Source organism: Uloborus diversus, chromosome 5, assembly GCF_026930045.1.
Source record: "Uloborus diversus isolate 005 chromosome 5, Udiv.v.3.1, whole genome shotgun sequence".
In the NCBI taxonomy this organism is placed as follows: domain Eukaryota; kingdom Metazoa; phylum Arthropoda; class Arachnida; order Araneae; family Uloboridae; genus Uloborus; species Uloborus diversus.
In genome coordinates, this window is record NC_072735.1 from 109,079,130 (window position 1) to 109,138,234 (window position 59,105).

Consider the following 59,105-nt stretch of genomic DNA (forward strand, 5'->3'; position numbering starts at 1 on the left):
CCCTTCACAACAATAACTAATGAAAGAGCGTGATTGCACCCCATTCCTCACACTATGTGTACGGTTTGGCGCTGCGGGAACCATTCACAGCACTCTTCCCGTTTTTATTTGGAAAAATGTTGATCCAAAAGAACATTAAATATCGAACGCGTCACCATAAAGAATCCCACTTAGTCTATTGTTTATCTACAAACACTAGAACCTAATTGTGCTTGTTATGGGCTTTAGTTCGCGGAAATGAGAAGCGGTAAGTCGTCATAGGAAAAGGAAGTGCTCTGCGTAAAAAATACACGAAAAATTTGTAATATATAGGGCTACGTTGTGATGAAAAAAAAATGTATTTACAGGACATATGTGCTTTTTTTTCATGATATCAAAATATCTGGTTCGTAAAGAGCTAAAAATTGCAGGCACTACCCAAAGAATTACTCAATTTAATAATATTTATGAATGTATGTTTTAACGGTATGGAACTTTTTGATGTTGTCAATACAAGACATAGTATTGAAAATAGAGATATATTACCCACAATTATTCTGTTATGCTTGAGCTATTAATGCTACCTTAAGCAGTTTATGGAACTAATAAATTATGATTCATTTATCGCTTAAAGAACTACTCAAATCAAAAATGAAATGTCTCTTATTTTGGAACAATAAAAAATTGTTTCCCGAATTTGTATGTTTGTTTGTTACAGTTTTTGATACATGTATATCTATAGAACTTACAGTTACAGCAGTAACTAAAAATGTTAAGCAAAAATTGAAAACATTTTTCCACATTATTTGCTGTAACCGCTGATCCAGTCATGGTCCCGCTAAGTAAAACGTTGAGTGTATTCATTAAAATCGGTTGAATGTTATACATGTTCTTCAAATTTTTTAAAGGACATTGTCTGAAATATTTTAAAAAAAATTAATTTGTGTAACTTTTTTTTTTTGAAAAATTATCCAAGTTACAAATTAAATTAAAGTGCATGTTCACATATCAAATAAAAGTGTAATAACGAACAAATACCTTTGTGCTAAAAATTGAATGAATCAATTATAACCAGCATTTTGAAGCACAAAAATTGCAAATTACTGCAGACACGTGTTTCGGTGTTACAAGGAACACCTTTTTCAATGCAAAGCAGTGTGAGCTTCTGGATGAAAAGTCATCAGAGAAAAGCTTTTCTTTAAAGAACAGTAAGTGACTTCACACATTTAGTGGGTAGGCCCCATAACTCCTTGCTTTGTTATCTATGCTTTTACTTTCACTTTACGCAGTGCAGTCCATCCATGTTTGCGAACACCTCGCTGGAGAGCTAAACTCCAGTTTAGGTAGTAGTGTAAAGGTAATCTCAGCTTTTATGAGTGGTTTATTACTTCTACCTCTGTTATGGCTATTCCACACTGGTGATCCTAAATAAGAGTTGAACTGCTTATCTCTTAATGCCGTAACGAGCTGCTTGATATTTGCTTGCAAATATGAAATTTCTCTTCCCCTCTAAAGTAGTGTAAGGTTTTTAAAAATAAGTGAAAGCAATCAATAGTTGCTTAGCCAAGTTTATCCATATGCCAATAGTGAAATTTGAAAACATAAAACATAGCCAAAACATTACATCGTTTTCGTAACTTTAATTTTCGAAACAAAAAAGGGCGATTTCTTAATTACATCTTTTTTTTTCTTTTATACCTAGACTTTTACCGGGAAAAATGAATTTAAACATTTTATTGGCCTCAGCGAAGTTTTCAATCTGTCAAGGTATGATGGAAAGTCTAGGAAATCGTGAACAAAGAATGAAGGCGGAAAGACTGCAGGAAATGTTAAGCGTTCCGGTGATCTTGAAGAAATGGGTTTGAAAAAAAGCTATGATTATAAAGGTCGTTCCATTATTCAGTTCATTAATTAATTCAAGTCATGGACAAATTGACACACTCTATTGACAAATAAACTTTAGAAAATATTTCTTCGTGTTTCTTTTCGGTGACTTATCTATTTTGAAAGCCAAGGACTAAAGTAGTATTGATGTTTCTTTTCAAAACTTCATGATGACTTTCTTTTTTTGCAAATGTATAGTTATCAACTAACTTCGTAATTTTTTCCCATTTCATGAGTTAGTTGTTGAAAGGAATAATAGCAAATTTTAAACAAATACTCTGAACTCACACAGAACGAAATACTGTGAAACATCGTAAAAACGGATACCAATACAACGGAATATCTGTTTCAACAAAATAAAATTTCAGCCCGTATTTGGTGTCGATTACGTTGCTTGAATTCCATTACAACGAAACACTCGTTACAGCGAACAAAATTTGCGGTCTCTTGAAGTTCGCTGCTACGGAATTTCTCTATATTTCTCCAAAGAGATTCTTATTCCAAAAAAAATCCGAAACTATGTCCAACATTTGGCAATTGGCATTGAATTTCCAATTTTATTACAAACTTCGCGAATGCATTGACTTTAAAGGTTTTTAAAAAAAATTATAATAATACAGTATTTGGTTTACAGCCAATGGCCAAGACTTCACAAAAGAAATGAGAATTCCCATGGTCAGCTTGTGAAGAAATTACCAACAAAAACCGGAAGAGAAATATATATGATTGACAGCATATTTACGTGAAAGAAGAGCTCTCGCAATCTTACGGAATTTTTTTAAATTATTTTTTAAAACCTTTCTGGCCAACTTTTTACAATTAGAAATACATTGAATCAAATCCTAACCCTTTTTAGCCTACGTTTTCGACAAAATAAATGTTGAAGAAAAAACGAAAGAAGAGGCTAAATGTTTGGCCTAGATTTCGTTAAAAAAGTGAAAAAGAAAAAAATAACGAAATAAATATTGAAAAATATTCTAAATAGGGTTCTCATACGGGGAAAGGGGTGCCTACCGGCCTATCTGTCGGTTTGTTTGCCCCCTTCTCCTCCAAATAACTTATGAAGGACTAGCTCAATTTGTAAAGTTGTAAGCACTCATTAGTATTCAATTTATTATGGCACAAAAAAAAAAAAAAATTACGGGAGCTCCATGCAGTTCGAAGTTTTGTTAATCATCTCATGTTGAATGTGCAACATCAAAAGATCCTAGTTTGAGAAGAACTTATTTATTAAGAGAAAAAAAAAACTATTTACAAGAAATAACGTGGTGAATTAATAAACGAAATATAAGTTATCTTATAAACTACCGCGCAACTAGCTTATAAAGTTGGAATTACAGTAGGACCTCGAATAACCGAGCTTCGATTAACCAATGTTTCTGCTATCCAAAAAAGTAATGAAGTCTACATTTTTTGTAAATAGGTAAGCCCTGAGGGAGGGAAGGTGTTTTATTTTTTTTTAAATAAAGTAAATTTAATAAAATAATATGTTTTCAATTTGAAAAAAATACTATCCGGAAATTTGTGGTTTTTGATGCATTTTTAGCCTACTTTCCCAGTAAAAGTCAAAAAAAGAAGAAAAAAGCATGAAAGAAGGCTTAATGCATCTTAAAAATATCGCGAAAACAAAAAAAAAAGTCAAAAATAAATAAAATAATTAAATAAATATCGAAAAATTAAAAATTGGAAAGTAGGGTATTGAGATGGGAGAAAATGTCTGTCGGTCTGTCTGTCTGTCCCCCCCCCCCTAATAATTTTTGAATGAATAGTCTGATTCGAACAAACTTTTTTTTGTTCGAAAGATCTCGGCAAGGACACCTCATTCCCATATTTCACTTTTTGATTTAACTATTTTTTGTTCAATTTTGAACAGTTGAAAAAAACTTAACATTAGCGCCTACGGGGAAATTCAAGGCAATTCCGAACTGTGAGGCGAATTTGCTTCAAACAAACTTTGTAAGAAAAAACTTTTGATGATAAACTTGTATATAAAATATCTTTTTGATTTGAACAATTTTCCGTTCAATTTTGAACAGTTCAAATCCCTTAACATTAGCGTCTACGGGGAAACTGAAAGTCAATGTAGATTCCGTACTTGAAGGCGGATTTACTTCAAAGAAATTTTGTTGGAAATAGCTCTTGACGTCAAGCTCCAGACTCCGACTCATAGAATTTAGGGAACCTGACTCCGACTCCGACTCCTCTGCCCGACAATTAATCGGACTCCGACTCCCCGACTTCGACTCTGATTTCGTAGCTTTGGCAAAAATTTATACACGGAGGACAAATAACTGACTCCGATTTTTGGATATTCGACTCCGACTCTTTTATCCCAAAATGAGATTGACTCCGACTCCAACTCCGCAGCTATGGTTTTAACTGTGAAATAATTATTGTTGATATGACTTGTTTTTATTTTCACGCTAAAGTTTTAATTTAGATATTCAGTTTTCGGCGAATAAACTCGAAGTCATTCATGTTTCTACATACAGATATACGCAGACGATTTTTTTTCTTTTTTTTTTTACTATGAAAATTATTTCTTTAAGTTGACATTTTATTGTTTTTTTTTTATTTTGGTAATTGCATTAATCAATTTAAAAAATTATTTTTGGCAACAGGGGAAAAAGAAACGATTTTTTTTTTGATATGATGTATTTATTTTAATAAGCTGATTAATTTTAATTAATATTTTTTCGTTTTGAAAGCTGTTAAAGAATTTTTTTAATGGAAAAAAGTGTATTAGCTGCTTTGTTTAAAAGGTGCTAAAAAAAAGAAAGATGAGTGAGGAATATTTTATTCCTAGAAATCAGCTTAAAATATTTTTAAAATATTTATGTAACAATTTGCGATTTTAGCTATTTTTGAGAATATTGATCAGGTACTAGAAAGTAGTATGGGTATATGGGAAAGTAGGCTCGTTTAGTTCTAGACAGAACTTCTTGTTCAATAATTGAAATGGAATTGCAAAACAAATCAATTGACTTTTTAAAACTTATAACAAATAATTTTTTCTATTTTAGAAAATCCTATTTTTGTTTTAGTTATGGAACATTACTTTTTATATGCTCATTTTCGTCTCTTAATAATTTTCTATAGCAGTTTTAATTTTTACATTTTAAAAATTTACGATCTTAACTAGTTTTTATGCAAAATTTATATTAACCGAGATTTCCGACATAAGAGGCACTAGCAGTCCCAATTAGCTCGAATAATCGAGGTTCTAATTTATTTCTTACGAAAAGGGTATGGGGGATTGCACTTTTAACATCATACCAAACATGTGACAATCTTAAAAGATTTACACTTGAAATAATAGCCGAAGTATTCTGTTAAGAGCTACAAATAGATATTCAAAGCGACAATACCATCAGCCGATCTGCGAAGCAAGCAAAAACGTTTTTAAAAAAACCATTAGCATTTTCTTAGCGTTACCGTTTATGGGATTTATTAAACTGAAAAACTTTTTAGTACTGAAAAATCGAAAGAAAAAAAAACGCGAAGGGTCTAAATGTGTTTTTATTTTTTATTCCAGAAGAAAGAAAATATTTAAAAAAAAAAATGTACATATAAATTCCATTTCCAATGCTTGTTAAAGAAAAAATAATGTATTGATATTTCGTTGCCTTACATTAAGCAATTGCTTTTGGAAACATAAATATGGTTTTACTTTTCACAGCGGTTGGTTAAAGATATTTTTAAATGAAAAATGAAAAAACTGGATATACCTTCATTTTTCACACAAAATTAGTCTATCTTTATTTGTTAGTTTACTTTTAATTATTTGGATTTGAAATGTTATATTAGTTTTTTTTTTTTTTTTTGCAATTCACTGTTACAGATAATTTTTTCTACCCTTAAACTCTGAAAAAGTATTAGAAAAAAACATTCAACATAAAATATAATGTTAAAAAAAAGAAATAAGTAAGACTAAGAACCGATTTTTAAATGAAAATTAACTTTATTCTTAAATTTTTAACTTTTTTTGCTCTGTCAACATTTGATAGTAAAATGAGGTTATTATTCACATCAAATTTAAGTCAAAACACAATAAATTTAACACTACTTGAAGCAATTGAGTGAGACTTCCAAAAATTTGAATAACAAGTAAGTTACGTTTTAAACACCTTGTAACTCCAATAATGAGGTAATAATACAAGGAAATGCAAAAATACAGCCTTGGACCCAAGCAAATCAGAGATTTTCATAACTGGCAAATGAAAACGAAACATGTGATTGGGCAAAATATGTCGAAAGAAGATTCAAATCTCTGCACCGGACACCCCATTCATCACAAACTCTTCAGCATATGACACACCTGACAAAAACCAACAGGCGTGATTGATGTCAAAAATGATTTGGGCAAAATAACTTTCACTTTACATGTTTCCTTCTTCAATTTCTTTGTTCGTCGAAGGTCTCACTTGTAAAAAGTTATTGCGCGTTGAATGCTTCATTTTTCAATTAGATCGATACCGGCGTTGAGCGGAAGCCCCTTTAATTCTTCTGTCAACTGTATGGTATTAAAATCATGAATCCGTTAGCAATGGAAGTACCTGAAACTTATTTCGTTTAGTATTTTATTACTTAGGAGAATTCCATCTTGATGTGTTCTAAAGATTCTAAAAGATGCAGTTCTTGTAGATTGATCTTAGAACTTGATTGACTCGACCAACAATTGAGAAAAATTAAACGAAATTTCAACAAGTCAATCATTCAGAGACAATGAGTTGCTGTTGTTCGTCAGTTTTCGAAACTATCCGTGTACTCTTTTGGATGTTTTTGGACCCATTTATCAGACTGGGTCGTTGCTTGTGCCCAAAGCAGAAGAAGAGCATCAAAGGCGAAATTGTTTTACTCACCGGCGCTGGACATGGCCTAGGAAAAGAACTAGCATTTCGCCTTTCCGAGCTTGGACCCGTCCTTGTTCTGTGGGACATAAACGAGGTAAGTTAAACATCTCTTTGGTTACTTCTATTGCTCCGTATCAGAGTTTCTTCCCTTTTTAATCAGCTGATCCAGGGGTGTCTATCCCCCCAAGAGCATGGGCGCACCCTCAAAACACCATAACTACCCTCCCCCCAAAGAAGAACCCCCAAAGGAAGAGAAAAATATCCCTCCCCCACCTAATAAATAAAAATATTGCAGTAAAATATTGCATTAAAACTATTTTATCTGTTGCTATTCTCTCTTCTCTAAAAGCAATCTTAGTTGAACAAATGCACACATAACATCTAATCAAAGATCTTAAAATATTTAAAGTTTATGTTCGAGTAGAAACGAAGCATATGAAATTTTGCACATGAGCTTTCAGAAAATAATTTATTTTTAGTTTGTAGGGAGAAATGGAACCCTTTTTTAGAACAGATCGTTTTTGAAACTTCATACAAAAGTTAAAAAAAAAAAAAAAATACGCTTATTGACTTATTTTATGTTGGAATGTTTGTGTTATATTGTTGTTTGGTTGTATGTTATGTTGGTTATTTTCTGGCTAAACAACATAAATGAAACAAATTCCCCTTCTTACCTCTTTTTCAATCATCTGCATACCAAGAAGGTGTAAGGGAGCACAAAATCTCTCCTAGGTAATCTGTCGTTATACATAAGAGAGAACAATAAAGGAATATCTATTAAAGTATTTAAAATTCTCAAATAAATTTTGATAACTAACCACATGAACGATAAATTAACAACTTCAAAAATTTTATGAGAAGGCTTTTTTTTTTTTTTTTTTGTCAATTAACTGATTTGCTACACAATTCTCTAAATACAGGGTATGATTGCATACGGCGGTTATAACATCCGATATTCGGGGGAAAAGTATTAAGAATAGTTATTAAATTTAGTAACACGCTTTATACATTATTAGACAACCAAACCAAATCTATGAAACACGATTTTTAGGGAATGTTGACAGAAAACTTTCGTTATATACCACAAGTACATACCATAATCTACTCATTGAGAAAAGTATTTTCGGAAAAATAGATAAATTGGATATTGTTTACAAAAGAACTGAACTTGCAACCTAAGTCGGCCATGAGTAAAATCTAAAAAGAAATAAACAAAAAAAAAAAGAAAAAAAAATTACTCAAAGAAATAAAAACTTCTGGTTTGTTCCTTGTTATTTTCCTTAAGGTACAACTATTAATTTAGAATTTATGATTACGGAAAAAAGAATGCGCCACTCTTGTTTTGACGTGTTTCCTTTAAAATGCTATTTTATTGCCAATACACAAATTGAAACCATTCTCACATTCAATAAAAAATTTCATCTCTGTATACATAGAGGGAGAGAGAGAGAGAAAGAAAATTTTCGTAAAATTTTCAATGTTTTGAATTTAATGAAAGCATTTACGTTAAGGCTTTCGTTTTGTCGTTGAGTATTGCATACATAATTAAAGCCAACAACCATTTATTCCTTGCAGCTACGCAGCAAAAAACAATAACTTTGCGATTCTTTTTCACATTTTAACCGAATATTCATGCGAGCAAATTTTGCCTATTCAAGTTAAGCATTTGAATTAAAAACAAAAATATGAAAAGAGAAAAAAAAAAGAAAAAAAGAAAAAAAAATCCCGTCGAAATCAATGTGAGCAGTCTTTGCGAATCAAGTACGAATAGTTTACATAAAAAAATAACTACAGGGAAAATTACACCTTATGGTGAAAGGACTTAACATAATTATTCAAGACAATATTATTCAACAAATACACTAATTATAATTTTCAATTAAAAATTTAGTAAAACATTTGTTCTATGATTATTCCCTTATGATGGGCAAAAAACATGCCCAAGTTAAAGGAAAATATAAGATCAGAAACTAATATTATGTACTTGCAGTTTAAACGTTTGCTTACACGAGCATGTTATTTTCCTTTGTTTAGCTTTTGTTAACATTAAATGTTCATAAAAATTCTTAATATTTAAAAAAAAGGAATTGTGAAATAAAATCTAATACAATTTACCCATTTATGAATCTTTTCTACTAGTTTCTGTTGATGCTACGAGTAACATTCCCCTACAATGTTATTTTAGATAAAGCACGGTTAGGACAATTATAGTAAGTAAAAGTTAAAAACTCAGGTTTGTTAACGCAATGTTTTTGCCATGATAACGCACATGATTGACTGTGTGTAATTTCCTTCAATATTATGTGTTTTATACATTATTCTATGAGAAGCAAATGGTTGTAAGTGGATCATTTAAAGTTTCAAGTAAACCACGTTTAAAGTTCAGATCATGGGTAGGCTTTTATTAATTTTTTTTCTAAATCATACTGTACAGCAGTACCTACCAGAGCTACTAGTACTATTTCTTGCCCCAAGACAGAGGAGAGGTTCACCTAAAATTTGTACTGGCTGTTTCCAAATGTTTAATTTTGTCTCAAACATCATTTTGCTTCTCACTGCCTCATATGTACTAGCGGTACCCGCACGACCTTACCCGTGGTAAAAAATTAAAAGGTTATTTGGATCGCCTGTGCACATTTATAGGTGACTTTCATACTTTAAAGTTATTTTGCAAGATCGCTACATATTTTCGACAGACTGAATTCCCCCCCCCCCCGACCATCAGTTGTTTACTCACTATTACAGCAACAACTATTTTCTGTGAGAAAAATACAAAAGAAAGCAAAAACATGGTTACTTGTACTTATGGTCACTTAGCATTGAATGTGGCGCAGAATTGCTTCAAAAATTTCGAGATATCTCAACGCTATCTTGAAATCTCTCCCATTTGAAACGTTTCTTCATTTCCATTACTTCCGTTATTTTACTACTAGTCTATACATGTAATAAAATAAGATGTTTGTGTGTGTGTGTGTGTGTGTGGCGCGCTTCTCGAGAAAACGGTAAGGCCTAGAAAGATGAAATTTGGTATACAGGTGCTGTTTTTGCCGAAAATGTGCACCTCGGGCTTCGATTTTTGATATTTTAATTAGAAAAAATCTATACATATAATAAAATAAGATGTTTGTGTGTGGCGCGCTTCTCGGGAAAACGGTAAGGCCTAGAAAGATGAAATTTGATATACAGGTGCTGTTTTTGCCGAAGATGTGAACCTCGGGCTTCGATTTTTGATATTTTAATTAGAAAAAAAGTTATTTAATGTTTTATGTGTTTTTTTGCACTTTTTACCTTACAGACCCCGAACTAATTGCACCATACGAATATTTTTTGTATTATAATGTAGGAAATTTAATTTCAAATATGATGAATGAAAAATTTTAGAAGATAGAGCAGTTTTTGTATTTTTTATGAATTTTTGAAAAAACCTTGAATTTACATTTTTTTCTGGGTTTTATTTTTTTCTAATATCATTCTGCGAGATGTATCAAAGCCTCATTTCTAAGATTTAAGCTGGTGATAGTAAAAACATTTCGCCCTCTTCAGAAGAAAAACGTTCTTAAAAATACGCAATATTTTTTATTTTTACAATTTTTTTAATGCTAACCACATTATGTCTTTCCACGCATCGGTCGAAAAAAGCGTTCTTCAATCTTTTCTGCCTCTGACGTCATTACTTTGATTTCGATTCGATATTTACGGCGGAATCTTAATCGCAAACGATGTTATTTTTTTTTTTACTATATAGCTTACTTCTACATTTTATGACGTGATGACTACGTGTTTTTCCGGCAGCGCTTGCTTTTTTTCTTTCTTTTTTTTTTTGTTTTATTTAGGGATTGCATTTATTTCTTTTTCCTCCCCCCCCCCCCACCGAGCCGGACGTTTTGCTGTATTTATATTACGTTACACTTCATAGTTGTGCGCATTTAACTCAATAAAGACAGCGAGAGTTTTTTTTTTCTTTGTCACTTACTTTACTTTGTTACTTTTTGCACACTACGGGGAATTTTGGAGATAACTTTTTTTTCTGCTCTACTTGAATAAAAAAAAAGCGGTTTTTTGAGTGATCATTGTTTTAATTAGGAAACTAGCTGTACCCGACGCGCGTTGCTACGCCAACAAAAAAAATACATCATTATACTGATTTTCATGACAATCGGTTGAACGGGGCAGAAGTTGCTACTCTGCAGTGCCACCTGGTGGCGAGTGGCTTCAATGAGCATATTATGCACCTTCTCCGTGGAAAAATACATATATATAGCAATTTTCATAATAATCGGTCCAGGTATCAAGTGAAGCCGTGACTATACTCAAATTTTGTACTCACGCAGTTTGCAAGATCAATCAATCGCTAAAAATATCAAATAGAAAAAGTTTCAAATCCCCCCCCCCCCCGTTGCATGAAAAGCCATATAACAATAAAGAAAGAATTTATTTGTTCAAACTCAAGAAAAATGGCAACAGTTAACTTCTTATCAATGAGATCTTTCGCGCGAATTAATTTCTGCACGGGCCGTGGTAGCCCGATCGGTAGAGTGTCGGATTCGGGGCCGGAGGGTCCTGAGTTCGAACCTCAATAGTCGAAGACGCACCGTCGTCATTAAAGGGGACTGGGCGACGTTAAATATGCTCGTGGTCTCAATGTCCTCGAAGTGAAACGATACCTCTGGGGGTGCTAGCACCAGGTAGCTATTAGCTCCTGGACTAGTTCTAAATTCTCATTAACTGTTCGATCCGGTGATGGTGCTGCCATCTATCGGTATATAAAATAATGGAGGCAAGGCACTTAGTATGCAGTCCTCGACATAAATACAGTTGAAGTCAGTTGTGACTCTGAATAGGAATAGGAATAATTTCTGCAGCCGATAATTTTATTCGTATTTATCCAATGGATTGTGACTTAAATTGGAATAAAAAAGGAACTATCGATCGGATTTTTTTCGAACTGGTCTATAAACATTCCCAGTACCAAAAATAACAAACGGTGAAAGCTTCAGCCAAATCTGCCGGGGAGTTTTTGAGTTCATGGATGACATACAGACAAACATTCATTTATATATATATATATATATATATATATATATATATATATAGATGAGCAGGAAGGTTAAAATAAATAGATAGATAAGAAAATTTAGAGATAGATCGTAAAGATGGATAGCTGTCGAAGGTGGCAATCTTGGCGTAAAAATGTGAATGGCACAAAAAAAGATAGAGATGGATTGATTAATACTGCTGCCAAATGTATTTAAACAGCCGCCGAAGGCGGCAAACTTGAAATAAAAAGGTAAATGACAAGTTAGCTAAACAGCCGCTGTAGGTGGCTGCTTGCATAGAAAGTTGAATGGCGTAAAAAGGCGAACCAGCTGGTCGCCGCAGGCGGCTAGTATAAAATAAAATTGTATCTCATCGGTCTCAAAGTAACATAATTTTAAGATTTAAGGATTTTAAAAACACTTGCTTTGTTTACTGAATTAGAAAAGTTCGTTTATAAAGAAATGTTATATTTGTGATACATTCAATAAATAATGATTAAAATATTCAAATCTCAAGTTGTAAACGGCATTAGCTCTTAAACTAAAGACAAAGTAAATATTTCCTGTTGGAATTAGCCGAAATTTAAAATTATTTATTATTTAAAATAAATAACAGTATCAATCAGAATCAATAGTAATAACCCGACATTTCACAATTGAATAATTTTAAATTTTAGGTGTAATTCAACTATATTTCATCAAAAGTATAAAGTAAGACAAAAAAAATTGTGACTCACAGAAGCCAAGCGAATACCTGAAAAATTATTTAAAGTCCCAAACAGTTTTCCAGTTTTTTTTTTCTAGCTTACAAATCAAAATGAACTGTCTGAAATTAAACATTTTGAAAGAACCCTGTGACAACTTGACTTTAATGACTAATTTACTCACCATAATTCCATTAAAACAAGGAAAATAAGAGCAGACGACTTTTATTGAACAGTGAAAATATTTCAATTTAATTCGTTTTTGATTCACAACTTCAGAGCTCGAATACGCTACCTTGCGGTGATTTATAAAATTTCCGAAAAAGGTAAAACATTGCGCTCCACGTATTCCATTTTGGGCAAAAGAAGCAGTTTGTTATGCGTATTTTTTTATTTGCATAATTCATCGTTTGAAATCGTCACCCGCAACAGCGTAACATCAAAAATATCTGCTAAAAAACTGTGAGTACACATTTCATTTATTTTGTTCTGAGAGAGTTTGAATAAATATCAGTTTTTCATTTCGATGAAAACAAACGGACTTAATAACATTGGCTGGACACCAGGGCCATGTTGAAAAATTGCAGCTGTTCCTTAACCTAATTCCACACAATTGATTTAGATAACCTTGTTACTAAAGCATCTAACTGAAATGAACAGTATGCAAATAAATATTCTTGAAAGTATTTATCGCAGAACGGATTGAAAAATCCAGAAAGAACGTTAAGAATTTGAGCAATAAAAAATAATAGCGTGGAATTTTTATCGTTGAAATAGTGCGCCAACTTAGGGTTATAATTTTAGTATCGTGTGAAACAATAATGTATCTTGACAAGATTTCACTTATCAGTTAAATCATAAATGACGAATGAATTAAATGCATGATGATTAAAAACAGAACTGCCACTATGTATGCGTGAGCATTTTGTAGACACACATTGTATGTAGACAGCATTGCATGACAGAATTTCAGCATTTAGTTGAGAAATAGAAACATATGAAGCAGCGAGAATTAAGTAGTAGAGAATTTTTTAGTAAACTGATTCGAAGAAATAACTCAATTACAAAAATAAAACAATTTGCACCAGCTAAATAAAAGAATAAAATCTTCCTGTTTTGATATTCAATCATATGTACAGTGGCTCCCAAAAGTGTTCGTACACTTTGAAATTTTTTAGTAAAACCAAAATAACGCGAAACTGAATTCGAATATGAAGTCCAATATTTTTTCATATCATTCCTATGTCATTCTAAATACACCCCAGTAGTTTTTTCAAAATATTGACGGATCTTCTTTTTGAAATGGGTCAAAAAACGAAGAGACAGAAATAACACGCCACAAAAGTCATCGTATACTCAAATGCTTTCGAATAAATTCATGATTAAAATTATCATATGCCATTTATTTAATATTTTTGCATTGTGTTGACTCTTAAAAGTCATTTGGCTTTATTTTTTTGTTTATTTATTTAATAATATTGTGCTTATTACTTCAAAATGGTTGGTATTCGTAAAAAACAACAAACATCATTCGAAATTTGATTTTTTCCTCATGGTAGCGGTAAATTGGTTTAAAATGTCTCAAAATTTGATGATTTATACCATTCCATAGTAAAGTGCTAGATAAAATGCTTTAAAGAAAAGACTCGGACCGATATCAAGGTAAGAAAAGACTGGCAATGAAAAATTTAACATTTTATTTCCACCTAAAATTGTTCACCAAATTCTCTGATTAGCTAGATTAAGTGGAACCTCTTCCCGCAGAAATTTTCTTGGTCGTGTGAAAAACAGAAAGCTTAAGCTTTTCTTCGTAAAATCAATGATAAATGAGCTCAAAACGTTTTACAATTACGTTTTACTTACAGATAGAAATGAATTCAACATTTTTGGTTAAATTGTTGTATAACTGTAAGTAGAAGAAAAAATTTGGAACTTAATCTTAAGAACTTAGTTGGATCAGTTAATCAGGACGGTGGAGGTGTTATATTGTGAAGGTGCATATCAGCATCAGGACTAGGTAATTTGAAATTTTTGATGAAATAATGAATCATGTCATTCCTTTAAATATTTTAAAACCCAATTTTGAACTCTTAGCCAAAAATTTGGTTATTGGAAGCAACTTTGTTTTTTTATCAAGATAACGATAAGAAGCACAGCACGGTTTTCAACATTTGCGTCTAGTGCCTCGAAAATTGTCCTAAAGTTTAGAAAATACCCTCTCAATCTCCAGATTTGAACTTAATGCAACATATTTAAAGATATCTAGTGGCTAGATTACGAAAATACGACTTTGAAACGAAAATGCAGCTAGAAATAGTAAGACTCAAAGTGCGGTTGAACATTTACTCGGAAATTACGCAAAAAAATGAAAGAAAAAAGAATAATATTTATTCCCAAGCGTTTAAAAGGTGTTGTTGATACTTAAAATAAATGGTGTCTAAAAACATCATAATATAAAGCGTGATTTTTTTATATTTTGTAAGGGGTGCTACTGGGAGTTACGCCTTAAAATGCCAGACATGGCTTTATACTATGATGTTTTTGGACACGATTTTTCCCAACTTTGAAGTGTCTGGCTGCGCAAGGCCAGCGTGCGAAGTGTCTGGCATTGTAAGGCGTAACTCCTAGTAGCACCCCTTACAATATATAAAAAAATCGCGCTTTATACTATGATGTTTTTGGGCACCATTTTTTCCCTGCTTTGAAGTGTCTGGCTGCGCAAAGCCAGCGTGCTAAGTGTCTGGCTTTGTAAGGTTTAACTCGTAATAGTGCCCCTAATAAAATATTTAAAAAATCACGCATTATACTATGATGTTTTTGTTCACCATTTTTTCGCGCCTTTGCTACCTCTTGCCCGCCAAAGCCAGCGCGAGTCAGCTTAACTAATAGCGAACCCTTCATACCTGCTCCAGTGCGCTTACGCAGGAAAATTTTGGGCCTTTATACTATGACGTATGTCTGGCACCCATGGGCTCTTACTCTATTATAATTAAATATCTATTCCGAAATATTAATTCTAACCAATGGATAGGGACCAACTTCGCTGAAAGTCGTAGGTGTTCGAACACTTTTGGGAGCCACTGTATATAGTCATAGAAATAAATTATCTAATAATGAATGTTATTCTTCACAGTTTTACGGTCACGTATGTGCACTATGTGACAAAAATGTCAACAAATGCTGGAAATGTCACGAAGCTGGACATAATAAGTACTAATGTATAGAAAAAAAAACAGTACAAAATGAAAACATTGCTGGAAGGAAACCAAAAATTTATGAATATTAAACTCAACATCGTGAAAATGGCTGCTTCAGAACAACTTACTGTGTGTTTTGCATTATTTTTTTACTTTCCGTAATACTTTTCGATTTCTCATCTCTTTCTACATTGGTCAGAATAACCAAAAGACTTCGAAAAATCTTTTCAAAAGAATGAAGAACAAAAAAATTATACATACGAACAAAAATTTCTGTTATTTACTAAGCTTCGAAGCAATTTATATGTTACGGCGTGCGTTTGTTTTACCTTTTTCATCCGCCATTAGACAATGGCTGCAGCGACCCCTATAGTTTGTTGGAGTTGCGAATAAGAGTTTGGATCGCTGTAAAATAAAACTAAAAAAAAAAAACTTTTTAAAATTTTTAAAAGAAATATTTGCATTAAAAAAGAAGAAAAAAAAGAAACAAGCGTAGGGCTTTAAAATAGGCAACTAAGGCAACAAAACAAAAAAATAATATCCGTTTTGAGAATGAATTCCGTTTATCTTTAATTCTTAACTCCAACTATTCGCCACTCCAGAGCTCGAGTACGCTACCTTGCGGTGATTAACGATACTAAAGAAAAAGGTAAAACATTTCATTCCACACGTTTTCTTCGGGGTAAATTACAGGCTTCAGAGAGTTTGTGGTGTAATGTAATTTCAGAAGAATAGAAAAGAAATCTTCCCACAAACATGATGAAAAATTACTGTCATTCACTAAGTTTCAAAGCAAGTTAAAAGTTACTGCATTTGTTTGTTTTACCTTTTTCATCCGCCATTAGACAGTGGCTGCAGCGCCTCCTATAGTTTATTGGAGTTGCGAATAGGGGGAACTGCAGCCACTGTCTAACGGCGAATAAAAAAGGTAAAACAAACGCATGCCGTAGCGTAGAAAATTCTCATAAGCCTAGTAAATTTTTATGCACGATTTTTTTGCTTTATTCTTTTTTAATTAATTTTAAAGTCTTGTGGATATTCTGGCCCACGTAAAAAGAAATGAGAATTCAAGAAGCATTACTAAACGTCAGAAATTAATGCAAATTACGTAGTTCGTAGTTCTAAGCAGCCATTTCCACGACGTTGAATTCGATATTTGTCAGTTCTTGATAAAACTAAATAATAATTGTGGCCTGACAAGAGCAACAACTAATGCTAGATAGTTTGATTATATGATATTACGAATTGTTATCAAAAGAAGATGATGCTTCTTTGCCTTGCTTGGCCAGCGCTAATTGTTTTGCATTTGTAGCTGAGTTATTTTTCTCAAATTGCCGAATTGGTTAATTTTAAATTTTTCTGTTTCGCATGTTTCTAATTTCTGAGTATGATTTAGTTATGTCATGCTACGCAAATCATCAACAAAATTCTCACGGATATATGATGGTAGTTTTCTTTTCAATCGATCCACCATTATTTCTCTTTACTTATCGAATTCTGTAATATTTTTATCATTTTATTCCACTCATGATAAAAAAAAATAAAAATGGTTTAACTGACATGTGAAATCGCGCCAAGGGTTCTTTGCTCGCACAATACTAAAACTATAACTCTAAACAAATTTGGCGAAACCTTTCAACTGAGAATGTAAGCAATAAAGTAAATTCTTTTTCAGTTAAACATTTTTCATTTCGTTCTACGAAAATATTTTGCATACTGTCCATTCCAACTAAAGGCTGCTGTAAAATATGGTTAGTTGAATTAATTTAAGAATTAAAAAAAACCTATATTCTTACAAATTCGCACAAAACAATAAAACTTTTTACCTGGTATAACGTTATCCAAGTTTGTTAATCTAGAGTTTTCTTGTGTTTACGCTTTCACCATTTAACAATCAACTCACTTTTTAGAAGGAAATAAGGAAAAGTAACATTATTTTGAGAAGCTCGAGAATACTATTAAGGGACGAAGCAATTTCTGTAGCTGAAAGCAATCTAAGACACATCGAATGCGTTAATAAATACTCATAACAAACTGCCTATGTTTACCAACAGACACACGTGGAACGCATTGTTTTATCCTTTTCTTTAATTTTGTAAATCACAGCAAGGTAGTGTATTCGTGCTGGAGTTGCGAATATTTGATTTTATTCTCGAGCTTAATCATTTAGAATCGTTTGGCTTGCTTAAAGTAAGCCTTATATTCCGGTTTTCTTAAAACAATTCCAACAGCAATCTTTTTGATCGTAGAAACTTCAAACGAACTTCATCATGTGCAGAAACTTCAAGCTTTCAAATGACTAGAAATTAAAAAATGTGCATAAAACATTTCTCCCCATATTATCAAATTTATGCGAAAAATTAGCTTAAAATAGGAATAGAAAAAGAACAAAATCGAATTTCCTAAAAGCTCTTCGAAGTGCTCCCCCATGCTGCAAACTAATTTTGTGCCAAATGTTATTAAAATCGACCGATCAGTCTTGGCCCTACTCACGTAAAAGACAGACAGACATACTGATACACAAACATTCACTTTTATTGAGTAAAAATAGTTTGTATAAAAGTTGTTTTGTGTGTATCTTGGGGGCCATGTAATATTTTTGATCTCATTATATTTCCGCTGTGTCATAACAAAAAGAAAATATTTTCCCTTTCTAAATCATTACCATTTTGCTGATTTTCACCCTTTAAATTTTTCAAAGTCTTCTCCAATAAATGAAGCAGTGCACAATCCTGGATCTAGAACTCGCAAGAAGTTATACCAATTATTATTTTTCCATTTTCTCCACACTTTTCCCTGTTTCCCCCCAAATCTGTTGAATTATTTTTCCTGGGAGAAAAAAAAGACAGACGTTTCCATCACAACAGTTGCTCTCAGAAATATATTTTTGATTTGCGTCGTCCCTAGAATTCCCATTGCGGTTTATCCCCAATTTTCAGAATCGAGTAAATGTGAACGAATTTCTTTAGATAGAAAATATTTTCAGTGCTATTAAAGCATCAATATAGTACAGGGCAAAAATTAAGAGGATCTTTAATGGAAGGGAGACTGTTTGTGTATTTCGAACAGTATATTATAAAATCTAATGACAATGTAGTTTTATAACCGGTGTTAAAATTCCAGAGCTTAAATGCAAGGTGGTTCAAAAGTAACTTTCCCTGCATAAGAGAAAGCCCTAGTGGCTTTTCCGCTAAACTGAAAACGAACCAAATTATAGAGAGGGCTATTTGAAGGTATGCACTCCGGATTGTGATGATTTTAAACAACACAGTGCAGACTGCTACAGTTACAGTGCAGAGATTTTTGAATCATTCAATGTTTTTCCTTTGCGTAAATTAATAAGCGTATTGAAAACCCACAAATTATTAGAACGTATTAGAACTATAAGCGTGTGACGAAAATTGCCGCCGTAAAGCATTTTCAATGAAAAGTTAAGAATTAATAACAACACAGGAGAAGAGGAGCTAGCTTTAATTAACTCTGCATAATTTACACGATTAAACAGTAATAGAAGCACCAATCACAGCACATCATGAGCAAAACACTATTTGTAGAAAATTTTTCATAAGCAGTGTGGGAAGCATGTTTCTTCGGTCCCATGTTTGAATTGGCATTGAACAATTTTAATTTTCTTTTCTTGCCGATCGTCTCAACATCATTTGTGATTTTTCAATACGCAATTTGCACAAGGATTTTTTTTTCTTTTGTCACCATTCAAAAATTTTGAAATCAGAATAGCTGCAAGGGGACATTTTTATGAGACTTTGGTACAATCCCCACCTTTTGGGCTTTTATCGTTTCATTCTGGTATCATTAACAAAAAAAAACCCCAACAAATTTATTGCCCCTCCCAACTCCCCTAACAAAACTCAAAAAAATTTATTGTTGCGAACATAGTTTTATCAAGAGTATACTACTATTGAACCTGCATCTGCTAGATGAGTGGTATTCAACCCATTAAAACTTGAGAAACTCTTCTGGAAAGAACTTCTTGATTAAAGAGCAGGAAAAAAACTATCAAAGCTTTATCCTACTCAAATTAGCAGCTTCTTTTAATCAAAATACAAGCATCTTAATAGGATTAGAATGGTAAGGAAGTCACTAGGGGCATTTTAAAACTGTATTCTATGGATAACAAACAATAGGTCGCCCGCCCCGTCTAGTGGTCAGAGGAGTCTGTATGCGACGGGGAGGTCCCGGGATAGAATCCCGGCTCGGGCATGGATGTAATTTCCCTCTCCTGTCCTTGTCCTTCCTTTGTGTGAATGTGTTGTGCTGTGAATGGCTGCCTACCCTATAAAGGGGTCCTTACGGCATGTGTGTACTGTGGAAGTCGGACTTCACACCAAATTACGGTATAGTTAGAAAATTGAAGCAGCGCACCCCAAACTGCCAGCCTAGCTGGCACGAAACAACAACAAACAATAGCAACATTACTTTACATTATAGCAAATTAATAAAAACAATTTTTTAACAACTAGGCTGTGATTGTTTTTATTACGAAGTACTCTAAAGTCTGGAATAATTTTATTTCATCCATAATATATTTTTTATACTTAACTTTACAACCCCTTAAGAATTTGATCTTTTATAAAAATTAAATGTGTGAACCTGACACACCGTTAAGTTCCTCGTTGTCTTACGGTGTGTACCTCGTTGGTGCTCTGTGGTTTATTTGAGATACGCAGCTTGAGAAAACTCGCTTTATATTCCTTTCACGTAAGTCAAGTCCATTTTATTTCGTATCTTTCAGGAAAACGTGGAAAATGTTGCGACCAAGCTCCGTGTGGCTGGCAAAACAGTTTTTTCATATAAAGTGGATGTGACAGACGAACAACAGGTCATTCAAAATGCCAACCGTGTCAAGCAAGAAGTGGGAGACGTCACCATTCTCATCAACAATGCTGGGGTCTTCTCTGGTCAGCCACTCGTTGATTTACCTAGCCATATTATCAGGAGATGCTTTGAAGTTAACTCTATGGCTCATTTTTGGGTAAGATTTTTTAAATATTTTTTCGAACAGAAAAAACAAACTTTTTTTAATTATTGAGCATTTTTGAGCATATGATTAACCAGAGAGAAATAGCGTGGAGCACACAGTCACCCCATTCTTATCCAAACACCTGTCGCAGAGTAAATATTTATCTGTAGTCAATTATCCTTTCAGTATCCTAATATCTAACTGCCCCCTTGGTAGGTGTGAAGTGTTATTTTTGCTTTTCTTTTCTTTCTGCGGGTGAAGCAATTATTTCTTAGAATTCACGTGTTAATGGGGTGACTCACTCTCCCCACGCGATTGTTACTGCTTCAAAATTTCTCATTCTAAACAGCGTAGTTTTGCGTTCGCTAGCTCTCTTTTTGCATTAATTTTGCTTTGCGCTCTGAATACTTGCGTGCAAACGGAAACTGACAGATTATGAAAAGATAGAAAATGATGATTTATAGAAAATTTTAGATAAAACTGATTGGGGTAACTCAGTTATCCCGCGCGATCTCTTGTCACTGTTAGGTGCGCTATCTTTCTCGGGTTAAAACAAAGTTGTTCCGTTTTTATCCTATATGTTTCACACAATAATTAAACGAAAAGAATGTAATCGTACGAGTTACTCTTTACTTCACTTCAAATCAGTGATGGAAATAGCGTAATGTGCTTCAAGTAATTTAATCAACATTTTTTTACACTATGTTGAAAGAAAGTTTTTTTTTTTTTTGTAATTGAAAATTCTCTCGAAAATATCGTCGAAAGACTTCTCAGTTCAGCTTTGAAGTGATTTAAAGCTGTATTCTGTTGTCTTTCTGTCATATTTTTGAATGAAGGTTTAATTCCAAAATGTTTTCTTTTTACAATTTAGATTAAAAATAAGTTGAGAAGTATATCACATTATTCATACCGTCATTCCCGAAGATACTGAGTCAAAGGGAAACAAATATCAAATCTTGTGATTTCTGAAATGTAGTTAAAATCAGATAGCCGATGGGGAAAAACTCATGCAGTTCCAGGGCAAGGTTTCCGCTACGGTCGCATTTTTCGCATAATGCGAAAACACTATCTGAATTGCGAAAATAAAGCAATGCATTTTCGCTTTTTTGCTCAAATAAAAAATAAATAAATTTAAAAAAAAAAGAAGAAATGTATGATCTTAGAGAGGAAGCATGCATGGCGATAATCAACTTGTATCTTTTTTAAATCTTAGCTAAGATGTTTAAACTACAATTAAGTTCAATAACTATTAGTCTTATCCAGCATTATGTCCCCCCAATAACTACTTTATTAGGAGGATGGGACTGCAACGTTCTAAACACCAATCGTGTTTTCTTTTTTTATTTTATGTTTTTTAACCGACGAAAAAACGGAGGAGGTTCTCAATTCGACACGTATATTTTTTTTTTTTTTTAATGTATGACCACGCATAACTTTTTACAGAACAGTCTGATTTTGATAATTCTTTTTTTATTGGAAAGGGTATACCCCGAAGGTGGTCCCATAAAAATTTTGAAAAAAAATTCCTACCCTAAGGGTGGGAAAAGGGGGTTGATTTGTTGTTCACTCACAGATTTTTAATGTATGACCACACATAACTTTTTACAAAATAGTCCGATTTTGATAATTCTTTTTTTATTGGAAAGGTTATACCCTGAAGTTGGTCTCATATAAATTTGGAGAAAAAATTCCTACCCTAAGGGTGGGAAAAGGGGGAGATTTGTTGTTCACTCACAGATTTTTAATGTATGACCACACATAACTTTTTACAGAATAGTCCGATTTAGAATATTCTTTTTTTTATTGGAAAGGGTATAGCCTGAAGTTGTTCCTATATAAATTTGTGGGAAAAAATCCTTCCCTAAGGGTGGGGAAAGGGGGGCGATTAGTAGTTCACTCTAAGATTTTTGGATGCTGAATTGGGTATAACAAAAAAAAAAAAAAAAAACCTCACGATGAATGAGATGCAGACTTGTATGTCTCTCGTGTGTACTCTCTTGAGCAGGTAAACGACAGTATCTGCAGAAATGAGTTTTTCGAGATATTTGAAGAATTGTGCGCTGGATCCAGTACTATCAACTGGGAAATGTTGGAATTATATTTTTTTTAGCGGAAACCAAATAAGTTAATTTGTACAACAAAGCTAACGTACAAACAATGATGACAAAATCCAAAAAAAAAAAAAAAAAAGATAAAATTGCAGTTATATCTCTTTACCTGCACACGGCAGTGTAGACCTCTCAATCTCTGGTACTTGTGATTAGGGTTAGTTTTCAGTGCCAGTCGTCAAACATTTTTTATATTCAGGATTTGTATGAAAAAATAGGGCGAAGTTTAGTGATGGTCACATACTATTTTTAACCGACGAAAAAACGGAGGAGGTTCTCAAGTCGACACGTATATATATATATATTTTTTTTAATGTATGACCACACATAACTTTTTACAGAATAGTCCGAATTTGAATATTCTTTTTTTATTGGAAAGGGTATAGCCTGAAGTAATTCCCCTATAAATTTGAGGGAAAAATTCCTACCCTAAGGGGGGGAGAGGGGGTGATTAGTTGTTTACTCCAAGATTTTTTGATTCTGAGTTGGGTATTACAAAAAAAAGAAAAAAAAAAGCTCACAATGAATGAGCTTCAGACCTGTATGTCTCTCGTGTGTACTGCCGTGGGCAGGTAAGCGGCAGTATCTGCAGAAATGAGTTTTCGAGATATTTGAAGAAATGTGTGTTGGATTCAGTAGTACTAACAATAAGAAAATGTTGGAGTTATATATTTTTTTCAGCGGAAACCAAATAAGTTAGTTTGTACAACAAAGCTAACGTACAATAGATGACAAAAGCAAATTCGTCAGCAATTTGTGTTATCGTAGAAATATCGATCACAGTAGGAAAATGCACACGAACATCTTTATACAGTGCATTATTCTTTAGGAGCCACTGCAATGCCACTTGAAGTTTACCTATATCAATTTGAAACTCCCTAGAATGTTCTAAATTTTCACGACTTTCTACTACGAGCACTAATCTAGTTTGATTAGGTTCAAGCGGAAGTTGTTCCGCCAGCTCGACCACATCCTGAGCAAAAAGGATTGCCTGCCCTTCGCACCAGTCTTGGCTCAAACGATTTTGAACTTTTATCATTTTAAGAAATGGCACTACTCTGCAAATAAAACGTTTCTCAATTTCCGATAACTCATCAATTTCTGTAGGTATTGCAGCTACCGACATTTTGTTCCAATAGGCCTGGGGTGGAGTTTTATGTTTTTTAATATTGTATGAGCATCGTGAACAAGTAATTATATTACCTAAAGCTACCAGTTCGTTAGGCAAAATAGAGCCTAAATTTTTAGTTTGCAATTTCCTACGTTGCTGAGGATACAAATTTTTTTTGCATATTGAACACGACAAGTCAGCATAAACATTAATTGATTTCTTAAAGTTTTCTGCGTTACACTGGTTTCTTCGATCGCGAGCTGCTTGTCGCATGGCGCTCAGACGATTAGTTCTCTCCTCGGAAGATTCGTGAAGTACCACCATTGCTGAACGGTTACGAGCAGCATCCAAACGCAGCATACGTTCGTCCTCAATGTCATTTGAAAGTCGCTCTCTTATCAGATCTAAACGATGAGCGCGTTGCTCTTCACTCTCATTTGAAAGTCGCTCTCTTATCAGATCTAAACGATGAGCGCGTTGCTCTTCACTCTCATTTGAAAGTCGCTCTCTTATCAGATCTAAACGACGAGCGCGCTGCTTATCACTTTCTTGCAATAACCTATCGTTATTGTAGCTTCTCATTCTGGACAGTCTTTCCTCGCGCTGACCCAAACTCTCCTGTGAACGTGTTAATGTAATTCTCTTTCTGTTTGCTTCCAACCTTTTTTCTTTCTCATTAATAGATTCTTCTAAACATCTTTTCCTCATCCGAGCAGCATTTTTTGTAGGCCTACCTATGTTAGTATATAAAGCCTGCTTTTTTAAAATTATTTATTTAACACAACAGATAATTGTTAAAATACGATTATAAATATAAATATATATATATATATATATATATATATATATATATATATATATATATATATGTTAATAGCTAAAGTAAGGTAGGTAGCTATTTTAAAAGTAATCAAAAATATAAGCATACAGATTATAGCCACATTAGTAGCTTATAGCCACAAAAAATTATAAAATAAAAACTTTTTAACAAAAAAATTGAACCGCCGAAAAAACTGAAAAGCAAAAAATAATAAACCATTTTAATTAAACCTTAATAACTAAGTTCTTAAACTGATGTAAGTATACCTAAGTATATATTTTTGTAATAATTTAGAGTTTTTAATTAAACTTAATAACTCAGTTCTTAAATTAATGTAAGTATACCTAAGTAGTTTTGAGTCGGTGCCAAACAATAAATAAACAAAGATCCCTAAATTACCTAAATTTAAAGAAATAACCATATAAAATTAGCAATGTAATGTGAAATGTCCGGCGATAAACATAAATGTTTCAAAAAATGCTCCCTCCACACGCCATCATTAAATCATGAATACTCTTAGATCGTATACAACAAAAAGTACCTCTCGTTGGAGCTTTGAAACCTTTGGGACCTCGCACGAGAGAGGCAAACAACCAGTGAGAAAAATCTTCAGGATCATGTATGCAATTAACGGCTACAGTTGTTATGCCATACTTACGCTGAATAATACTATGACCCACAAAACCATTTATTTGAGCTTTTAACAAGATGAGAAATCCTTCTTCAGTATGATGAACAATGATATAAACATTTTGACTGTTGTATATGAGGCAAAAGCTCAGTAGCAGCCAAATACTCGACACGTGCTTCTTCGAGACCACTCGACGACGTTCGGGTTTAACTTCGTGAACGCTCGGCATTTTCCGGCGAAGGGGCGTGTCGCCATACGCCACCGCTGCGCCTCACGCTTTACAAAAATAATTAATTTACTTGTTTGGCACCGACTCAAAACTACTTAGGTATACTTACATTAATTTAAGAACTGAGTTATTAAGGTTAATTAAAAACTCTAAATTATTACAAAAATATATACTTAGGTATACTTACATCAGTTTAAGAACTTAGTTATTAAGTTTTAATTAAAATGGTTTATTATTTTTTGCTTTTCAGTTTTTTCGGCGGTTCAATTTTTTTGTTAAAAAGTTTTTATAAAAAATAGCTGTTGTACTTATTTCTTCAAAGATGTCACAGATGAAATATGAATTGTATTTTCAACTGGAGATGAAACATACTGAGGCATATATAAATATATGAGAATGTGTAACATTTTACTATTTTGCTAACATTTTCCCCTCAATTTTAGCTTTTATGCTAAAGAACTTTTGAACCCAACTTAAACCCTGTTCCAGGGACGGATACAACGGGAGGGCCACGGAGGTTAGCACCCCCCCCCCCCATCCCAACTTTCGGCAATTTTATCCATCCACATTGTGTTCAAATAGTTCATCAATAAAATGTAAACGATTTACGTAATATTTTCAATTCATTAATTATTTTAAAAAGTAAATATTTGAAATACTACCTACTTCTTTTCATTGCTTATAAAATTAATTAGTAGGGCGATTTTCAAAACGATTGACAATTTGGTGTTTCGACTTTATCCGTTCCTTTTTACGTTGATAAAATTATCATTATTATTATTATTGTTATTATTTTGTCATTGAAACAGCTGTAGTAAGGCATTATTTTACACTTAATTCAATGCATTCAGTGTTTTTTTTTTTTTTTTCATGATCAAAGTTTAATAAGCCTTTTCTATTACTTAAGTTAGCTAGTAACGGAAATTTCCTTGTAATGAATTTTCTAAATTCATTTTCTACATCTTTTTTGTACGCTTTCGAGTAACTTTTTTTACTTTTTGTGCATTGAAGAAGGAAGTAATATTTAGTTATTCACAGCTGAAATATATTTTACTGAACAGTAAAATTTCAATGCAGTTTGTGTCCTTATGTGTAACTCATGAGTGTTACTGCAGAGAATTAAATATTTTTTACTTGCAAAATATTTCTTTATCGTAGTTAGCAGCAGTATTAGCAATAGGTTGATGTATGTGTGGAAGTGTTTGCGGAAACAGGAAACAATATTTGTTTCTTCTTAGAATGTGTAAGTCTAAAAATAGATACATTTATTCCTTATACGTTGTATATTGAATTGTACAATTCAATGAGAAGAGTATTTTTATCACCTCTTATGAATGTTATCCATTTATTTTGTAATATTTTCTTTAAGTATAGAAATGTACAATTAGGCAGCAATGTATTTTTTGGTAAGGAAATAAGAGATCTAATTAAAGTTTCGAAAACACCGATAGAATTTATTCCTGCGAAGAATTCTTCTATAAATCTCATGAGTGTTACCGCTCATGAGTGTTACTTTTAACACGTAACATTCATGAGAAGGGAGTAACACTCCTGATAAAAGAGGCCCAAATAATGAGTATATCCATAATTATTGATATTGTATAACCTTTTTCAAAGAGATATATTTTTTTCACACATATATGTATAATTAATTCCCTTTTATTAAAAATTGAAGAATGAACACTGACACAAAGCTTATGTTTGCAAAAATGAAATTTGTGTGCTTTGTTTAGGAAAGACTCTAATTCTCAAGATATGGTATTTAAATAAATACATAGTTTAGAAGAATTACTGCCGAAACTCTACAATAAATAAGTTAATGAGTCCATCTCTCATGAGTGTTACCGTCTCTCATGGTCAGGCAAAATTTAGTATTTGTATTAATAAACTTTTTCTTAACTCTTTAAAAATTGGTTTCAATGGTAAAATTTTTTATCTATTCGTGGTAATGGCAATGAAAACATTAAATGTTTCATTTGATATGTTGTTATCGTAAACTTTTCCCTTTGTATAGGAAACAAAGTAACACTCATGAGAAAAACATTTTTACAATATTTAAAACTTGTTAAATAAATAAATATTTATATCATTTCGACTTAAAACTGAGTATTTAAGATAATTAAATCAAGATTTGTTGAATTATTTACTTTTAGAAAATAAATTACAGAATGGTTTATAAAAGTAAAACTCATGAGAAAAACGGTGACTTGCCAAGAAATTTTTTGGAATTTCTAAAATCTAAACAAATTGACTCACGAATTATCAGCTGGTTAGAAAGCTATAAATTGTAAGAAATTTATGCCCAGGAAAGTTTTAATGTTTATAACAACAAATATTTTCACAATGTGTCGAACCTAATGTGTCAATGCAGTTGAAAATCCCCCAGTAACGTTTATGCTGTATTAGGTACTTTTTTTCGTTCCGATTTGATACTTTTTATTGACACCCAAGCAGTTTCAAAAACATTTTGCATCCAAAACCGTTTGTACTTCAGCATATCCCCCCACCCTAAAATGGTAGTCTGTATCCACCCCTGTGTAGTTCAAACTACTTTTGATTGTATTTTTGCTCATTGTATTAGGCATACATTGCCACTATTCCATAGTTATATTAATTGAACGAAAACTTCTTCTGAACGCCAAAACAAATGGGTGTGATGATGGGGCTGAATCACATTGAAAAAATATACATCAACTTATTTTATTGCTGAAAAATTGCTACAATACAGTAGTTAATACTCTCATACAACAGGGACAAATGAGGTTCAAATTCTACCGATAAGTTTCCGTCTTTAGAAAAAACCATATTGTCGCCTTAGAGCAACAGTAAGTCATCTAATCCCAGAAATAAAACTAAGATATCCTACTGTTGCTCTAAGGCGACGATATTTCGTTTGATTGTAAGAATATGTACCCTCACTCCAACAGACATTTCCATTCCAAGTTGAAATCACACTTTCAATCCTTAAAAAAAAGTTAAACATTTTACATAGTACAGGATGTGTAACTGTTTTACATAGCATGTCATATTCCACTTAGCATAGTGAGAAAATAAATAAGTAGTTCAGTTATTGCACAGCGATAGTTTGTTTCAAATGACGAAAGAATAATATTAAAAATTCCTTCTTCTTATATATGTTTTCCTTATGGCTGAGGAACAGCTGACAAAGGGTGTTGACAAACGATTAGCTGCAAGGCCTTTGATTCTCATTTGCCTCACCCTGAATCTAACAAAACTTATTGAGCAAATATGAGACGAGAGGTCATTAATGTTATTATCGCTTTGTGTTACGAATATTGCATAATGTCACGAACCAATGATAGACATTCGGTCAAAGTTTTACCATCATTTTTTTTTTTTTTGTTAAACTAAACAAATATTGCTGCGCTGTCACTTATGATTTGAAGACATATTCTTAAAAAGAAAGGTTGCAAATAATTTGGAAATCAATAAAATATTTGTGGTTTAGCGAACAAAAGAACAATGTCACACACGTGCGAAAAACTAGTGTATCTAATAACAACAAAACATGCTTTCAGATATTGACTGAAGAAAAACATCAATTAATATTTTTTAGTAAAAGAAAGTTATGCATTGAGGTTGGGTGACGGTTTTATTACGTTAGAGCTAGCAATGAAAGAATTCAGAATGTTTTACACTGGCGTTGTCTGAGAAAGAGACTTGGGGTCACTGTCGACACATCGTTTTTAAATGAATGTCTACATCTGTATAACGATAGCACTAGGGTATGCAATAGCTATAAAAAAAAAAAAACTATAACATTCGCATGCATTTAAACTATAGCTAAAAACGATAACAGTATATGTAAAAGTTAAAGAAGGATCGCTCATTATTACAAATGAATTACACACATACGCAAACAAATTATGCAAGTAAAATGTACTGAAACAGATCAAGCCAGGTTACGCAAAAAAAAAAAAAAAAAAAAAAAATGCAGGAATTATTTCGCACAAAACTGGTCTAGTCACTCCTTTACTCGCGTAAGTAGTGTAGATCTAAAAATCAGTAAGAGCAATGTAGATCTAAAAATCAGTAAGTAGTGTAGATCTAAAGCAGTAAGTAGTGCTGCTTCAACTTTTCCGCCTTCAGCGAGAAATGATTACGGAAATTGACAAAGCAACGTGCCACTTGGCAATTCCATTGTCTGCTTGGCGCTGGGATAATTTTAAGAAGCACCAATCGAATAAGAGAAATGTTCACTAACAAAATAGCCAATCCAATGCGCAATTCATGAAAAAGGCAAATGCTCGAGCCAAACAGCAACCCTCTTTGTTCACTTCCGCTATCACTTCTCCCTGAATGAACTATAGTAGTGTAGATCTGAAAATCAGGCTTCAAATAGTCAGGATTTGGTGACCGTAGATGTTTTGATGTCACTGGGGGGGGGGGGGGGGGGGAGAAATGAGAATGTCAAAAAATAGCTTTTGAACTTGTTAAGCTAAAGTGGGTGCATTTATCTACATTCAGTTATCATCGGCAAAAAAAAAAAAAAAAAGAAACGTGTAGAGAGACCGTGGATAATCGAGAGTTTGCCGTAATTGTATCTTTACGTTGCTATTATTTTTAGTTTTAAAATTTACGTTTCCTTTCCACATTCAGCATTAAAATGTGATTCTGTTCCAGATGTTACAACAATTTTTACCGAGAATGATGGAATTAGATCAAGGGCATGTTGTTGCAGTTGCTTCCATAGCTGGTCATCAAGGAGTTCCTTACATGACGGATTACTGGTCAGTTGAATTCATGTATCATTTATTTTGAATTTTCAATAGAAGAAATCTGTTTGAAATTCTTATTTTTAATGGTAGATCTGTAGGGACAGAGTGGAATAAGCGTACATTGGCAATATGACGAATTTTTCGCTATGGCAGACAAACTATTTACTATCTGGTTGAAGATATTATACTATTGTGTTGCACTTCTGATACAATATAACGTTAACTATCCGAATCAATTGGGACCAAATCCCATTCAAAAATTCTTACGAATAATTGGATTTCGTCCGGAAAAAAGGTTCTATTTTAATTAATTTTTAAAGGCATGTTGAAAATGAGAGGAAAAAAAAACTTTTTTTAAAGAAAAAGAGCTTTTAATTAATCAAAGGAAAAGGCAACACTTTTACTTGTTAAGTATTCTTACAAGTTCTGTACATCAGTACAGTATGAACACACCTTACTTTTAATGAAACTCATTGCTTGCTGAATATCTCTGTCAAAGTAATAAAAAATATTACTAATACTTTCGCATAGGAATAACGTGTAAACAGTCATTATTTTACGATTTATACAATTAGTCATTACATAAGTCATTATTTTACGATACGGAAGCTATTTAATTGGCGATATGACTTATAATTTTGTCTTTTTAAGTAACTTATAAATAAACATATCTTTAAACATTAATTAAAGTTATGTTTAAATGTAAAATGACGCAGGGAAACAATTTTCAACATGATTTTTGCTGAGTTTGATTTTTGACGCTGCTTTAGAGTCAAATAGGCATGATGATTTCAGAACAGTAGTTTATTTTCTTCTAACACATCAGGTTTTCTATCCACATCCTATGTGAATGAGACCCATGTGACCACTTTCTCCGAGACCCCTATTATCTTCCATTGGCTGACATAAGCATTTTTAAATTGAAAGACAGTAACACAGTGGAATCCCATTTATCCGGCCCCCATTTATCCGGATCTTCGGTTTATCAGGATCTCCGGTTAATCCGGATCTAATTTGTAGTTTCAAAAAGGTCTACATTCACATTTAAAAAAATAGGTATGATAGCTGAACTATAAACACATCAAACATTCGCTTTTTCTTTTGATTAAATGAACAACCCCAGCATATAGACCATGCAATAAGTTATAATAATTTAACGCAGATCATGACGTACTTAGGAGAGTCAGCCCGACATTACTGCAACAGCACTATAAATGATAAATATATTGCGCAGAACAGTTCTATGTATTTTTGCTACAAAGTAATGTTTTTTGCTGTAGTAAAAAGTACTTCTGTCTATTTAAGGTTTTATTTTGATTACCACCCATATCACTCAAGTTATCCGGATTTTCGATTATCTGGATTGCTTTTGGTCCCAGTTAGTCCGGATGAACGAGGTTTAACTGTGATGTGTTTATTTTCCAAAGCATTTATTATTATTTGTTTCATGCCGTGGCGTGAGTTTCATTGTTGAAACACACGCGTTATTCGATCATTGGCTATTATAAGGCTTATGATAGGCATTGGCTTATGAGGATAAGTATTTAAAATCATTTGGAACAACTTACAATTAGTAAATGATTTGAAATTTTATTCGTTTTGTAAACTTTTTTTTTTCTAAAGATGTCAAACGTATTTATGTTACATCAGTCATATAGTTCAGCAAATGTTACTGATGTCTGGGTGGCCAACATATGCTTAAAGTGACCATTTATTTTTTTCCCAAATAGTACATTTGCCAATTTTAAGCATCTGCAAATGAGAAAGAGGGTGAGTATAAACTCTTGGGAGAAACTTTAAGGGATGTAGAAGCAATAACGTACAGGAATATATGGTCGCAAATGCAATGTTGACGCGCTACATACACACAAAATCAGAAACTGATGAGTCAAAAACAGGTCACAAATTTATTACAAAGGCGATTTTACACAACATTTTAGTTTTTAAGAAAGGTCTAGAGCAGTTGTTAAAAGTTACGACCTATGAAAGCTCTAACGCGACGTAACGAAGGTGTAATGATCGATAAAAGTTTGTGAAAATGACCCGTTATTGCTATTGAGTGCTTCATCATTGCGACGCGTGTACTACAACTGCAGCCCGCAAATTTTAACAACAGCTTTAAACCTTTCCTAAAAACTAAAATGTTGTGTAAAATCGTCTTTGTGCAATAAATTTGGTAGTTGTTTTGCATCCATCAGTTTCTGGCTTTGTGCGCATGTAGCGCGTCAACATTATATTTGCAACCATATGTTCTCAGATGATTCTTGCTTCTTACCGTCCCTTTAACACCCCTTAAAGTTTGGCAAAATAGTATATGATAGGCAAAAATGGAAATGAACACTTAAAAGAGAAGAATTAATGTAATCTTATATAATTAAAAACTGAGCGTATGTACCTATGTATGTATCTATGTATGCCCAAGCTTCTTCTCCCGAACGACAGTGAACTGACTATCGAAACAGCTATCGATAGATTCGTAATCTCCCCGTCTTCATGTTTGGCTCTTTAACATAATTCTCCCATAATAATTAGCGGAGATATCAATTAAAAACTATTAATTATGACACTTTTCGACATAAAATCCATACTTTTCAAAGGCTTTCCTCCATTTAAAAATTATTCAGTGCTTCATCTCAACTTTCCGCAACAATGCTTTTATTAAAATGTATAGCCCATAGACTAATAATAAGAGTAGACCGAGCTATGGCAACCCTTTTGCTGCTCATAAACCAAACCATGTGACTGGTGGATATCCTAGCAAAAGCGGGCGTTGTTCCGTAGCATACGATCAACACCCGCGAGAAATAAAATAAATAGATTTGATGGAACACGGAGGAATAATATTTTATGGAGTCCGATTTGTAAATTTGTTATTCTAAGTTGTAAATATTTTGTTAACATAGTGAGTTTATCGTTTAGATAATATTGTGCATTTTCTATAGTCGATTTCAATAACTCTCTAAGCAATTAAATATGCAAGCGCACAAAAAGAATCGGCAAACGGTAAGATTTTTACCTACAATTTCAAATTAAGATACCGATTAGTACATTTTTGCGTTAACGCAAAACGTTTACGCCATTACGTTCACGCCCAACGCTGACGTAGCCGTTCCAAATGAAATAAAAGTTACAGAAAACTGTGATCAAAAACTAATTACTAATGTCAAAATAATGCATAACTAAAAGAAAAACAGTTCAATCTCTGCACCTGGAAAAAAATTATAATGAAAACACATTACGTCTTAAAATACATGTCGAGTGCCAAACTATAGATAATGTTGCCATCTAGCAACCATGCTGCCAAAGTTTTCACCAAGCTTCCCATCAGTCACATGATGTATCCATGAACCAATTTTTTCATCAGCAAGTCTGGGAAAGCTCGGTCTTTTCTTATTATTAGTCTATGGTATAGCGTAAAGAAAATCATTGAGATAAAAGATCTGTTGCCATCTTTTTTCTCGAATATGAACAGGTAAAATTTTTGTTTTTGTTTTGAGGCTTTTCCAGTAATCACACAGGGGATTTAAAATGTTTCCTTTTTTGGGTTTTTTTCCGCAATCTGAATCTGCCGCAAAATTTCACTGACTTTTTTTTTTTTGGTTCAAGCCTGAGTGTTGAGCTCGCGTCACTCGACATAACTTTTATTTTCGAGGTGGACTGTGCAAAGCCAGGCGACGCAGCTAATCTTTACTAATAATAAAACTCGAAGTCTCTCTGTCTGGAGGATGTCTGTAGGATGTCTGGATCTCTGTGGGATGTCTGGATCTCTGTGACGCGCATAGCGCCTAGACCGTTCGGCCGATTCTCATAAAATTTGGCACAAAGTTAGTTTGTAGCATGGGGGTGCGCACACCGAAGCGAATTTTCAAAAATTCGATTTTGTTCTTTTTCTATTTCAATTTTAAGAACATTTTTCTGTGCGAAATTATAATAAGATGGACGAGTAAATTACGAAATTATCATGACGTGGAATGGGAGTTGAATGAACATAGTCAATTGGCGAGAAATTCGTCATCCATTATTTGTAAATATACAGGCGAACCGAATGACCTTTTAATTTTCAACTACGGGCAAAGCCGTGCGGGTACCACTAGTATGTTAATATAATTTGAATTGAATTTGCTTGACTGCATTTACTTAGTGCTCATTTTAAAGAAAAATGAAACTCTTGATAGAATTTCATGCATTTGACTTTAATTGCTGACCCCATTGCTTTAAGAACAATGGTTTGCAACTGTGATTTTTCGTTAATTCACAAATTAGTCATAAGCGAAAATACCATTTCTATGAGTGCATTAGGCCCAGAGAAATATAAAACACGTTAAATAATTACGTATGATTTAATTTATTGGAATGAAAATGCTTAAATAACGCCACTCAGTGACTTTTGGTTGTAGCGTTCAGTGTTCCGTTCTGTTTAGGATATCTGAAAATAGGGCTGCCCCGTTCAAAACGGGAAGTACAGTCACTTTAGGTTAGGCTTGCCAGATGTCCCGGTTTGACCGGGACAGTCCCGGCCGCATTACTTCATGTCCCGGAAAAAGATAAATTTAATCACCGATGACAAAAAATGTATAAAAATAATTAACTGTGAAAGATTATTTAAAATAACTTTGTGTTTTCTGTACCTCAGAGCCAGACTGACATAAGTCCGAAAATTGCGATTTTCTGATTATTACTGTATGTGTGATATCCTGACCCATATCGAGCCGCGCAAACGTAAATTTAAAAAACAAGAAAAATCCTCTGCAATAATTTACCAGTGTTAAAAGAACGCGCTTTCTATCCTTTGCATGTGGCAGATAAATGTTTTTCCTATCTCCTGTAATGTAGAGGTTATGTGATTTACGTTAGTTTGGCTCTGAGGTACAGATTTGTAACATTGACTTGTAAAATTAATATCGGATTAGCTTGTGAGGATTTGTACAACAAGAATAAAAACAAAAAAGTCCTACCAATGCAAAGTACACGTAAATGTTGTTCAAATTTTTATTTCTCGTTCAAAGTTTTTCTTTTTACTAAAGTAACTTTAAAATATTAACGTGTGGGAAACAAAATGTTTAAATGTATCTGCCTGCGTCATATACTATTTATTACCCCTGGTTTAGGCTCATAACTAGTAACCCTTTATTCATAGCGTTAAGAATGAACTACCTTCTAAAACACTTTAAAAACCAAACAGGGGCGTGTTCTCTTTTGAATACTTGATACGCCGTTTGGGAGGGGGTATTTCGGTGCCCCGGTTTGATATTACAGAAATCTGGCCAGCCCACCTTAGGTACGCCATGCGTCGTACAGTTTGAGTAAAGGCCCATTTATAAAGGCTGCGACTTCTGTGTCAATTAGAAAGTAAAAACTTTGTTAAATCAGTTTCTCCAAGCTGAAACTCTCTTAAAATGTTAGTGCCGGTAAGAGTTTTTGACAAAGCTATTTAAAAATTCTCGCATTTTTTTTCAAGTGCATCTAAATATGCTGCTGCTGGGTTAATGGACGCATTATACAACGAGCTTCAAGCTATGAAGAAGAAAAATATCCGGTTAACAACCATCAATCCAATCATCATTACAACTGGACTTATCTCCAATGTTAAAACAAGGTAAAATACTTTAAATATAGTTAAACAAACTGGAACAAATTATGCTTCAAAAAAAGACATTGAAAGTTATCTATCTTCTATACGTATAATAAAATAAGAAGTTTGTTTGTGTGTGGCATGCTTCTCAGAAAAAGAAGTAAGGCCTAGAAAGATAAAATTTGATGACATACAGGGGTGTTTTTGCTGACAGTGCGCACCCTGGGCCTCGATTTTTGATATTTTAATTAGAAAAAAAGTTATTTTAAGTTTTATGTGATTTTTAGCACTTTTTACCCTACAGATCCCGGACCAATTGCGGCAGAAAAACATTTTTTGTACTCTAATTTACGAAATTTAATTTTTAATATTATGAAATTTTTTTTCGAAAATAGAGCCAATTTTTTATGAATTTTTGAAAAAAAAAAGTATTTTGCATATTTTCCTAGGTTTAATTTTTTTCTAAGCTCATCCAAAGAAAAGTATAAAAGCCTCTTTTCTAAAATTTGAGTATGTAACAGTGAAAACTTTTTGCCCTCTTCAGAAAAAAAAAAGTTCTCAAGAATTTACAAAAGTTTTTTTTAACAACTTTTTAATGCAGAATAGCATTTCATATTCACATATCGGACGAAAAAAACATTCCTCCGTCTTTTATGCTGTTACGTCGCAGTCTGAGTTTTGATTCGTATCGAAACAATCGAATATTAATCTCTACAATGTTCACCTATAGTTTTTAACCCCCGACACACAAAGGAATGGGGTTATAAGTTTGACGCGCCTAAACGGGTGAACCTATTTTGGAAAAAAAAAGAATTGTTCGAAAGGAGAGTTGATCGAGAGTGTTCTTAGCTAGGATGCTTCTTTGGATGACATTAATTAACGAAGATATTAATTAAAAACCTCTAAAAAGTTTTCGCGATTTTTGCAGTAAAAATGTATTTAAAAAGTATAAAATTTAGTACCCAAATAAAGAGTATTTTTTCCAGCATTTGATACAATGTGTTTAGAACTTCCATGTTATATAAAATACAAATTATAAGATTTTTAAAGCAGATTTTCAATACGACTAAGCTTTTGTTCAACAATTAGTAACCAAATTCATTGTTGGCCGATAAGAAAGTTGCAAGCAACTAGAATTAAAAATTTTAAAATCCCCCGACAGGGTCGCAAATGTAGAATCAAGAGGGAAAATTGTAAATCCCTTTAAAAGCCTTATACTACTAACATCAATTACAAGTATTTGTTAACAAATAGAAACTGACAACAGATAAAAATTTAAAATCATTGCTTTTTATTTCCTTGTCGGCCAACAATGAATTCGGTAACTAATCGCTGAAAAAAGGCTTAGCCGTATTTGAAATCTGCATTAAAAAGCGTTATAATTCGAATCCTATATAACATGGAAGTTCCAAACAGATTCTATCAGACGCAGAAAAAAATATTCTTTATTTTGGTACTATACTTTAAAATTATTAAATATATTTTCACTGCAAAAATCGCGAAAAGCCTTTTAGAAATTTTTAATTCATATCTTCGTTAATTAGGGTCAGCCGAAGACGCAACCTAACTAAAAACACTCTCGATCAACTCTCCTTCCATCCGTTTATGCGCTAGAGTGCCACACACACACACACACACACACGTCAAACTTATAACCCCCTTCCTTTGTGTGTCGGGTGTTAAAAGGGGATTTAAATTTTTATATGTTACCAGTTTCTATTTGTTAACAAATAAAGTAATTATAATTTCTTTTTTAATAGTATAAGGCTTTTAAAAGGATTTTCAGTTTTCCCTCTTGATTCTAAATTTGCGACGCAGTCGGTGGGTTTTAAAATTTTTTATTTTAGTGACTTCTTACTATTGCTTACTTTTATATTTTTGCTATAAAAATATAGATTTCTTTAACATTTCAAGAAAAATTTTCAGTTCTCTTTTTTTTTCACATAGCCCTTTCTCCTAAAAGTTTTTAGTTTAAAGATCTTTTTAGAAAAAAAAATCAGTTTGGACAATTAAAAAGAATGACTCTTCTTTGTCCTATGCCAAGCGGTGTTGTCTATATTCGTATGTTTTTATTATCTCTTTAACTATCTCTATAGAAGAGAAAAAGAGAGTTTCGCTTCTTAAAAGTCTTTTGTTAATGAATGTTCACAGATTTCTTATTGTAACTTAAACAACTGACAATAAAAATACAAAAATGTTAATTTTTACCCTTGTAAAAAATGTATTTTATTATTAAATCGTAAATTAGAAAATAGAAAACTCTAGGGATATTTTACATGACGCATAATCATTTGACATTTTCTGCTTCTTGAAAATCCATCTCTTGGAGCCAGGCTTGAACCTGCACCTTTGGGTGTAAGAAGCCAACTCCTAACCTCTACACCACTCTGTCATCTCAGACAAATAAAGTACACAAGAAAGTTTTGTTTAAGTTACAACAAAAGTTTCAAACAAGCAACGATAAAATTAAAAATTAAAAAAAAAAGAAAAAACGATTGCGTACAACTGTAGAATCAAGAGGGAAAATTGAAAATCTTTTTAAAAGCCTTAGATTATTAAAAATCAATGCCAATTATTTTATTTGCTATTAAATAGAAACTGTCCACAGATAAAAATTTTAAATCATTGTGTTTTATTTCCCTGTCGGCCAACAATGAATTCTGTTATCAATCGCGTGAATAAAGGCTTGGCCGTTATTAAAATCTGCTTTAAAAAACGTTATAATATGAACTCTATGAAACATGGAAGTTCCAAACACATTCTATCAGAAGCGGAAATTTTTTTTCTTTATTTTGGTATTAAATTTAAAAATTGTTTTCATTGCAAAAATCGCGAAAACGTTTTAGAGGTTTCTAATTAATATCTTAATTAATGTTAATTAATGTCATCCAAAAACGCAACCTAACTAAGAACACTCTCGATCAACAATCCTTTCGAACAAAAAAAAGTTTTTCAAAATCGGTCCATCCGTTTAGGCGCTAGAGTTACACAGGCAGACAAACAGATACACAGACACGTCAAATTTATAACTCCGTTCCTTTGTGTGTCGGGGGTTGAAAATTGACCTTAATTTCAAATTTCAATTCAAATTGATATTTTTGATTAAGGTAAATTTTTTAAATTGATATTTTTTCCATTAAAATTCAAGGAAAAAAGATAAATTTGCTGGATTTAGTCTCTGTAAATTATTTTATATATAACTGTTATTATGTAACTAGGTTTCCGTGTTTACTACCTTTGCTGAGTGTTGAGGATACAGCTGCAGTTATCGTCAAAAGTATTCTCAAAGAAGAGGAAGAAGTATTTATTCCTACGCGTAGCAAATACCTAAAAGACTTCGTAGAGTAAGTTGCAAACATCTTTTTTTAAATATGTATTATCTTATATAATTAAAAACTGAGCGTATGTATCTATGTATGTACCTATGTCCAAGTTACTTCTCTCGAAAAACAGTGAACTCACCATTAAACCAGGTATCGATGGATTCGTAATCTTTCCGTCTTTATGTTTGGTTATTGAACATAATCCTCCGATAATAATTAGCGGAGATATCAATTAAAAACTATTAATTATGACACTTAGATTTCGGCATAAAATCCCTATTTTTCGAACGCTTTCCTCTATTCAAATTATTATTCAGTGCTTCATCTGAACTTTTCGTAACAATGCTTTTATTAAAATTCGTATCGTGAAGACAATCATTGAGAAAAAAGATCTGTGTGTTGTCATTTTTTTCTCGAATATGAACAAATAAAATTCTGGCTTTTTTTAAAGTCTTTTCCTGTAATCGGAGGATTTAAAATGTTTACTTTTTGGTTATTTTCCCGCAATTTGCCGCAAAATTTTACTGATTTTTTTTTTGTTCAAGCCTCTGATTGTTGAACACGCGTCACTTGACATAACTTTTATTTTCGAGGTAGACCGTGCAAAGCCGGGCGACTTAGCTACTAAAAGTTTTAACGTGTGAGATATCACCAGATTTTCAGCAGACCTTTGAAAAGTTCAAACTAGTATGCTGGGGCCATCAAGAAACTTCCTTCTATATCTATATTATAAATTTTTGGATCTAACGTATTGTTACAAATTGTATGAATGATAATTATTTTTATGTTTATGTGTTCTTAATTTGTTGCAGTCTGGCTAAATTTTGGCGTTAATTCCATTAGTTTTCGCTTAAAATTACCGTAGTTCTTGAAAATTTACCTGTATGTTGACTTTGCATGCTATGCACCATTGAACATTATTTTTATGGGTTTTACGAGAAATTAAAAAGCTATTGTCAAGGTGGCATCATTTTTTTAAAAAAAACGTACATTTGACGAGAAATCAGATGTCGCCAAACTTGGTTAAATTTTGATCATTATCATACAAATAATATTTCCATATTAATAATGAATATATTCACCCTGTAGAAAATACTAGAATCAGGTAAAGGGGATGACTCCCCACGCATGTTTAAATAAGAAAGAAAAATTCACAAAAGGGCATCAAAATAAAATTACGCTCGCAGAAGCTTGACGGTCGTCCCAATTTCCGAATTTTCGGAATTCCCTAGCAAAAGCAAAAACCGAAAACTGAAAAATATTTTAAAAGCCTTGCTTAAATTAATTGCAAATATTTTGCTGGCTTATCCTCAGTTTCGCCGACATTTAAAATCCCCCCCCCCCCCCCGCTCTTTAAATGTATAAAAAGGTATGATTGAAACTGAAAAACGGGGGTGGGGTTTCGTGTTGGTGAAACTGGGAGGACACCATTTTGTTTGTTAACAAACAGATAACAACAGATAAAAATTTTAAATCATTGAGATTTTTCTGTTCCTTTGCCAACAATTAAATCGCAGACGACATTATGTTTTATCTTTCTTATTTTTGTATTAATAAGCTAACTTTATTCGCACAAAAAATGGCAAAAATCAGTCCCCTTGGAGCGATTGGTGCCAAAATTGAGTAGGGCCTGTTCACATTCATTCACATTCATTCTAAATTTCATCTAAAACTTAACATTACTTCTTGAGATATAGTAGTCGCTATGAACTAGTAACCCCCCCCCCTTTTTTTCGAGCTATTGGCACCAAAATAAAATCAACTCTTGCTCCCTCTAAGGCCTACCTGTTGATAAGTTTTTGTTTGATTCCTTTTATTAGCTCTCGAAATATAGCAGACACAATAACCGGGAAAAAAACATTCGATTGCTCAACCCTCTTTGAGCTACTAGTACCAAGCTGAATCAGCCACTGTACCTTTTAAGGTCAACAAATGAACCAAATTCTGTTTTATTTCGCCAGCTGCTTTCTGAAATATAGCAGGTACGCATACCGGAAGAAACGTTCGATAGCTCCGCTCCCCGAAGAGGAATTGACGCCAAAAACTTACGGACAGCAGTTCACATGGGGACACATATGTGTACCAAATTTCGTTTGGTTTCATGAAGTAGTTTTTGCTAATCAGTAAAAAAAAAAGTTTAACACACACACACTTACATTTCTCAAAAAAGCTCGATATGTAGTCAGCACACCTCGAAACGTGCAAATCCATCGAAATTCTTCGAAGCCATCGAATATTTTCACAAAACCAACACTTTTTTCTATACAGGGTGTCCACCCAATTGGTGGACCAATAGCTGATTTCTAAACCGTTAGAGATAAGCGTATAGTTCCTTTTGGGAAAAATCTTTAAATTCTGTAAAAAATTAAAATTATTGAAATTTTTGACAAAAAATCAAATTTTGAAACAATTACAAAATTTAACTTTTTGTAAAGTCCCCCCAGTACTAGCAATTATCTTTAGTAAAATATTCTTGACACACTAACATAATGAAGTAAAAAAAAAATCACTCTTCTACGACCAAAATTGACCTAGTTATAAAGTTTTGAAAAATCATGATTTTCGGAGATTTTATGACGTCAGCGAGATAGCTCATAAGGGAATGTATGCGAATTGACAAAGTGTGTTAATAGGTTTAAATTTATTTTGCTTCTTGTTATCAGAGGGAAATATTGACGGTTGAAAAGACTTAGCAAGTGCTATTTATAAGCTCAAAGCCTATTTATGGTTAAAAGGCAGGGAGGGGGGGGGGGCTAGAAGTGGTTTGTCGTTTTGTTTTAAGAACCTCTTATTTCTATTCCCTAAATATCATTAAGTAAATGGACCACGACCTGGTGGCTCCCTGACACCTGGGTTTAACAGACAGGAACAAACAACTCTTGCCCGTTTTCGTAGTGGACATCATAAAACTTTAAAATTTTCGGAGGGGTCGAAGACCTTTCAGACTTGTTTCAAGTGTTCGGTTGAGCAGGCCTCGCCTGACCATATACTGTCGTGCCTGGGGCTCTCCAGGAGGGATTTGACTGAAGATCCAGTGACGGTGCTGGATTTCTTGAGGGTAAACAAACTCATGGACCTGGTCTAGCTCTGCTGACCATGGGGGCATGCAACAACAACAACAAGTAAATGGACAAAATTATTCTTTTCAAATTCAAATCAAATATTATTTTTTAAACAATTATATTCTTTTTTTGTTTCAAAAAATATTTTTGTTTAATGTCAGGGGATTTTTTGAGCAATCACAAATTGCTTATTGTCTTCATTTGACCAAAGTTTGATGTTGCTCTGATTTTTCAGATTGCCATGACGACGGTTGTTTTTAATATTTATTTAGATAGTAAAATTTTCGTCGTCATAGTTAAAAATAATCTGTGGTTTCATTTTATTCGTATTTTTTTCAAGACTTAAATCAAGCAGATTTTACATTTAAAAAAAAGGTTTCTTTGTGTAAAATTACCTTTTTTCAGGAAAAACACCTGTATAGATGAACTTAAACAGCAAAAGTTCATCTTCATGCAAAATTTCGAGATTACTAATTCTCATCATACAAGATTGATCAGAAATAAAAATACATGACGGTATATACTGTAAGTAATCTTTATGATACTAAGTGCACTGGTGGATATCGGATCTTTTTTACCACATCCTAATCACCACTTCTTTTTTACGGATGTACGTCGTATTACCTATTCTAGAAAATTAAGTCATAATATTATGACGGGTGCAAATTTCTAAGTCATTTCGATTCCATTCCATTTGTGGAAACAGGAAACCCAACGAATAACCTTTCGCAATTCGTGATAGCGAAAAACATAATTAAATTCAATAAAGTTTAAATTCTTTTTTTTTATCATCTTAAATTCAAATTATGTTCCTCGCAACCACGAATTGCTATAAGACCCTACTCGTTGTGTTTCTCGTTTCTACAAATGGAATGGAATGGAAATTAGAAAAACATTTCACACCCTTCAATTAATTTATGAAACACGGCAAGCAATCAAATCAGTTTTTCAAAAAAAAAAATCATGAAAATAAAACTAATGAGAATATTTAAGAGCAACTAAAGCCTAGCATTGTTTCAAAAAAAGAATTTATGCTGTAACAAAAGATTCGAGACACTGCTTACATCGTCTGCACAACTTTTTTTTTCTTTCTTGGCCGGAAACTTTCGTTATAACCATTAAATAAAATGCGTAAAAAGAAAAAACCATTTTTCTTCAGAATTACAAAATTATCGTCAGCTTTCTGAAATATCATAATATAACAGAAGCTCTAAATAATTCAAACTTTTACGGTTTTTCCTTTCTTTTTAATGTACTATTTTTTTCATTTACCAGTATTCTGTAAATTTAAATACAGTGATAACCTTTTACATAAATTGAGATACAAAATATGCTTTCCAATCAAATTCACGAATGGAAATTAGATATGTATTCTTAAAACAAATAAGATATAAAAAAAAACTTTTAATCATAAATAAAGCTTTGAGCTTTTAAATAGTACTTTCAGAGTCTTTTCAACCATTAATATTGCCTCCTGATGACAAGAACCCAAAATAAATTTAAACCTATTACACACTTTGTCAATTCACAGACATCCCCTTAAGAGCTCTCTCGCTGACGTCATAAAATCTTCAAAATTCGTGATTTTTTAAAACATTAACTCGGTCAATTTTGGTCACAAAAGAGTGATTTTTTTTTAGTTTCACAAATGTTAGTGTGTCAAGAATATTTTACTAAATATAATTGCTCGGACTGGGGGAATATTTAAAAAGTTAGATTTTGTAATTGTTTCAAAATTTGATTTTTTGACAAAAATTTCATAAATTTTGATTCTTTACGGAATTTAAAGATTTTTTTTTTTTTCAATTAAAACTATAAGCTTGTCTCTTACGGTTTGGAAATTAGCTGTTGGTCCACCAATAGGGTGGACACCCTGTATATTAGATACAGAAGAAAGAAATAAAAATTGATTAGATCGGAAAGTCCTTATATATTTTATGTATTACATGTCCCACAAATATTAAAAACATTTCTCTCCTAAAAAAGGGAAAATTTCTCACTTGTCCCTTAAACAGTCATAAAATCTTCTAAAGATTGGTTAAAGCAAGGCTTCACTCGATGCGTGTCTTATCAGGCTCAGTCATTTCTCAAAAGATCAAAGGCGCCGCCTTGCCCGTAAGATGGCGCTGTAGTATAACCGGGGGAAATCATTTGTTTACATTAGTTAACGTATTATTTCTGCTGTAAAAAGTGGTGTTTTTTCAATCTTTAAGGTAAAATTTCATTGATATGGTTAACCGATGTGTAGTAGTGTAGTACAGGGTGAATTGATGCCGGAACGGCGTACCAGGTCTGTTTTTCAAGGAAAATAAATTCCCTTTTCAGGTAAAGCTGGTCCCAACTCAGTATTCAAGGAATTTCTCATTGGCGTTCACTTCTGGTAAAATGTATCCCTGAAGCACAGGGAACTCCAAAGCATTTTGAGCCTTGGTCTCACTTTTAGTAAGTCAGCCCCAGAGATTACGTATACATTTTTTGAGACATTTAATGTGAGTTGATATCGAGAAGGGTTCGAACATTACTCTTCCTCTAAATTAAAAAAAAAAAAGTCTGAGAAGGAAACCTTGTTGTTTATAAATTATATAGTATTTTATTGCATATTTAAAGGAGGTATTTAATGGCGCAATCGTCAAGATTTCGACAATAATTGTTTTATTTTCACAATATCGGTAAGACTGTAATACATATTTGCTCTTTTGATATTATTTAGTTACAGGTACGTCGCTCAGCTTGGTGAATTTTCTCTTTACCTTTACTTGGCGAAAACTGAAAAATTGCACTTACATCATCGTCGGCGAAAATTAAAAAATAAGGCTTACATTGTCGTATGTTTGCTTCTTTTTCTAATTTTACAAAATTTACACACTTTCAATTTTTACTTATGACAAGGTTAATTTATTCTGCTGATTATGTCACATAATAATGGAGAATTGAAATTGATTTATCGAAATATTTTAACGAGATTTCTCATATTATTTTAGCATCTCATTTTTATTTGGCGAATTATTTTACTTTGTTTTGATTTAAAATCCGTGAAAAAAACAAAATAACATACTACTTCGAAAAATAAATAAATTCGACGATCGAAAGCATTTAAAGTTTTATTACACATAAATTTATTACCATTTATTAATTAAAAGTTTCAATAATCCTCTCAGTAAATGAAACTATCCACGAAACGACACTAAAAGTTTCAATAAAATATAAAAAAAAATATGCTGTCAAACTATATTTGACAACTATAAAAGCTTCATTTTATTGAAACCAAAAAAACCGAATACAGGGACAACAAATAAAATGAAAAATAATCGCCAAGAGTTGAAATGCATCGTGACGCACATATATGAAATTCTTTGGCGTCACAAAATTTGACAGCATTATATTTCTTGCCATTTAATATTCACATTAAAATCATGGGGGAATTATCGAGTCGCGGAACATGTGAAATTGGCGAAAACTTTTTCTATTGCTAAAATTGCTGTCGCCAATGTTTGTTCTTTTGATACTTTGATGGAACTTTCTTGTTTTTCAATTAATTAATACATTTATCTGGCGAATTATTTTACACTTTAATGGATCTTTGGCTGAATACAGTAACATGGTTGCTTCTTAATATTGTCTAGTTTTGATTTGGCGGATTACGAAATAGCTTAATTTAATTTTCCATTTTTTTTTCATTTTAATGTAACTTTTTATGCTACTTAATGGCTTTTTTTTTTAAAATTTGATCTTTAACAAATAATTTAAAAATTTGTGGAACTTTTCATGTTTTTTTTGTGCAATAATGTATTTATGTGGTGAAGTTTCTCCCCTTTAAATTTCCTCACAATGCGTAAACATTGGAATACCGTTTACCTTTTAACTAGGCTTGTTTTTATTTTTTTAACTGTTATTATTATTTTTATTTATTTATTTTTTCAACAAGCAAAAGTTTTGTTCAAAAAAAAAAAGAAAAAAGAAGGAATTTTTATTATTATTTTTTTTAAAGGCTGGAATGTATAGGTTTATAAAAGTCTTTAAATGAAAAGTTGTCATGTTTTTCCGGGTAAATTCATTATTGTTTCAATTTACTTTTAAATGACTTAAATTTCTTGTTTTTTAACATACAACGTACTCCTTTATGATATAAATTGTAATTTATAATGATCGATACTAACGATCAGTTTTATGGCAAAATTTTTATTTGATATCTTTTCTACTTATTTTTCTTTAGAAAAATTGTATCTCTATGCATTTTAATAATTCTTGTTGTAAAAAAACTAAAGATATCAAATTGAGCTATTCACCATTTTCAGAATATGTTTTTAAAAAATAACTAATTTTGAATTAAACTTTAAAGTATAAAAAAAAAATACTAAAAGCTCTCTGAATGTTTCCATAAATATATTTATCAACTAACAAAAATATCCGGCGTTGCCTGGGTTAGTAATAATTATGAGAAACAATCGCTACTTTCATTAGTTTTCTGTTTTAACTGATAAATATATTAATTACATATGAAGCATATGTAATTAATTTTTGCATAATAAAACCAAAAAAATACTTTTTCTTGATACAAATTATTAAGCATAGTTCATACGTTTAATAGACAGTTCGGTTTCGTCCATAAGATGTAATGTTTAATTATATAATATTACGCATTATTTCATTCAGAGCCAAATTTCCAGTGTTTGTTTGTTATTAATTGGAAGCAGAAATTACCCCCCCCCTCCCCCCGCCCCCCCCCCAAAAAAAGAAAAAATAACAGTATTTCCAAAACATTTATTCACATACGTTTTCGAACAGAAAACTTCTTTTTAAGCTCGTTTGAAATTGTTGTTCAATGTATAAATTGCAATAAATGCTCACTCCTATTTATATTTATTGAAGGTTTGCAGTTACATTTTTTCATACACGGAATTTACATTGATTTGTCTTCCTCAGCTTATATTCATCTGATTTTGTCTCCAAACTTAATTTTTCTTGAAAACAAAGTTTCATATTTTTTCACTTTTTGCCTAAAATATCTTTTCAAACTTTTCCTCAGGAAGAAAAAAACCGCTTTTAAATTAACTCAAATAATTTTGAATTCAATTTTGAGTAACTATTCTCTTTAAGAATAATCTTATCTGTTGTTTATATAGTTAAAAGTTGCCACAAAATCCACCAGATGTCACTGGAGTCTGACCAGGTTTTTTGTTTGATTGATTGGTTTCATACTACAACTTTTATTGAAATGACTGAGCCTGATAAGACGCGTATCAAGTGAAGCCTTGGTTAAAGACATTGCCAAAAGCATTCTCACAAAATAAGAAATATTTATTCCTTCACTTAATAGATATTATCTAAGCGAAATCGTTTAGTTAATTGAAAGGAAGAATGCTTATTTTAAGATTAGATTCAAATTAGTAAACGTTGTTAAATTTTACATTTAATTAGATTTTAGTCTGTGCATCACTTACGTAAGTTGTATTTTGCTTTTCAGCTGCTTCACGAGGAGGACGAGATGGAAGATGTTGAATTACGTCAATTACGGCTTTGATCCAGACGTTAAAAAGGAACCTCCACCGAAAGTTGCGGAAATTGTTTAGAAGACCGTGCTTTTTTGGACTTATTTAAAATGTTTGAATAAATGAGTACAGCTTGATATTTTATTACAACAGTACTTTAATATTATCTTGAAAATAACATGTATTGTAGACGAAGTACGAAGTATTTTACCTGAATCATGATTATAAAGGAAGAAATAATGAACTGCACCAGCCTGTTCTAAGCAACTAATTGATTATAGTGCTCCTCAGCATTGTTGACACTCGGCGGAAAAGTCAAAAGCATCAATTCCTATTAAATGGGGAGGGCAGTAAACGTGATCGACGAATCCTAAATTCTACAATGTGCTCATTATCAGGGAGTTGGGCGCGAGTTTTCAGTTGAAATGTAATTTTCTACTGTAAACAAACAACGACAATCAAGAAAAAGAACTTGTTTCGGCAGCACTTGATTCTTGCAGCCCTGGCATTTCAACCGGTTTTGAAGCAAACTCGTTCAAGAAAGAATTCCAACAATACTGATGTCCTCTCGATAAATTTAAAGCTTCTAGAACTCGATCAAACATTGATCATGTTTTGACCAAATTGTTCAGAGTTTCACTATAACTTTTGACGACAAGATTTAAAAAAAAAAAACTTATGGGCTTCTCTAGAAAGCCATGAAAGGTCATCAGCTTTCGACTTTGCCTTATATAAATTTTCTAGATTAGTAAGTAAAAGTTTATATTAATAAAACTCCCTCTGTTTCCTGTCTTCAATATCAATTTATATATATATTTTTTGAACTATGAAATTCTATTATGTGCATCAGCTGTGAAATACTAAATTATTTTTTAAATTCCTGATTCGCAACTCTAATAAACTATAGGGGGTGCTGTAGCCACTGTCTAATGGCGGATGAAAAAGGTAAAACAAACAAATGACGTAACTTATAATTTGCTTTGACGCTTAGTGAATGACAGTAGCTTTTCATCGTGTTTGTGGGAAGCTTTCTTTTCTATTCTTCTGAAATTACATTACACCATAAACTGTCTGGAGCCTGTAATTTACAACAAAGAAACACGTGGAATGAAATGTGTTGCCTTTTTCTTTAGTATTATTAACAGGGTTGCCAGATTTAAGAACAATAAATACGGGACAGGCTTCTAGAAGTGAAAGCGGGGGGGGGGATCTTTTTTAAGGTTGAGAGCAATTACTGGATATGGTGTATTTTTAATGGGTGCTTTCCGACGTAGAACGTTTTTCACGAAAAATCTAAAAAATTCAATCGTATCAAAGCATTAATCCTTACTTAATGTCGCCGATCAAAGTATAAAAATCGTTTTCATTGCGATTGTCGACGCATGCGCAGAGGTATATTTCCAACATTAGTCAATGAGCAAAGAGGAAGTAATCATTCGACTCCTCATGGTCTGCCGCCCATGCCAAAAACAAAAACCAAATGGAAACGAAAATAATTTTTGCGTTTGCTGCCACATGATTTTCTTTTTGCTCTTTTTTTTTCACATATTTTGCTTTACTAAATTTTCCCCCTTAAAGCAGCGTTTCTTAAATTGTGTTCCGCGGAACCGTAGGGTTCCACGAAGCTCTCACAGGGGTTTCATGAGACTTGCATATTTTCATTGCACATTTTTCGAATTTGTCACTAAAAAAATCGATGAAAACGCTCTCTCAAAATTAAAAATAAATTTACTTTTAATTTCGTATACTAATCTGAGTTTTATTACCCATCAGGGTTAGCCAAAACAGGAATAATTTTGTTTGTCGCCTGAAATTGTGCCTTTAAGATTTAACTTCGAAATTTTTCCAAGATCAGTCATAAAGCACCTCTTTCTCACTTTTAAGCACTTCAATTCCGAAAAAATTCCGGAAGAAGATATCACCGAAGATAGTTAAAAAGTGACTTCAATGTTAAAACACTTATGGAAAGACACCCAAATTCTCTTTCCTGCATCATTATCAAACATTGCCTAAAATTACGATTTTTGACGTAAATTTCAAATATTCTACTATTATTAGGTACTAGCCACTCTCCCAGTATCTATGGCAGCAGTTGAAAGCACAGTTTTAACATTTAACGAGTGAGGACCAATTTAAGTCAACATAAGCATACAGCGTCATCAAAGTCTCTGATTGATAAATAGCTTTAAAAATTGTTGCAAAATAAGAGACATTTTAGATTTTAGGTTTTAAAAACTTTTTCTTTGAAAATTTTAGTGAATTATTAACACTATGGTAGGTAAAGGTAAAACACATAAGTATTTCTTTTCCTAACTAAGAAAATATTTTAAGCATATAACTCATGCATAAATTCCGAGGTTATTTATCCCTTTTAAAAATACTCAGAATCACAAATAGGCATAGGCGATTCGTACGAAGGGGCAAGGGGAGCAAATGCCCTCTCACTTTCAACAGTAAAGGGACTTTGCTCCTCCACTTTTCTAAGTTGAAACTAAGGGTCGAATGAAAAATGATTGTGATGATCTGTTCACGTGTTTAAAGAACAACTGACTTATTAAGTGCTTCTTTTATGCTTTTTTCATGTTGTTGTTTCGTAAAAATTAAAATTGAACTTCGATTTTCGGGGGTAGGAGGGAATCTTCTGTGGCCATCTGGTCCCGCTTTTTGAGTCCGTTTCTCAAATTTTTGGAAGAAGGGCAATTCATTAGTAATGACGTAAAAATTCAATTGCCCAATTTTTGAAGAAAAAAAAATAGGTTTAAGGGTGTGACACCCCCCAAACCTGTCGTCCCTGCACCTCCTTTGACCCCCACTTTTTTGGGGCACCAGCCGCCTATGCAAATAGGTGTGTTTTGGTGTTTTATAATAATAAATAATAATTAGCAGTTAGCAATAAGATCTATAATGAAGTCTATTTAATTATCAAACAACGACAAATAGTTAATGTGATAGCCTCTTTGAGATAAGAACCTGGGCTCCATCTCAAACAGAACCTTGGCTACGCCACTGCAAACTATTAACAAAAAACTAAGGGTTCCACGAAAGAAGTGAGCATTTAAAAGGATTCCACTGATCAAAGAAATTAAGAAACGCTGCCTTAAAGTAATGCCTCGTTTTGTAAAATATTGTAATAAGCTAGAATACGGAACTTTAGCCGTCCCGTATGGAAGCTCCCCTGGACGCGGGACAATTTTTCTAAATACGGGACTGTCCCTTGAAATCCGGGACGTCTGGCAACCCTGATTATTAATCACCGCAAGGTAGTGTATTCGAGCTCTGGAGTTGCGAATTTGCTCTATTAAACTTTTATGAGTGAGCAGACGACTTACGATATTCTTTTTTTTTTTCATTTGGAAAGTTTGTTGGCGAATATTTTAGCTTAATGCATCACTTTTTCACCATAAAAATATGTATCAAAATGTTATGCTTTTAAATTATTTTTAATAATAAGATGCTGCTCTTTAAATCTATTGGTCATGTTTGATTGATAGAATGCTCAATCCATTTGGGTGGATGTGACACTTTTGCGCTTTATTTGCACTTTATTCCGAGAATTTTTAACTATAGCTCAAAATTCTTATATATTTAAACACAAGCAATCATTATGTGTTATTATATGAAGAATCTATATTCTTAACTTTTTTTTTTTGGATTTAAATATAATGGTGTGGACACAGGTTGTGGGCGTGACCTTACAATCACACCAGCAACGCGTACAAATTATTATTGCGAAATAAAACTTTTATTCTTGAAAATGACCCGCATACTTTTATACGAGGAACAATCCATCAAAAGGGAACTTATCTGATTTTTAGAAAAGCTCGTATTTTGGCATTTTATATATCTTTTAGATGATCTTAATCGAGCCCCTAGTCTCTAGAAATTAAAACGGAACAAATCATAATTTTTTAAAGGGAAAAGTTTGACTTTTCTCGTCTCCTAAAATTAGTCATCATATACCTATTAGATGATAAGCCCGACGAAGCAAAAAAAAAAAAAAAACATTCAGCATATAGCCCCTGACATTTATTTGATTTTGACGTCTTGAATTCAAATTATGTTTTTTGCAATCACGGATTGCGACAGGACCGTACTCGTTGGATTTCTTGCTTCTAGAAATAGAGTGGAGTGGAAATGGCCAAGAAATTTGCAACCATCACATTAAGACTTGATTTTCTAAAATAGGTAATACGAGGCATATCTATGAAATAAGAAATGGATTTTAGGATGTGGCGATAAAGATATGGCCAATTTGCACTCCTATACTTATCATAAAGATTACATTTACAGCGTATACCGTTACGATATTTTTATTTCTTATCAATATTAAATGATGGTAGTTAGTAACCTGGAAATTTTGTATTTAGATGAAGTTTTTCGAGTTACGTTCATCTATATAGGTGTTTTTCCTGAAGAAACTTGATTTTACACACACACACACACACACACACACACACACACACACACACAAAAAAAAAAAAAAAAGTTTTTTAATGTAAAATTTTTTATGAGTTAATCCTTGAAAGAAAGCCAACCGCAAACAATTTGTAACCATGACGACGAAAATTAGTCTTTCTAAATAAATATTAAAAGCAACGAACTAGACTTATTCTGGTGGTCATAGAAATCTGCAAAAGCAAAGGAACATCAAAAACCGTTCAGAAAGGATAAATAGCAATTCGTCATTGCTCGAAAACCTGAACCAACTGTATTCTTTCTCTTTTCTCTGTTCACATACACATGGCAACTGTTACGCGGAGCGACACATAAAAAAGTTAATGATCATTAAATCTGGTATAAGCAAATCGTTCCTTGTTTTCATTTCTAAATTCGTCTGACGAACGATCTTGTTCAGGGCCAATCGAATCTGAAATGACTTGCGAAAAAGGAAAGAAGTGCTTTTTAGGGTGTGTCTGCTCACAAATAAGGATATATCGTGGCACGTTAATTTTTTTGAGAATATTTACAGACTACGACCGAACTATCCAGAAAACCTCAGCGGGTAGCATGCAACCTGTGGTTCACAACTTGAAGATGGTTTGTCAAGTGCCCATACTTGGAAAGTTTTGAACTCGTACCTTTAGCAGCCAATTAATCATAGGTGTCCAATTTTAACAAAATGTTCTGTTTTGTGGAAAGGTCTAAGTGCTTTACTTTGGGAAAAGTTACAGTTATGTAGATAAGTCTCTTAAAAAGTAAAAAAAAATCATTGTTAACTTGGGCACTGAACATTTTGCTTTTTGTTTTGAATAAGCAACTAAATAATATAACTTGGGATGCCTACTAACAATTTAAAGAAGCTTATTTTACAATTAAATGTGGAAAAAACAACATTAGATACAGACGATAATACTGCCGTGTGCAGGTAAAGGGCAGTAACTACAAATTTTTCATTTTTCATTTTTTTTTTTTTTTTGCATTTTTGTCATTTATTGTACATTATCTTTAATGTACAAGCTCGCTCATTTGGTTTCCGCTGAAAAAAAAGGTACGAAAAAGACACCTAATTCCAACATTTCCCTATTGTTAGTATTGAATCCAAATCGCGTTTCTTCAAATATCTCGAAAACTTATTTCTGCAGATACTGCCGTTTACCTGCACACGGCAGAATACTCTTGCAGAATTTTAAAGATTTGAGAATTTAAACTTGCCCCTGAAAATAGTTGATTGCCTCCCCAATTTCCTTTGTTCTTTTGAATGCAATGTTTCCGCGTTTTGTTCTACATTTTCGAAAATAAAATCGTTCGGTAAACCAAAAGTATTCCTCTAGCAGTTGATGTGTGGTTCTCTCCTTGCTTCATTTCTATTACCTTTTCCACAAATTGTTTTACACATTCATTATCATTCATTCATTATACATGAAATTCAGAATAAGGAAATCGGCCTCTCATCTATACTTTGAAGTTCAACTTTATTACTAGAAATGACAAAAGTTAAAACGTCTTATGTTTTGGCAACTCTACCAAGTGTCAAACTGTCTAACTTCAGTAAACCGTCTTCTGTTCATCCACAGATTCCTTTTTTAACCGACTTCAAAAAAGGAGGTTATGATTTCGTACTGCGGCTTTTTAGTGTGTTTTCGAATTATTCCAACACTACTGGACCGATTTGATTTTTTTTTTTGGAAGGGTATACTTCCCAGATGGTCCCATTGTAATTTGGTCTGGATCTAATAAGGGGTCCGGGAGAAATCCAAGAAACTTGAAATTTCAAACGTCATGATCACGTGGTGTTGCTGTGATCGGTGTATTTTCACACTTAAGGTTTTGGCTTTCTCTTGAACGATATTTAATTCTCGCGGCACATGGATGATTCATTTTCTCAACGCTGCGCCGCATGGTAATTTTTTATTATAGGTATTACTAATGCATTTATTACTGCGTAGCAAAGCAGTAAATTAAATATATTTTGCTACTTTAATAGTTGAATCAATTACCTTAATATTTTATATACTAATAAATAACTTCATTTAGGCACTAAAATATAAAATTCTTTATTTAATATCCCAATTTTTAAATATATTTAGTGTTCAATTGAGGGGGAATTGAATACAGAACACCCCTCCCCCACTATTTAATTTATATTCTTTAATGATATACATTATAACTGTGTATGATTTCTGTGACCAATATTCTGGATTTACTATTTCACGATGCCGCCAGTTCAATTTGAAATTAAGGTTATATTAATTAGTAGGCTTCAAAAAAAGGAGGAGGTTCTGAACTCGTCGGATTTGTTTTTTCATTGTACAATGTTCCATAAATACTCGAAGACACCTGTACCCAGGGGCGTGCACGGAGAGGGGGGAGGGACACCTGTTGGCCGGGGCCCGAGCCTGGAAGGGGCCCAATATTTTTGTAACTAACGGTGAAATATAGGAGTAAACAATATGGAGAGGGGCCCGGAAAAGTCATTTGTGATGGGCTCCAAAATTTCTGTGCACGCCCTGCCTGTACTGATAAGGAAAAGTCTTTTTTTGTTTGAAACAGTATAGCTCCTCGACGGTCTAATGGTAATCAAGTTCAGGTTTGATGAAATTGAGGGAACTCTTCAAATATCATTCTCACATTTAAATCAATTTGTACTTTATTAACTTTGTATATCGTCTCACTTAGTGAACCGGTTTTTATGCTTTTTTTGTTTTTTGTTTAGTGGTGGTTTTGTTTAGGGGTGGCTAACTTAGGTTCCAAATCTTTGATTTACCCTATTTGTTCTTTAGGGAAAAGTTAAGGGTAAAACAATAAATTTCATGCAATTTCCCTCACAAACGATTAAATATAAAACCCATTGATAAACAAAGGCCATAAAACAAAGGTTTGTACTTTCTTTACCTATAGTTAATGAAAATAACTAAAAATATATATTATTAAGAGTAATGACAATGAAAATTTTGAACGAAGGATTCTCTGAAGCAACCATAAAATTCATTCTAATCTTCATCTATAGTGGGGCCATGTGAAGAAACATGCGACTTTTATCACGAGTTACATGACACTAATTGCGAAACATAAATTACAATTTACAATATTACAATTCTAAAATTTACACTTTTACAAATTTAAACTTAAAGCGATTTCGTTTTTTTTTTTTTTTTAGTGACTCGTGCATTTGCTTTCGGAAAGCAAACTTTGATAAAGTTGAACAAATGATGAAGACTAATTTTTTTGTATTGTCCGTTTTTCAGCAGTTGAGACTTGGCCACGCCCCCAACACGTGGTATCGGAAGATTCTATATGCGTCTTTTGGGGATGAGTCTTCAGACCAACACTGAGAAAGGTTGCCAGTTGGCCATCGTTATCACAATGGAAGAAGACGAGTGTTCTATAATTTTCTAAGAAATCACCTCCCACCTTCTCTCTCGAAGAAAAGGTGTGCTACATTTGTTAAGATTTGCAGTGTATTTCTAGCAGGGGCGGATCTAGAGGGGGGCCATGGGGGCCATTGCCCCTCCCAAAGCCTTGTGATTGTAGGATTTTTTTTTTAAGAAAAAAAAAAGAAAAAATATTATGAGAAGATAACAAAATTTAACACATGTGTTTTACTGAAAAAGAAGTATAGGCCTTAACTGGGAGATAAATTATATCCCTATCCTCAAAACAAAACTTTTATTTCCAAAATTTTTTTCCATCTTTTACATCATTTCTTGATTCCAACTACAGATACTTGGACGATCTCTAAATGCTGCTGTTCTCAGAGTATACCTATTGTTCCAAAGAGAGCCTAAATTTTCGTTTTTATGGCTTTAATTTCGAAACTAGGGGGAGAACCCCCTTTTCCCATGCGTTTTCACAAATCCTTGATATGTAGCAAAAAATTGCATTTTAAGTCTTTTATTTGGAAAAAATATCAACGGAAACTAGCTTATCCAGCCCTTATCACTTAACTTGCTTAAAAGCAATTTAAATGAAATATTTTGGGACTTTAATTACAAATGATTTTTGATAGGATACCCTCCCTCCCTAGTTTATATCGTGATGATAGCTTTAAAAGGAGGTTTTTGGAGGAGCTCACGAATCTTCCATTCCTTTCTAAAATATGTATAAATATAGTTAAAATCGAATTTTTAGAGCCAAAAAGCAAAAGAAGAGAGCCAAAGGCAAAATATTTCCAGGAAGGAAGAATTCTAAGCACCTTCACTCTTCCTTTAATGTAAGTAAACATTACCTAAAGGTGCATTTTTAGGCTGGACAGCTGAAAAGCTAGAGAAGAGCACCCCTCCTCTTCTAACTTCTCAATGTATAATGACAGAAAATTTTGGTTTCTAAGCTTTATTTTCAAAAAGTATTTTGGGGCCATCGCCCGAAACCTGAACTTTCTCCGTACATCATCAAAAATAGACAAAATACGTTTGTATTTTCCTAATTTTCAAAACTTACTCGGAAATTTAAGTTTTGAAACATTTTCGAGGGAGATTCCTAAATCCACCCCTCACCTAATGTCTTGATACCCCGAAAATTGAGTTTTTAAAAGTTTATTTTAATAAAACTTCTGGGGAGTTCGGAGTTTGTTCAAAAAATTCAGATGGCCCCTCCCAAAACAATCGGCTGGATCCGCCACTGATTTCTAGACGTTTTGGGTTAATTTATCATTGATTTTGCAAAGGAAATCCTAAACTTTCTGTTTTTCACACTAACTAAACATTTTCTGCAAACACGGTGAACAGTTACAGGTGAAATTGGAACGAAAATGTTTCATTCTATTATGCTGAAACTTTCACAGAACTTAAACATGGGTTTTAATGCATTTTCTAATTATAAATCTCTGAATTGTATTTTGTTAACTTTGTTGGTAAACCATTTCTCACCTTATTTTCGATCCAATTTTCTTCTTTAAAGCGTTTTTTTTTTAAAGTATTACACAGTAGTATGGGATAAATGAACTACTTTTGCAATATTTCGAACTGTTTTACTTCGCATATAATGAAGAATTAATACATTTTCGAATTGCGTTTGTTGTTACTTTGCGAATTCAACCCATTTTGAAAATAATATGTAGAATTCGTGAAGTAAACAAGCAAAAATTAATACCAAACAATCTTTTAACCACTGCATTGAAAAAATAATAAAAAAAAAGAAAAAGAAAACGACAGACGACAACTTTAATTTCGAAATTTTCTGAAAATATTTCTATGTCACCTCGTTTTTGGCCCATTTCAAACAGTCAAAATGTTGGGTTGATGTAATATAGAGACAGTACAAAAAAGTATTTAACTACTATTTCAATTTCTAGGCACTTCATTTTTAACTACACACATTTAAAGCGTACGAATAATTTTGGAAGCCACAGTAGGTAAAATGCACCCCGTGTGCCACATTTCAATACTTTAGTACTATTTTTTTTTCCATATAACTTTTATTCTTCAGAAATGAAAAAAGGAACAAAACAAAAGTTAAAGCTTTTCACATGCCAATATGGTTATCTACAGAATAATTGAATAAGTGCCTGAAACAACGTTTTATGTTACATTTTTGACCTATTTATTTTTGTAAATACGAAAAAATGTATATGTATATATATTTTTTTTTTTTAAGTTTTTGCGATTACTCTAAAAGTAATTCAGTTCTTCCAGTACTTTTACGGAACAGCGTTACGTGTGGGGGATCATAAAATAGGCAAAAATTTGTTGCCCGTATTCTAATACAGCTCTGAACAAGGACGGATATAAGGGAGGGGCGATGGGGGCGAAAGCCCCTTCCTTGAGTCGAGATGCAGAACTCTTCCACGGCATATTTTTGATACTGAAGTTGAAAATTGTTTTAGCCTATCTTCAATAGTTCTACGAAGCTCTTGCTGTCTGGAAAATGAAATTGTTTCACATATCTTAACACTTTAGAGATAGGGATCCGAACTTTATATAGGAAGTATTTCAAAGTTCTAAAAACTTAGTTTAAGATGATTTTAATGATATTAAATAGGGTTATAGGGTTCAAGGGCTCTTCTCAGGAAAGTTTCGAAAATTGAAGTGCCCTCCCCCCCCCCCCCCCCTAAAAAAGAGAAACTATTATGAGACACCTTTGATAGCGTTAAGGTAAGGGATGTGGTTTGGTACACTCCTCTGCAATTTTGTAGAAAAAAAGTCCAAAATGCAAAAAAACGAAAATCAAAAAATCTGCAGTTACTGCCGTTTACCTGCACACGGCAGTATTACTGTTAGTATTTTCCACCACTTTATGAGCGTTCGTAGCCGAGCGGTCTAATAGCCCAGTCAATAAAGGTTTTGTGTCGCAACTAATTTAGGGAAAACTAAATTTTTGCAGGTTGTTAGTACATAAAATATACACTAAAAAAATACAAAGTCCCGACCCCCACCCCTCTTGCTTTCTCCCCCACCCCCCTCCGAAACATTGCAAGAGCAGTACTATGACTATACGTTTTGGCAGGATGTTTGTACGTGTCGCAACTAATTAGGGGAAAGCTGAATTTTGGCAGGATGTTTGTACATAAGGTACACACTAAAAAGCCACAAAGTCCCGACCCCAACCCCTCTTGTTTTCTCCCCCACCCCCCTCCGAAACATTGCAAGAGCAGTACTATGATTATACGTTTTTCGTGTCGCAACTAATTAGGGGAAAGCTGAATTTTGGCAGGATGTTTGTACATAAGGTACACACTAAAAAGCCACAAAGTCCCGACCCCCACCCCTCTTGCTTTCTCCCCCACCCCGTTGGAAAAACATTGCAAGAGCAGTACTATGATTATCCGTTTTTCGTGTCGCAACTAATTAGGGGAAAGCTGAATTTTGGCAGGATGTTTATACATAAAGTATACACTAAAAAAATACAAAGTCCCGATCCCCACCCCTCTTGCTTTCCCCCCACCCCCTCCGAAACATTGCAGTAGCAGTACTATGATTATACGTTTTTCGTGTCGCAACTAATTAGGGGAA

At 32.9% G+C, this 59,105-nt stretch overlaps 1 protein-coding gene across 1 annotated transcript; it reads left to right on the forward strand.

The window, feature by feature from the left end:
• The first annotated feature begins 6,194 nt into the window (after window positions 1-6,194).
• LOC129221926 (17-beta-hydroxysteroid dehydrogenase 13-like) lies at window positions 6,195-48,520 on the forward strand. Its single transcript, XM_054856308.1, has 6 exons — window positions 6,195-6,810; window positions 20,407-20,646; window positions 30,178-30,284; window positions 35,731-35,868; window positions 39,063-39,188; window positions 47,694-48,520. Exons 1-6 carry the CDS (start codon window positions 6,589-6,591, stop codon window positions 47,797-47,799), a joined length of 939 nt encoding a protein of 312 aa, XP_054712283.1. The 5' UTR covers window positions 6,195-6,588; the 3' UTR covers window positions 47,800-48,520.
• Window positions 48,521-59,105: the final 10,585 nt, after the last annotated feature.

Excerpts from the sequence above, each read along its gene's own strand:
- LOC129221926 (XM_054856308.1), top strand. The coding sequence starts at position 6,589 with ATGAGTTGCTGTTGTTCGTCAGTTTTCGAAACTATCCGTGTACTCTTT. Across the intron at positions 6,811-20,406 it reads TTCTGTGGGACATAAACGAG|GAAAACGTGGAAAATGTTGC; the intron begins GTAAGTTAAACA and ends CGTATCTTTCAG. Across the intron at positions 35,869-39,062 it reads ATCTCCAATGTTAAAACAAG|GTTTCCGTGTTTACTACCTT; the intron begins GTAAAATACTTT and ends TTATGTAACTAG.